We start from the raw sequence: 69,301 nt of genomic DNA on the forward strand, positions 1-69,301 counted from the left end.
GCGGAAGAAAAGAGGCAAACAGAAGTAAGTTCCAGCATATTCTACTTAGCCACGTGTCCGGCAACCAGCCTCGAGGTATGCAGTCGGCGCAAAATGTGCGCACGACCCAGTGCGCTCCACAGTTTTCACAGGAAGCCTTTTCAAACCCGCTGTGTTTTCTGCGCCACCTGTGGCGGGCGTCAGCCTGGAGGCCGGGCGACCCACCGTGTGCAGGTGCAGGCGAGCGGCTGCGACACCAGCTTCTGTCTGGATACGTGCCTCGGGCACGGGCAGTGGTGGGAGGGACACGGGGGCCAGCAGGCGGCAGCACCCTGACACTCCGGCCAGTGTGGCGGCCCGGCCCCGGCCCAGGTCCCCACCCGGTCGGGGAGCAGCTGCACGGAATGCACAGCGCGCACGCGGCACACGCGGTGCGGGTCGTGCGTGCGTCCCACGGGGCCCGGAGCCGGTCAGCAGGTGGCCCCCCGCCTAGCCGGCCGCCGCAGTGCGCAAAGAGGCCTCGCGCCCGCGCAGCGGACCCCAACCCGCGGCCTGTCTGGGCTGGGTTGCAGGCGGCCTCTCCCGAGCAGCGGCTGGGACGAGGATGCGGCTTCTCCGCACGAGGCCCTGCCTGTTCCTCCGGATGCGCGCGGTGAGGCCGCGGACCCTGAACTGAGTACCCGTGCGCCCCACGCTGTCTGGGCGCGGCCCCCACGCAGGACCCCTCGCCGCGGGGCCGTTCCTCCGGGAAAGGAAGCCGTGGTCGCCTGGCGGACGTGAGGACAGCAGTGAAGCCCCTCGTCCCCCGCCCCGAAGACGCTTGTTTGTATGGCATTCGGAGCAGCCACACTTTAGGAAATGGTCTTCAAACGGAGCCACTCCCCTCCCCCACAGGGCCCTCCGACCCCTCCCCCCTCCTTCCGCCGCCAACCCCTGACCCCGTCGCGTGGAAACCACGGTGGGGGAGGGGCGCAAACGCCCGCCCACGCGGATTCCGGTGGATTCTGTTACAGTGTTTCGGCTGAGAGCTGGGCCCGGCGATGCCTGCGCAGGACGGGCGCTGGGGGCGCATCTCGGAGCAGCGGGCCAGGCAGCTGCAGCGCCAGGTGCAGGTGAGCGCAGCTGCGGCGGCACCTGGAGCCGCGCTGGCCTCCAGACCGCCCCCTTCCGCTCTGAGCCTTGGGGCCGTGGCCAGCAGGGGAGCGTTGGGGTGATGGCCCTCAAAGACCTCGTGCAGCCCAGGCCCCGTCATCTTCCCCTTCTCTCTGTAGGGTGTGAGGTCCTAGTCTGTTGTCCCCCTCGGACCTCACCCCACCCCCACCCCCACCTGAGGCCTCACTGCCCTTCACCTGAGGCACCTGTGTCTTCCGCCTAGGGCCCTCCTGTTACTTACTGAATGTTCACTATTCTCTGTGCTAAATTTGGGAGCAGGGTGGGTAAGCATCCACCCCACTCTCTTGGATAAAGGAATAAACAGTCAGGACAAACGTAAACCACGAAAGTGGCACCTTGATGATGCTACAGCGGGGAGGTCCGTGGTCAGAAGGTCCACTCTGGGCATGTGTGTCGCTTCCCACAGGGTGGCCATCTCACCAGCACACAGTTGAAGGGGCCAAATTACCAGTGGGTGGGGTGGATGCCTGGGGACCCATGTGGACCCCCACTCCTATGACAGAGGCCAGGAATACTGCGGTCCCAAGGGCTCTTTCCACCCTCCATCAGCACAAAGGTTTCATAGTGACAGAGCCAGCCAAGAGACCGGAGGCCACAGCCCTGCCCAGTGCCCCGAGTGGCGATTTTTACTTCTGGAGATTTTAGCCCAGGAGGAGAGGCAGCCCATAAGAAGAGAGAGCTCTGAAGTCCTTCCCAAAGGAACTGACTTTCTTCTACCTGTGTCCAAAACGTGCTGTGGGGAAGTTTAGAAACACAAGCTCTTCTCAACTGAGAGCAGTTAGCAGTCTGCTTGGGCACCATAACAAAGTGCCACAGAAATATGCTCTTTACAGTTCTGCAGACTGGAAAATCGGGGACCAAGGTGCAGGCAGGGGTGGTTTCTCCTGGGGCCTCTGCCCTTGGCTTGTGTGGCTGCCTTGTGCTGCACTCATGTGGGCTTTCCTCTGTATGTGTCCTCTCTGGAGGACCCTCTGTACCCTACTCTTCTCTTCCTGTAAGGACACCAGTCAGGTTGGATTGAAACCCTCTCCAATGGCCTCATTTTAACTTAATCACCACTTAAAAGGCCCTGTCTCCAAATACAGCCACATTCTGAGGTCCTGGACTTGGGACTTCAATGAGTGAATGGTGGGGGGTGGGAGTGGGATACAGCTCATAATGAGCAACAAGCTAATAGGCCACCTAGTTCACTCGAGGTTAAGAAGAGCCTGGGGTTAGGACAAACCTCAGACTGGCTTCTAAAAGTATCCCTGCCCCAGTTTAACCGGATCAGACAGTGGAGAAATTTATGCCCCAGGCCATTATTGAAAACAGTAAGGCAGTCAATAATTAGTGGGGTTGTTGTGATACCAAGGGAGACATCGTAACAGAGAGATTGGGGAGAGGCAGCTAAGAAGAGCCCTCCTTAAACTACTGTCTCCCAGTACCTGTGTGCGTGCTCGTGGCTGTGTCCTTCCTGCTGCTGGGAGGGTGGGGCCGGGCAGACTTCCCTGGAAGAGGCGAACTAAGTCACTCAGCAAAGCACACAAATAGCGACAGCAACAACAAAAACTGTGTGGAGGAAAGGCATCACTATCTAAAGTTTCTTCATTTCCTAAAATGTCCTGTTTTCAACAAAAAGTTATAAGACATGCAAGAAACAGGAAAGTGAGACTCATCCACAGCAGGGAAACCAATAATAGGAACTCCCCATGAGAATGCCCGATGTTGGAATTAATAAGAAGCCAAAACAGTCATTATAAATATGTTCAAAGAACTAAAGGAAACTGCATTATGGAAAAGAAGGAAAATATGATAATTTCTCATCAGATAGAAAATATCAATAAAGAGATAGAAACTATTTTTTAAATTATAATCCTAGAGTTGAAAATCACTGAAATGAGGATGTTCTCTAGAGGACTCAAGAGTAGATTTGAACAGACAAAAAAGGAATCTGCAAACTATTAGATTAGTAGACATGATGCAATCCTAAAAACAGAGAAAAATAGAAGATAAATGAATAGAACCTCTGGAAAAGGTGTGAAACCTGTAAGCACACCAGCATATACATCAGGGGAGCACCAGGAAAGTAGACCAAGAAATAATTGCTCAAACTCCCAAAATTTATTGAAATTTGGTACACATGAAAGAAACTTAATGAACTCCAGTTAGGAAAAATACAAAGAAATCCACATCCACCTGCATCTTAGAAATAAAGAGAAAAGCGGAGAGAGAAGAACAACTTGTCATTCAGTCCACCATGACTGTCAGGAGACACTCATCAGCATCAGTGGAGGTCAAGGCAGTGTGTGACGTGTTCAAAGTGCTGAAAGACAAAAATTCTGTCAACCAAAAATCTTTCATCCAGCAAGACGGTCTTATAAAAATGAAGGCAAAATAAAGGCATTCCCCAACAGACAAAATTGGAGAAAATTTGTCTGCCTTATAGGAGATGCTAAGGGAAGTTCCTCGGGCTGAAAGCAGGCACCCCCGCACAGAAACACAAATCCACAAAGAATGCCAGTAGAGATGGTCATGTAATTATAAAATACAGAGGAAAGTTGTATTTTTCTTCTTTGTTTCCTTCACTGACTTAAAAAGCAATCGTGTAAAACAATATCTGTATAACTGTGTCATTGAAAATATAACATAGAAATGTATTATCTTTGACAAAAGTCGTACAAAGTAGGTGGATGGAGGCAAAGTTTTGAGTTAAGGCAATGATGCCAGATGGTAGTTTGAATGCACAGGACCAAGTGAAGAGGAGTCAAAATGGTGAAGAAGGCCAGCAGAGCAAACCCTGTAAATATATACATTCTGTCCCTTCTTGTCTCAGCTTCTTTAATGAACTTGAAATTTAAAGCAGCAATGATCACACTGGATTGTCGCATCTGTAACATACATGGATGGACATGCTGTGTAATGGTACTAACACAACAGGTGGAACAGGAGAATAGAGCTATGACACAGCGTTTCCGTATCTCACTGGAATCGGACTGTAAAGGTGAAGTGGTCTATTCCAGGTTCAAAGTAAGGGCCAGCCCTCGTGCAACCACTGAGAAAATTATTCCAAAAGTAGTGGAAAAGGGCATCAAAGAAATTAAGATTTCACCCCAGAAAATATCCACTGAATGCAAAAGAAGGCAGTAAATGAGGAACAAACAGGACATGGGGCACATAGAAAACAAGAGTGAAATGTTGGGCATAAAGCCATGTCAGGGACATTCAATGTGAATGGACAAACCATCAGTCAAAAGGCAAGTACTGTCAGACGGGCTGTGAAGCCGCATCTAACTACATGCTGTCTGTCTACAGGGGCCTGGTTAGATTCAGAGATACAAATAGGTTGTAAGCAAATGGGTGGAGAAAGACCCACCACGCCACCATCAGCTACAAGCAGACTGTACTAATATCAGACAGAATAGACTTTCAGATGAAAACAGTGTTACAACAGATCCAGAGGGGTATTTGCTTGTGACAGAAGTATCACTCCATCAGGAAGATAGGAAAATTATGTGTGCATCTAATGACATGGCCCCCAAATTGGCAGAATCCAAGAGAGAAAAAGGCAACTCAAAAATAACAGCGGCAGACACCCCCTCCCCTCTCAGCAACGGACAGACAGACCAGAGGACCAGCAGGGAGACAGACAATGTAAACGGTGCTACTGAACCAGCCCGACCAGGAGGACATGTGCAGAACACCCCGTCTACGCAGCAGGAGGATATGCTCTTACACTCCTGCAGCACACTCTCTGGGTTAGACAACCTGCTGGCCACAGAGGAAGCCTGTACACATGGAAAAGGATAAAGGGCATATAAAATATATTCTCCAGTAACAACAGAGGGGAGTTAGAAATTAATAACCAAAATAAATTTGGGGAATTCACAAATAGGTGAAAATTAAATAAGACAGTTCTAAATAGCCAGTGGGTGAAAGAAGAAATCACAAGGGAGGTCTGGGAATATTTTGAGAGGAATGAAAATGAAGAGCCACACAGCCATGTTTATGGGATGCAGGTAAAGCAGCACCTGAAGGAGCATTCATAGATGGAAACACCTACTTTAAACAAGAAGATAGCTCTCAGGTCAGCAACCTACACTTCCACCTCAAGACACTGGGTGAAGCAGTGAAGCAAGACTGAGAGGAGCAGAAGGGAAGCACGACAGAGGCTAGAGCAGAAACGAGGGCAACAGAGCCTGGAAGAACTACACAGAAAATCAACAGAACCAAAAGTGGGCTCTGTGAAAAGGTGAATCAAGCAGACAGACCCTTCGTTTGACTAAATAAAATGAATAAAATCAAGACTGGAAGAGAGGACATTACTACCTACTTCACAGAAATAAAAAGGGAGACACGGACGTGTTGTGAACAGCACTGCTGACAATTTAACCCGCGGGAGATGCTCCGATTCCTGTGGAGACACAGATCACCAAACCGATTCAAGAAGAAGTAGGAGTTGTGAACACAACTGTAACACACTGGGTTACATGAGGAATTAGAAATCTCACAAAGGAGAGCCCAAGTCCAGACAGCTTCCCTGATGAATTCTACCAAACATTTAGAGAGGAATTAATAGCCATCCTTCACGGGCTCTTCGGAAGAATAGAAAGGAGGAAAGACTTCCCATTCCATGAAACTAGTATTGCCCTGATGACAAAACTACATGAAAACCTCACAAGAAAACCAGAGCAGTATCTCTTATTAATATAGATAGAAAATTTTTCAGAAAATAATGGCAAACTGAAGGGCCTATAACCATGTCCAAGTGGGAGTCATCCCCCAAGTGGTCTAGCATTCCAAAGTCCGTGAATGTGATAGACCGCTTCAGTAGGAGAAAGGACAAACCCCGTGATCATTTCAATAGATCCAGAAAAAGTGCTTCTGACAGAATATAACTCCGCTTCATGAAGAAAACACTCGACCAGCTAGGAACGGATGGCAACTCCTCAAAGCTGATAAAGGGACGGCCACGAAACCCCCAGCTGACACCTATAAGGTGAAAGGAGCAAGATGAACAGATCCACTCTGACCACATCCATTTACCATCTTCCTGGACATGCTTGTCCACATGGTTAGGCAAGATGACAGAAGGGAAAGATCTCTATCTCAGAAAGGAGGAAGGAAGATGATTCCATTTACAGATGACATGATCTCATATATGGAAAATCACAAGAAATCCATCAAAAAACACTACTAGCCCTAGTAAGTGATTTCAACAAATTTGAAGGATACAAGATCCAGGTGCAAAAATCTACTGTCTTTCTACTTCATAGCAATGGGGGAAAAAAAGTGAATTAAAAACAATAATTCTACTTAAATATCATCAAAGATAATAAAATGCTTCAGAAGGAATTTAACCAAGGATTGCATGACTTGCACCTTGAAAATTGACAGTGAGCTTTAGTCATCAGGGCAACGCAGATCAAATCGCAATGACATGCCACTTCCTACCCACTCAGATGGCCGTGCTCAGAGGACAGATGGGAAGTTTTGGCTAGGGTGTGGCCAGGTTGGCATTTTCACGCACTGCAGACAGGAGTGTGCAGTTCCCCAGATGCTAACTGGAGCTACCACACATGGTCCCCATCCTAGGAATACTCCCAGGCAAAAGGGAAATGTGTGTCCCACAAAAACTCGTTCAGGAACAGCTATACAGCTACATGATCAGGCAATGAAAGGAAATGAAATTCTGGTAGGATGCCACGACATGGTTCCGCCTTGAGAACAAGGTGCCCAGTGGAGGAAACCGCTCACAGGGGCTACACAGCCTATGATTCTATGGATCCAAATGCCCAGAATTGGCAAATCTGTGGAGACAGAGAGTAGATTAGTGGTTTCTGTGGGATGGGTTGGGGGTCATCAGCGGCGGTGGCTAAGGGGTGGGGCTTCCTTTCAGGGAGATGAAAATAACTGCCAACTAGCTTCAGTGACGTTGGCACAGCGGCGAGTATACAGAAGCCACTGACCTGCGCACCTGGGCCGGTGAACTGCGTGGAGGTGAAGTCCAGCTCCATAGGGCAGCGGCCAGGGGCGGCATCTGCTAGATGCCAGAAGTGGACTTCTGCGGAAATACTCCAAGTTTGGTATTTTTTTTCAAGAGGTAAAACTGACTGAACATGGTAACAGAAAGTCCAGATGACAGCCAAGTTTCTGGTTTTATACCCAGTCACAAAGAGATTGCCCCAAAATGATCACAGCAATCTGAGAGCTGCGTGTCAGCGGGCTGGGGGAGGGACTCCCTGCAGGAAGAACGGCCTCTGGACCACCTTCAGGGAAACCCATGCTTTTCTGTCCACCGAGGCTTCCAGCAGCTGGCGTGCTCAGCGTTCACTCTAAATAGCTCTTATTTAAACTCCTCTGCTTAAAACCCTGCAGACAACAGTCCCTTCTTCCCTATCATCCCTCCTCCCAGACCCCAGCCTCCCCCCTGGAGTCTTACCTTCTCTTCGTTCTTCAACTCCGCAAACTCGTCCCTGCCTCAGGGCCTTTGCACAGGCTTTCCCCTTTGCTCCGGTTTCCTTGCTGGCCCTGCCAGCCCTGCCCCCACCTTGGGCAGCCACTCTGTCTCTGTCTGTCTCTGAACCCATAGACTGATTTAACTGTGGTGTTGCCACTGTTCCCCCAGCTCACTTACCCATGCACTGGCTCTTCCACGTCTCCCATGAGGATGGGAGACCCGCATCTGATCAGTTCACGGCTGTGTCCAGAGTATCCAGACAAGTGCTTGGCACATGACAGATTCCTAACAGGTAGCTTTTCAGTGTGAGCTAATATAAGGACAGAAATGCTGATTTTAGTGTGTTCCAGATTTTACGTTACATACAGGTCACCTGGAGCTCTCTCTAACATGCAGACTCTGGTAGATCTGGGGTGGGGCTTTTTCAGCGGTTTAATTGGGCTCTAATTTATGTGCCGTAATGTGGGAATCTGCGTTTCCAGCAAGCCCCAGGAGCGGCAGCCAGGGACCGCACTTGGAGTGGGGATCATAGATGCGGGGCACGTGGGCTCTGTCCGTGTCAGAAACAGCCCCCTGCCCCAGCTGACCTCCCCTATAGCTCTTCACTGAGGCGGGGGCTGGCTTCCTTCCGAGGGTGGGGTGCTTACTGATGAGTATCGATTATGGTGATAAATTCCCTTGTTTGGTCCTTGTTGTAGGCCAAAGAAGAGCGGATAGTTGAACTGGAAACAGAAAATGCTGTTCTTCACCTGCGACTGGCCCAGGTAGTACCCCCACGCGTCTGGCATGTGGAGCTGGACTGATTCCTCCCCGGGCTCCAGGCTGCCACCCGGCCTGGCCTTCCCTCTCTGCCGTGCAGCAAGGTAGCCAGGACCCACACCTCCAATGCGGCACGAGGTCTGATCCTGTGCCCACGAGTATTTAGTGAGGGGCCCGCGCTTTACTGAGGTCCGACTTACGGACGTGCCTTCCCCCAGCTGAAGCGTACGAGTGGGTGTTCAGTCCCCTCGTGGTTGCCCGGCCATCGTGACACCCCCTTTGCCTGTCCCCCCAAGGACCTTTTGGCGGCTCAGGTTCATCCCCTGCCCTCCCCCACGTACCAAGGGATCCTGGCATCCTGGCAAGGACGCTCCTGTGAGTGGACCCCTGTCCTCCACGCACCTGGAAGGGAGGGAGCAGGGCAGAGAGTGCCAGGCGGCAGGAGCCTATCCCTTCTGGTCTGGAACAGCCCTCCAGCCGCTACTGCCCCCTGGAGCCCCAGCTGGGCCCTGCATGCCATGCAGTCCCTGCAGGAGGAGAAGACCACAGGGCGATGGAGCAGGGGACATGATGCAGCATGGCCAGGGCACCTCAGTGGCCACAGGAGCCGGAGAGGTGTGCGGGTCCTGCCCCAAAGCCTCTGAGCTTGGGGTGCTGGCCTCCAGGATAGTGAGCTGATGCCCTTGTGTTGTCTTGAGTCTCCCAGGTGGTGGTCATTTGTTAACAGAAGCTAGTCCGGAAAGCTAGGGCTCGCCCAGGTTCCGCATCTGTAAGATGTGACCTCTGCAGACCTCTCCTGAGGGCCTCCCAGCGGAACTCAGTCTTCAAACCCTTGAGGCTCCTTGAATTACATCGTCCCGTTTCACTAGCCGGACTTAGCCGCACTACATTTGTGGGTTAAGTGAGGGCTCTCCATACTGTTTCCTAAATGAAGCACTAATTTATTTGCTCGTTTTGCGAGCGCTTCTGGCGCCCCAGTGAAGTAGGTCTCCCACGTTGCACCCAAGCCTTCCCACGGCGCTTCCGAGGGGCATGGATGGGCTGGCGGCTGGACCCCACAGGTCGCACCCTGGGGGTCCTTCCTCCATCGCAGGGTTAGAGGTGTGGAGCAGGTGGCTTGTGGAGTTCACGACCTTCCGTTGCCGGGGGCTGCCACAAAGCTCCAGCCGTGTTCCCAAATGTCGTCGAGATGAAACTGAAAACATGTTTTTCACAGGTAAGATCATCAGGCATCGTGTGTCAGTTACACAAAAAGCCTTTAACGTTTTTGGCATTTGTATGGTTAAGTCTTTCTTCGTCATTTTTGACGAGTATGAGACAGAACAACTTCCTTCTGTGGTGCAGGCCTCCTGTGCAGCCCATGTGGCAGGGAAGGGAAGGGCGCGCGCGGGACTCTTCCAGGAGCCGCTGTCCACCAGGCTCGTCCTGGTGCAGAGTGACTGGTCACACCTCCGGGGCCGCTTGTGCTACTCGTGGACACTGTTCCTGTTTTCAGCATCTGTCTCCAAATGAATCCTCTGCCTCCCCAGAGCCCTGCGCTGCTGCTTCCGGGCTTTGGGGCTCAGTGCCCCCAGGTGCCAGCGGCTTTCTGCCTGTCCCTCCTTGGCCAGCCCGCCCTGGAAGCCAGATGGCCCCATATCCCACATGCCAGACTCGGTCGCTCTACTTCATTTCCCTCTGAATTCCCATTGGACCTACAGTCGGTACCGGAGACTTTGGAATACGGGTCTGGATGTTTAAATAAACGTACATTATATTTTTTCCGAGAGAATCTGAGCCTTCAGAGTTTAGGGCCTTTGTTTTGCTTCCGTTTTGTCTGTAGCCACGTGATGGGCGGAGGCAACGAACCGCGTGACGTCCCCTAGCTCTAGTCTGTACAGGCCCGTGCCACGTGGCTCCCTGTACATGCCGCGCCCAGGACAGGATGGGCCTGTGGGGTCTCTGTAGCCATCACCGCCCCACGGACGGGCTGCCCTGAGCTTCCCCGCGTGTAGGTTCTCCTCAGTGTGGAGGGTTCACGTCAAGAATAGGCCCTCCAGCCGCGGTGGCCCGTCCCACCAGCCACCTCCGTGTCCCCTGCACTGTCTCACATGTAGCTCGGACGTCCCCCTGCTCCTGGCACACAGGAAGAGTCTGCTTGACGCGGTTTTGGGAGGATTAGAGTCCAAAGCTCTGGTTGGAAGGAAACACCCGTCCTCGCATTCTGGAGTCCAGGGACGACGTGGGTTTCCACAACCATGGGAGCTGCCATGAGACCTCAGCGTTGGGGTGCAGGGGAGCGGGCCCCTCCGCGTTGGCACAGTGCCTACCCGGCCGTTCCGACGGGACCGTTCCAAGAGGCGCGAGCACGTCTCCTCTCGGGCGTTTCCTGGACGCCCCGTTCTGCAGCACCGATGAGAGAAGGGACGGGAGAACGGCTCAAAAGGAGCAGAATTCCCCGTCCCCTCCACTCCCTTGTCGGACAGTTGTGACAGAATCCACTTATCTGCCATCACGGCGCTTTCCTACCTTCCAGGCACCGAGTGGAGCTCAGTGGGAAGTGTCCGCCGCACTCGGAGCAGAGGAGCCAAATTAAATGAAATCACCATCTGGTTTAGTTTATTTCCTTTCCGTCAGCAGAGACGCGACCTGGGGCCGCATGACTGTTAGCCAGGGCAGGGCCTTGACTCTCCCGGCTGTGCTCCTGCCCAGCTCGTCTCCGTGAGATAAGGATTGTCTCGAGTCGTCGGCATGGTTCAGTGTTCCGGGTCACAGCGTGCAGAGCCCTGGATCTACGGGACAGGCTTCCCGTCCGGCATGGAGGGGGCCAGCCCTGCCCAGCTGACGGCAGGCTCGCCTCTGTCACCTGCTGTAGAAAGAATCGTAGTGAAGAACATTCAAGCACCAGGGAAAGATCCGCAGCCGGGCGGGGCCCCCGACCCCCCTTGCTCGGGCGGCGTCGGTCCTCAGGGTGCGTCATCCCCAACCCCGGCCTGTCCCAGCCCCACAGCAGCTCCTGTTCCAGGCACTCCCGTCTCCGTGGCTGGCATCCTGCCCGCTCTCTGTGCTGTCCACAGCCAGGGGCAGACGCTGAGGGGAGCCCCGCACCCGCTGGGGCCTCCTCCTCGCCGCAGGGGCGCTTCGGGAACCAGGTGTCCCCCGTCGGCCCCACCGTGCTGGGAGGCCTGCGTCCTCCACCTCCATGCTCTTCCCGAAGAGAAGCCGGTTCCTGCTCACGCAGCAAGCTCACGTGCCCTGCGGCTCGGAGCCACGCACCATCACGCTAGATATGTGGTGAGGACGTGGTGAGGACGTGGTGAGGACGTGGCGAGGACACGGTTAGGACATCGTAAGGACGTGGTGAGGTCGTGGCAAGTCGCTCTCCCTGAGCAGCAGCTGCCATGGCACTGTGCTGGTACCGAGCCGCGTGTTTTCTCCTCGTGGGACACCGCGGCTGGTGTCTGCGGGAGGCCATCAGCACTGCGACGGGCCACAAGGACACAGCACGAGAGCGTCAGGACTCAAACACTGTGGAGCACAAACCAAAGCAAAGCAAAATCTCGAATGCATCACCATTCCCTCGGGACCTGAGTCATGGCCCCTCCGCAGCTGGCCACACAGGACAGGGACCCTGGAGCTGCAGGGTCTGTAGCTCGTCCCACCGCGTCACCTCCTGGACATGCCAAGTTTGTCCCTGAATGTGTCCTGACTCCTCTACTCTGTCTCCCGGGACAGCCCCCTCCACTCCGTCCTTGTCCAACCGAACTCCCGGAGCCGTGTTCCCAAACAAGGATTCTGTCCTGAAAATCTCCGTGTGCTTGGCATCGCCCTGAAGAAAACACCCAAGCAGCGACCCTATTATTGACGAGGTCTGCGGCCTCCCCCCACCCCTGTCCCACTCACTGTCCTCTTCATTGTTGCCTACTCATGGGACCAGACAACCTCGGTCCTTAAACACCTGCCGCAGGCAGGAGCTTTCAGGACCCCCTGTGCCCCGTGTCCACATGGCCCCACGTGAGCCCCCGTCCCCTCACCGCACCCCTGTCCCTGCACCCTCTGTGCCCCCGTACCTGTGCCGCATAACCCTCCTCACCCCCCCACCCCTGGGGGCCCTGCGCAGGCCGAGGGGTGCGGCCAGGCAGCGGCAGGTGGGGCAGGTGGGACTCAGCAGACAGCGAGTGAACAGCCTCCCCTCAGAGAAAGTGCACCTGCTCCCAGGGGTTGGCACTGTGAACCGTCTTTTATTCTCTTGTGCACAGCAGTACCGAGGAATGAGTGGGAAGGGGGCCGGCACGGCCGCCCAGCTCTGCTCCAGGTGCCCTGAGCAGGAGCCCCCGCGGAGAAGCACAACCCTGGCCGCACCCCAGCTCTGGCGCCACATTCAGGTAGGAGCAGCTCCCCGAGTGGGTCACTGTGTTTACACGTGGCCGTCCGCGTCCCTCACTCACGGGGCCGTTTCTGCTGAGACTGGGCAAGTTTAAGCCTGTGAGCCCAGATCCCGTCTGGGGTTAGGAGGAGCCTTGGTGTAGGGAAGCGAAGCTCCTCAGTCGACAGGCGTGGGGTCCCAGCACGTTTGTCCCCGTGGCCCTCTTCGCGAGGCGGGAGAAGCATCCCTGTGCTGGGGACACGGGGCCCTGGTGCTCAGGTCGGGAGCTCTGCCTTCCTGGCGGCCACCTGCCGACTCGGAGGTCTGGGGTCCTGAGCCCACGCGGGAAGGAGAAGCACCGTGTGGCCGTGGCCGGCCTGTGTGACACAGCTCTGATCCTGCCACACGGGGCGGCAGGGTGGGCCTCTCCTTTAATCCAGTGTCACAGGGTGGAGAGCGGCTTCGTTGGGGCCCGGACAAGCCAGGCGCTCGCCACCACAGTCACAGGGGCGGCTCCTGTGAGCTGCTACGGTGCCGCAAAGAAAAGGCAGAGCGTGGCCGTGGCTCTAGGGCGCCTGGCCAGTGTCCAGGGCGAGCCGGTGCTGGGTTATTTTTATACTGCGGTGTGCTCACGAGCATTGGTCACCTTTCCTCACAAACAATGTGGCCGGGGTGGAAATTAGGAGGGAAAGGAAAGATCATTATGATAACAGCAGAAACGCCATCTGTAAACATGATCAGTCCGCCCAGCAGGCTTGTTTTCCTGCCCACGGACCGCGGGCGTGCGTGCAGAGTTGCCTGTCCTCTTGCAGCTCAGTGGAAGGGATCCGTCTTTGGCCGCAGCGTGTGACTTTACCCGTGTCCTATGTGCTAACGATGCGGAATGTCAGTGTGGACATTGTCAGAATGTTTCTGACACAGAACATAGGGAAATGGTGTTTCTATGGAAAAGAAAGACTTAACCCAAGGACATGTATCTCAGATCGGCGGGGATCTCGCGATTCACTTGCTCGATGTCAAACCCCAGGACATCGGCTCCTTCCTTCTGGGCCACTTGTCCTGGTGCCAAACAGTGTCCCACGGCCTCAGAAGGGAAGAGCCCCTGACGTGGGGAGCACCGCTTATTGGCTCTATCATCCCCCGAATTCTCTGAACACGCATGTACGCCTGGACGTGGGTCACATAAGCACAGGGGCCAGCATGGCTGTCGCCGTGTGCTCAGGACAGTGTGCTCCGGAGGGCGGTCGGGGCAAGAGACCAGAGCTCCGTTCCTGCGTGCGGAGGCCGGCGTGGGGACTGGGGCCTGGCCTGCCTCGCGAGGAAGTCCGCGGCAGACAGGAAGCTGTCCTCCCTCTAACGCTGGAGAGCTTCAGCTCTGAAGAGACGCAGGTCCTGGGAAGTCTGTGCGTGATTGTGTTACCCGTGTGGCTGTGCTCTTGTTTTATAGACACTCACTTGACTATTCCAAATGGTGCCGTGTGACCCATGACATTATCTCAGCCATGTGTGTTCTCTGGTCTAGGCCCTGAAGCACGACACAGAGGCGCTGCGAGCTTCTTCCCTGGAGGTTTTCAGAGCTTGCCGGGAGCACCTGCAGGACGGGCTTTCTGAGGTGGTGGCGGCCATGCAGAGGGCACCGCTCTGCCATGAGGCTCTGCTAGGTAAGGTAAGGCCCTAACCCAATGGCTGCCCGGCCCGTTGCCGGGGACAGGGGCCTGCAGGGACTGGAGCTGGCATCAGCTGTGACTTTGTGCTGCTGCTTGGGAATGGACCCGAGATTCCCCCTGTCCCCTGGGGATGATAAGAGGCTCCCTTAACGCTGATGCTGGCCCTGCACTGGGGCCGTGTCCCTGCTGAGTCTCCTGTGTCAGATGTCCCTGATGTGTGGTGTGATGTCCCTTCTGTCTGGTCACCTCTTTCTTGGGCTTGGTCACTACTGGGTGGAGATGGGGATGTTCTTGTCACCTACCAGACTTACAGCCCGGGAAGCAGGGTGCTTTGGCTCCGGGGCTGTAAGTGCTCGCCCCAGCAGCACGGTGGGAATGAGGCCAACCTCACTGGGAGGGTTCCGCTCAGGGCCCCTCCTGCTGGGTCTCAGGCCAGGTGACAGGTGGGCACGTACATGCTCGCGGGTGGTCCTCCGAGTCCCGCACTCCAGGAAAGGGGACCGTTGGGTTATCTAATGGGCTGTAGTGTGCCTCGGCTCTGGAAAGGGGGCTGGGGGAGAGGGAGAAGAGCCCCAGCTTTCCCTCGGGACCTGGCAGTCTCCTGCAGGAGGAGCGGGTCACGGGGGTCTGAAGATCCTCTCCCGAAACCGCATTCCCACTTGGGGTAAAACTGTCCCCGCAGCCTGGCAGTCGAAGGTGGGCCGCCTCGAGAGGTCCTTGCAGGAGGTGAGCGCGCTGTATGAGCTGGAGAGGCAGAAGAGGAAGGTGCTGCACAACCGTTTGGTGGTGAGTGCCGTCCACAGTCCAAGAAGGGGGCCGGGACAGGGGACCGGGAGGAGGGACCTCAGTGAAAGGTCCGGGTGGGGCTGGGGGTGGATAGGCAAGGAGGTGTGGCCAGAGAGGTAGGTGGGGCCCGATGGGAGGCGTGGCCCTCGGGGGAGGTGGGGCCAGCGAGGAGGTGTGGCCCACGGGAGGCGGGACCCGATGGGAGGCGTGGCCAGCGGGGGAAGCGTGGCCCCTGTGGGAGGCGTGGCCTGTGGGAGGTGGGGCCCGCAGGCTGGAAGGGGCGGGGCTGAGCGGCAGCGGGGTGGGGCGGGGCGGTGAGACCCCTGGCTGCGTGTGAGCGCAGGGGCAGGCCGGTGCGCTGGGGTCTGCGAGGGCTCACCGGGAACGCTTGAGCTGGGGTCTTAGAGCTCAGCCTTCCGGCCGGCGCTGGCCCTCGCTTTCCTCCATGGCCAGGAGGACGCCGAGGCTGGCTCGCCTTCCTCTCTAGCGGTGTGGGGCTGAGGCCCAGGAGGTGTGAGGACCCCGGTTCCGTGTGTGCTCAGGCGAGGCTGGAGCTGATGGTCTGTTGGATGACCTTTGCTCCCGGGAGATCGGGGGCGTGGCGGGCTCATGGTCCCACGGAGCCTGTGCTGCTGGGAAGTGCCCCCGGGCTCCCCCACGGGTTGGCGTGGCCCCCCTCTCCGTCCTAGGCTGCCTGCCGGTGGGGCTCGGGCTCCGGGCCACCGCAGCAGACGGCATCCACTGCGCGTTTCCTGCCAGCCAGGCGCTCTGGAAGCGCTTGGTGCGTGTTCATACCTCGTCCTGACCTCATGTCGCCCTGCTGCACAGACCAGGTGAGAGACCAGCCAGGAGCTGCCGGGCCCCTGCTCTCCCCCCGGGCCTGAAGGGGCCGGGCGGGCCCTCTCGGCAGGAACCAGGCCCAGGGGGACGAGGCTTGACCCCCAGCTGCGTTCTGTACCCTGGAAGACCCGCTGACAGACAGTGGGTCTCAGCGTCAGGGAGACCCAGGGACCCAAGAGCCCTCCGGCCTGTAAATCAGTCCGTAGGCATCTTACTCATGCTGATGGAGCAAAAACAGCTGTGCTTGGCGACCGGTTGAACCCACCAGCTGTGAGTCCAGCGTAAGATTTGGAACCGATCACCAGGGAACGGTTTCTGACTGCCCAGACGGCAAACGTGCTGCTCACGGGAACCAGTAGGCATGTGCGAGAATGAAGATGTCCCCTTGTTGTTTCCAGGTGCCACATCAAGAGAATAGAAGATATACAGAGTGTCTGGTTTTCAGCCAGGCATTTGCAAAAGCATGACATGAAATATTAATGACCAGAGCGTCAGTATAAGAGCTCAGAGGCCAGCCCCTGCCCCCTGGGTTTTTGTGTCTGTAGAGAAGGCGCAGGGAGGAGGGGCAGGCCAGATCAGCCAGGGACGGGACCCCCTACCCAGATGACAACCAGGAGAGAAGCTGTGCAGGGAAATCCTCTGGGCTCTGCCCAGACTCTTTGGATCCTAATTCTTACTGACTTGATGGAGACAAGGATATAAATTTGAAAGGGATTTATACCAAACGTATCGAATGGCAAAGAGTATCCCAAAATATTTCCACAGGATAGAGCCCTAGGCTAAGCAGAATGCAGGTGCACAGGTGCAGGCTGATGCGGAAGTGGGGCCTAGAGGGGTGACTGCCGGCAGCATCGCCTTGCGAGCGGAGATCGGTTTTTAAATGGGAGAAGGTGCCAGAACTCGCAGCAGCAGCAGCAGCATGGTGGTTGTTAGCGGGAGTCCCTCTCGCAGCCCTGCCACAAGAGCTCGGACCCCAGGCTCGGTCTGGGGACCGGCTCCCTCCCCCAGGCTTCGTGGACCGCACTGGGCTGTGCCGATGGAGGCCGGGTACACGTGAAGTGGAGGTGGCCGTCCCTCCCTGTTGGTGACACTTCTTCACTCAGGGATGCGGCCACCTCTTAGGTCACCTGACACCGCCCTTCACCTGCTGTCTCCCAGGTTCTCCCGCCTGGCCCTCCCCCTCCTTCTGCATGGTCTTTCCTGTCTTGTGACACAGTGTTGGTTCCCAAGCCCATGTCTGCCCCCACAGATGCCGGATTCTGGTAGAACCACAGCCACGCCGACAGTTCCCATGCTTTCCCACTGACGTGTCTGTCATCTGGGGTGCTGGGGAGGAGTGCGTGGCTCCCTTCTGGTGGGTGTGGAATTCCAATGTCAGGTGACAGTCCCAAGCACGGACTAGGTCGTTGGTGTCAAGGCTGCAAGGACGGTCATGATGAAGTTCTTGAACCTAGGTGAGGTTCGGAGCCAACGGCTAAGAAAGAATTCTTAAGATGTCTTTGGCGCAAAACAGTGGTTTATTAGAGCACAGGGACTGGACCCGTGGGCAGACAGAGATGCTGCGCCATTATCCTGAGGAGTGGCTGATCATATACACAGGAGTTGGGTAGGTGAGGACAAAGGGGGTGATGTTAGTCTGTAAGGAATTTTGGAAGCAAGGTCTCCAGGACCTTGAGGGGCTAACTATTGTTGGGAGAAAGGTTATTCATTACTAGTAGTAAAAATCTTCTTGTGAGACCCTTTAGATGTATATCAGTGGGCCGTATGCTTGGGAATGATTCTCGACACTATCTTGGAGATCTAGAGATAAAGTTTCACATTTCTCCTATCAAGTGTCCTTGTTAATGAGATTTGGGTTTAGAAGAAATTTAACTTTATTTAGGGCCTGAGGAACTGAGTTATTTGCCTCTGGAAATTGTGCTATTGTTAGATAGCTTCTTTGTTGTAAATCTCTAGGATATTGATAAACCAAGGGAGACGCCTGTCTTGCAGGACTGTGATCTCTGCAAGTTAACTATTTGTTTTCTTTTAGGGCAGCCAGAGGTGCCTGAGGAATGTCACACATATTACCGAGGGGAGCGGGTGGAGAGGGGGTGCAAGGTGCCAGCTTTTGCTCTGTCCTCAGCCAGCCTCCTGCTCCCTCATCATTCAGGTCAGAAATGTGCAGCTGGAGGTGAGCTGCTGTTCTGGACACGGCCCTTCAGGAGCGATAAAAACCCGGTGCTTTAGCTGTCGGGGGAGTGCGCAGCACAGCTGTGCTCCAAGGGCTGGCGGAAGGCGTTGGGGACGCATGGCTTCCAGGGGACATGGTGGCAGAGTTTGTGTTTCTGACACGCTGTGCCATGAAGGAGGAACGGACTGCTTCATTATGGTGTTGACATTGGGAAAGGACCTGTGGGCAAACGGGGCCAGCGCCATGCCAGGAAGCATGTCTGAGCACCACAGGACAGTCATTTGCCAGGGAACACATTCACGTGGGGATTTTAAAAAAGCTTGAAAGAGCACTGAGCGCCCAGTACCCTTCCTGGGGACTTGCTCAGAAGCCAGTACTCGGGATGCCCTCTCCGGGGAAACGGTTCCTCTGCTCACAGGTGGAAACTCTCTGGTTGTAGGAGCTGAAAGGGAATGTCAGAGTTCATTGTCGGATCCGCCCTCTGCTGCCTTCTGATGAGGAATTGGATGGTCGAGCTTCCCGGGACAGGTGATCTACTTCTGCATGGTGTGTGCGCATGTGTGTGTATGTGTGTGCATGTGCGTGTGTGCATGTGTGCGAGTGTGTGCATGCGTGTGTGTGTGCACGCACATGCACATGTCTCTTTGAAGGAAAAAGAAAGTGCAGCCATTTCCTGTGCCTCCTGTGTTCCTGCCCCTGGCCCTGAAGCGGGATTTCTCATGCTCTGGGGGAGGGTGATTTTCTGGAAGGAGCTGAGTAGTTAATAGGCTGCTGGAATGTGGCTTGAACGTGGCCAGAAGTTCTGAGCGAGCCCCATGTGGGTCGTAGGGGTTCTGCGGCCCGATGGGGTCAGGCTTCTTTCAGCAATTGACAAGGCCAGGCTCTGGCTGGTCCTCTGTCCGTTAGTCTGTCAGAGGAAAGGGCATCCTTCTTTACTGACTCTGAAGGCCCCTCCGGGGTGCGAGAAGTTCATTAATGTGGACGCGGCTGGTCGTTGTGACTTGGACAGAGTTCTGGTGGTGTTGATGAGTAGCACAGAACTACCTGACATGGTTTTAGTTGGTTTTAGTTGGCTGTGTACTTGAAAACCGTCCTCAATTGGACCTTCCCTTCTTCCCCAGATGAAACAAACCCTTGCGGAAAGGTCGGCCCTGTTGCCTGTGGAATGGATCCCACATTCCAGGCCCTCCGGCCTACGCGATGCTGCCCACTAGCCCCCTGCTTCCCTTAGGTCAGCCTTGGGGGCTCTGTGGCCAACAGGCTCTCACCCCTGCCCTGTAAGTTGGCTCATGTCGGGGGTCTCCCCTTGTCCGCCTAAATCTCGTTCTCCTGGAGGGGCCTGGCTCGCGTCTCGCTGGTGTGTGTGTCACGTGGTCCAGCGTGTGACTTCGGAAGGCCTTCAGGAGGCCCGGGGCCAGCCCTACAGTGTGAAACATAGTTCGTATCTCTTTGACAGCGAGTGGATATCTTTCTCATCCAGACTTACTTTGCTAGCTCAGGCTTTGCTGGGCCGCGGTGGCCGGCGGCCAGCAGCCATCTGTCAAAGGGCCGGAAAGCCAGGTGTGTCGGGAACCGCGGCGTACCACAGGGCTGGCAGTCCTGCTCCAAGGTGTCTCCCTGAGCGTGGGGTTCCTGTGGTGTGAGCGACATCTCACTGCCGGGGTTGGGCTGCTCGCACCGTTGCAGGAATTCTGGATGCCCAGTGCTTCTCCTGCCGGTCGGCCTGTTGGCACGGTCCCGGCGGCCTCGCAAACTTTCCTTCATGTTCCCGCCTCCCCTATGTTCACTTGACGTTCACTCTGGAGCATGTTGCGTTTTTCCAGGTTCCCAACTGCCCTCAAAGCCCCGAGTTCCCAAAGACAGAGACTGTGCTGTGAGGTTTGCTGCCCATCAGTTACCCCGAGACTCAGGGTAGAGATGTCCTGTCTCTCCCATGACACACAGGGGGTATGGAATGAAGAGCAGAGGCGTGGGAGAAAACACTTCCAGAGAGTGAATAGGGAGGAGGGGAGGGAAACTGAGCAATGGGGAAGAGTCAGAGACATTGATACAAGAGGGAGGCATGGGGGGCAGCAGGGGCGCAGAGAGACGAAGCCAGAGGCAAGGAGAGCGCCGGTGGGGAGGACCAGATGGTGAAAACAAGAGGGCTCAGCAGAAATGAGCGTGGGGTAGAGTGTCGGGCGCCCGCGGGGCTCAGGCAGTGACGTGTCTGCTTTCGGCTGAGGTCGTGATCTCAGGGTCCTGGGATCGAGTCCTGCATCGGGCTCCCTGCTCTGTGCGGCGTCTGCTTGAGATTCTGTCTTCCTCCCGCTCTGCCCCTTCCCCTCAGCTCGCATGCGTGCGCTCTCTGTCTCTCACATTCTCTGAAAGAAAGAAAGAGAAAGGAAGGAAGGAAAGAGTGTGGAAGAGTGTGGATGGTGGGGAAACAGATGGAAACGCCACCGTGATGCCTGTTTTCACTGTCCTTCTACCCCCAGCTTGGCGTCCGCAGGAGTGGTCCACGCCGTGGACGACGTGAGTGACATCCCCAACACACCGTCTTTGGAGGAACCTTCCGTGTGATGGTTCCCACGGTTCTCAGATGTCCCCCCACTGCCCGGGGAGTAATTTAGAGAGCCTCCTGGATAATGACGGGTTCTGGGGCTTGGTTTCCATGGGAGCGAGACACCGATGAGCCTCCGGACACACGTGCGTCGTGTGACACCACAAGGCTCCTACCCGTGGGGGTGTGTGAGGAAAGCAACTTCACCTTCGTTTTACCTGGTTTTCCGGCTCCCAAACCAGCCAGCACAGGTGAGAGTGGGCATGAAGTCTAGAGTATTAGGGAGGAAACACAAGCCTCGAACCCGTGTAGCCGGGTGACCCAACTGGTTTTAGATTCATGCAATGGCCACAGTGACCACTGGCTCGCGGTTTTGTGTTCTCTTCAGAACCTGCGTGTTTCTCAGTTTTCTGTACCCAGGAGGCCTGGAAGTGACAGCAGGAACCCCAGAGCCCCGCCTGGCTTCCACGTGCAGGGACATGGGGCTCTGCAGTGGCCGTGGGTGCCAAGAGTCGAACACCTTCAGCCGATTGTTCTAGAAGTTACAAAGAGGTAAACATTATGATGGCCTTCCGGTATGAAATGGACTGCGGGTTGCTGGCAGGGAAACTTGTTCTCTGTAGAAGAGTCTGGCTGACACAGGTATGGAGTATGGGAGATGATTAGAACTCGGCACTTGGAAGTCCTAATGGCTCTGGGGGACAGACTTCAGTGGGCGCAAGACCGTTGGGGGTCATCAGGATCTTTACCATGGAAGCTTCCGGAAGCCCTTGGAACCCAGAGCCCTCAAAATTTCCCGGAAAGCGAGATGCTCAGACACTAGGAAGTGGTGATGGATGGGAGGTGTAGACAGCCCCGTGACGGAGAAACTGGGGCCTCAAAGCCGAGCCTCCATCGAACAGAGTCTCAGGGTCTGTCCTTCTGAACCAGAGCAAGAAATCTGCGAGTCGGAAGGGGAGACACATCACAGGACAAGTGACCCTAGTTCTCTGAGAAATCAGACCCCCAGGAAGGGAGACAGGAGCCAGCAGGAAAGACGCACCGGGCTCGCGATCACAGCGCCCGCACCCAGCTGTGAACCGCACGCTGTGGGGACAGCCAGGGGAACCGGATCTGTCCTGCTAACGTCACAGTGTGGGGTTAGTGACAGCGCGGTGCGCGTGTGGAGATGGGGGTCCTCATCAGCGGAACGCGGGGATGCTGTTGTCTGACGTTCAATTTAAAACATGCCAGAGAAGAGCCCCGATAGCTCAGTCGGCAGAGCATCATAAAACACGCCAGAGAGCTGGCCAGTGGGTTGGGCACGCGTCTGAAGCCAGTGGGAGCGAAGGTCAGCTGGGTGACGGCCCAGGTTTGTGCACGGTTGAGAGTCCTCACCAGGAAGAGTCGTGACTGTGCTGGGCTTCCGCATCCGGGCAGTGCGTCACGACCGTCGCAGCATGAACGTAGGGAGCACGTGGGGTGTGCGCTCTCGGCTGCGATGACGGCCTCTAGATGGCTGGCCGCGTGCAAGCCGCGTGTACAAGCCATGTGTGCAAGCCACGTGTGTCTGCTCGCCTGCCCGCCCTCCACCCCCGCTGTGGAGAGGTTGGCTGTTGCAGCGCGTCCCACCACGGTCACAGGTCATAACCTGTGAGGACCCTTCCGTCCGTGGACCGATGGCCTCTGTTCTGCAGAGCGGCCCGGGGGGCGTCTGGTGCTCTGGTCAACGCTCCCGACAGGCTGCAGAAGTGAGCACCTTAGAAAGTCCTTGTTTTTAGGTATTTTTTTACCTGTCACTGGATGCATCGTATGTCACCTCAAACAGCAGGGAACAAATTCAATTCTCCTTCTTAAGAGTTTGAGCTAAAAGAAGCTCTAGACACTATGTATTCATGGTTAAGTTCTGACCTTTTCTACACTTTGTGTGGTCTGTGGGCATCCTGGTCAACCTTCAGAATTCTTTCTCGTTAGGAACCAGTCTCCAGAGCCTGGGGCCCGGCCCCCACGTGCGGAGGACCTGCTGCGGCTCCCGCCCTGATGCACCTATGTTCATCCTGGCAACTGTCCCCTCTAGTCCCTATCCAAGTCCCTCTGAAGCTTCAAATTCAGAAGTTGGAGGGTTTGGTGTTTTTTTCCCATTTTACCCATCAAGATTGATTGGGTGATTTGGGGTTGTTTAGGGCAATCAGTGGGGTCCCAGGTTGCTTTTTAACCTAACAGAGCTGTTTGTTCAGGAACGTGGTATCAGGGGCTCTGCTGAGGGGGCGTGGGGGGGGCGTGGGTGGAGGGTGACCCCGCGGTGGGCTCTTATTTCCAGAGTCAGAAGAGGCTGCAAGTGTGTGTTGAGTTTCCTTTCAGTCTGCTGTTGAATTCGACCTTAAATAGTCCCGGACTCAACCTGTAAGTTTGGGGCAGCCTGGTCCCTCTCTGAGCTCTCGTGGCCTGTGTGAACCCGGATCTGCAGGAACAGGTCTTGGGCTCTGTCTTCTTGTCTGAGGCTCTCCTTCCTTTCACTCTTACTGAACCGTCAGTCTGACTGGCACATGCTTGAGTCTCTGAATTCAGCTACGAGGCCTATGGGTCCGTCACTTCTCATGCAAATATTTGTTCTTAAGGTCAAGGCTCTTTTGAGAGGCGCTTACAAAGGCTGATGAATTTGCAACGCCTGAGACAAAGTTTTAATGGTTCGAAATTCCTACAGTCCTTAACAGCGTCCTTGTCCTTGTCCTGAGGTTCACCATCCTCTGCAAACAGCTGCGACTTCTGGAAAAGGCAGAGACCCGTGGTGCTGCGGAAACTCTGGCGTCTGCCCCCCAGGACCCCCAGCTCTGCTGCCATGAGATGTAAAGCAGCTGTCCCCTTTGTGTCCCTGCTCCAGGCAGCCTCAGTCTTAGAACCAATATTCGAGATGGCTCACACGATCTCCAGACAGAACATCCCAGACTGAACCCTTGGTTTCCCCTTTGGACAGACTCTGCCTGACTCCCCATCTTCGCAAGTGGCGACTCGATCCACTCAGTTCCTGGTGCCCGAACCGGAGTCACCGTCGACACCTGCCTTATCACCCACTCAGCAGGCCCTGTGTGTTCTGCAGAATCCCTTCCCTGAGTCTCTTTACTCCATTCCCATCGCCCTCGCACTCAGGGCCGTGCTCCCCTCCGCAGAGCCAGCTGACCCGTTGCTCTGTCTCCTGCCCGTGTCTCATCCACTCCGTAGCTGGGAGCAGGCCCTGAAGGCACAGTGGGATGGCGTACAAGCCCTTCCGGCTCCGGCTCCTCCGTGAAGTCACAAGGAGTTAAGGACAAAGTCAGACACTCTTGAGTCTGCCTCTGTTTTCCCGTCCGTCTGTGCCACCGGCTCCTTCATGCACCATTCCTGCCACGCTGGCCTTGACCGGGACCAGCCCCGTGCTGCCTGCAGGTCTCTGCACTTGCTCCTCAGGCCAGAACCCCTCCCATGCTCTGGGCCCGGCCTGCCCTCCTCACCTCCGCACTCAGCACAAGCATCACCGCCCGCAAAGGCCCTGCCGGGGGTCCCAGTCTGAAATGCGCCGTCCCTGTCACCTCCCAGCATCCATTCACTTCTTCGGGGTTCTTGGAGAAATTCATCTGCCACCCGTCTGCGTCAGCCCATGGCAGCTTCGCCCCTGTGTTCATAAGACCCCGTTTGGGATGTCCTGTCCCCTCCCCGCCATGTGCAAACTTGCCAGCATCTGGCCTCGGTGCACACACATACGCGTGTGTCCGTGCGTGGGGCCGCTCGCACTGACCGTGCTCCTGACCTCCGAGGGGAACACGTAATGAGAATGCCAGCAAGCGTAGGGACACTGTGGCCTGCCTGTCACCAGCATGCTGAGAATGTGGAAAGAACCAGGACTACTTAATATTTATTAGCAACACACAAACATAATGATAAATACATTCTTCCCGCTGTTTCTGAAAAATAATTCCAACAGTACACAAACACCACCCTTCGTGTCCTCATTGAGGAACAGCAAAACAGTAAAGCAGTATCGCCTAATACTGCCACATGAGCCCGGTCATGTAGACAGAAGTCGGCTGCGTGCCATCTGCGAGCGCCACTGTGGGGTCCGTGGAACCCCCTTCGCGGTTACCAGCATGCGGTACCGAGCGCCTCTATCCTTACGTGATCATAAAGAGTGTATGACACAGGGTTTGGCACCTGGTATTGGGTACGTGACCTGTGGTCTTTGACTCCTGGACAAGACTCCAGTGAGCAGGGGGTAGGTTTGCGGGGGGCAGGGAACAGGTGTCACAGTCCCATTCTGGGGACGAGAGGGGCAGAAGCAGCCGAGCACGGAAGCGGGGCTGGGCAGCGCCCCACAGATCAGCTGTAGGGACAGGCCCTTGGGATCAACACTGGCTGTGTTCCCAGTGACAAGAACCAGGGAAGGAAATCGGGATGCCTTGGGGGTGAATTTGCAAACAAAAGGTGAATCTTTGAACTTGTCAGAGGCAGAAAGACAGGCACCGGCCAGGCCAGCAGGTTGTCAGTCTGTCCGAGCTCAGCGTGCAGGAAGAAGCAGCAGGATTTGAGTTGGGATTTGATTCCGCCCCTTGCCCACGGGAATGTTGAACCCAGACAAGAGAGTGAGTTTCCCTGAAGACTTTGATAAGATGCATCAGGAAACGCCTACAAACCGAGACACACACCGCTGGGAATCAGGCTGAGGCCGCTGGCAGACGGTCTGAGAACACTTGTCTCTGTGCCTTTTCCCAGCTCTGCCCCCTCTGCCAGGCTCACAGGTCCTGTCCCGATGGCGGCGTGTGGCGGCCCTGCTCACGCTCTCGCGGGGCCCCCAGCATGAGAGAGGGGGGCCTCTCAGCAGTCAGGTGCTTCCTGAATGACCACGTGGGAACAAGATAACAGATGAGACACAAGTGCCACCATCTGGCCTTCCCATTCTTTCCAGGAAGATGTGTGTGACCTCGCCCCAGCCACCAAATTTCCACCCAATTTCCTCTGCATGTCCTGTGGAGAGGCAGGTGGGCCCGGAGGCTGGGCCAGACCCAGGCTCCCTCCCTGAGGCAGGAAGGGGCTGCATTCTCCATTGAGGGGGGGCTTCTCTGTGATGGGAGCAGTGGTGGCTCTCATTCGTGTCACCACATTGCAAAATGGTGTTAGTCTAGCTCTGTCATTCCTTCTTCCTTTACTCCTGGACGTTTCCCCTGTGTCCTTGCTGTTGCCCAGCAGGACAGCCCACGGGGGAGCTCTGTCCTTTCCCCTTTACTCATCCACTTTAAAATAACGCCTGATTCCCTGGCTTCCTGCCCAGGTGACCAGGGAAAGTTTGGTTAAGTGTCAGGATGCTGGCTTGCGTTCCCTGCTGCTCAGAGACCAGGCTCCAGAGTCCGGGAGACCCTGGGGGCCTCCTGACCTCGGCTCCATCTGTGTGTCCTCACGCGCCCGTGTTCCGTAGTCGGGAGGAAACCCAGCCACTTCACAGTCAGTATCCAGGGGGGTTGTTCGTTGTCTGGTTGGCTGTCTGGTTTTTTATGCAGGATTTAGGGCGATTTGGAATGTATGCTGCTTGCTTACTAGCACGCAGACCTCTATGACCGCATCGTCCAGCGTGGGAGCTGGAACGTGGCAGTGACCACCGCCCCCCCCCGCCCACCGTCTGAGTCCATCACTACGTCCGATCTCATTTTGAGCTGTCGTGCATTGAACAGGTATTATAGACATGGTTGCTGATAAAAGCCGTGGGTTACACAATATAAGTACTTATAATACCTATAAATTATGTATAAAAACTTACAGAAATTATACTTATAAATAAAACTGCATACACTGTAGATGGTTATACGTAAATAAATTTTCTTGTCTGTATTTGGTCCTAAAATGTCATTGGTGACTTTTAGTTGTATTTTGGGGGACTGAGTTTTTCAACTCAACATGAATTTTTTTTTAATGGACAGATTCTGTGACTTTTTAAAAAGATTTTATTTAATTATTTGAAAGAGAGAGACGGAGAGAGCACAAGTGGGGCAGAGGCAGAGGGAGAAGCAGGCTCCCCACTGAGCAGGGCACCCCAAACTGAACCTGAATTTGCCGAGATGTGTTTGTCTCCATGCAGGCAGTGACTCAGAGGTAATGAGACCAGAGTTCCCGCCCCTTGGGCCATGGAACCCAAACATCTCCTGGGAGAGGATGGTTGCCTTCTATTTGCAAAACTCATGGCCCATCCAGCAGGTTTTTCAGAATAAGGACATGATGCTCCCTGAGAGAGTGTTGAGAACTCGTAGACTCAGAGTGCGCCCACCCCTGCCGGCGGCCTCCGGCCTCCGCTTTCCCCAGCTCCCCGAGGTTGGGGTGAAGGAGCCCCGAGGGCAGGGCAGGGCAGGGCCTTCTGTGCCGAATGCCTTTCACTTAAGTTCCTCCTGGTCTCAGCCTCTGGCAGTTGGATTAAAGCTGACTTTTAGGGGCGCCTGGGTGGCTCAGTGGGTTAAGCCTCTGCCTTCGGCTCGGGTCATGATCTCAGGGTCCTGGGATCGAGCCCCGCAACGGGCTCTCCGCTCAACAGGGAGCCTGCTTCCCCTTCTCTCTCTGCCTGCCTCCCTGCCTACTTGTGATCTCTCTCTCCCTCTCTCTGTCAAATAAATAAATAAAATCTCTAAAAACTGACTTTTAGCTTCAAAATGTGATGGCTGAGTCCATGGCAAAGATCGTAGGCCCTGGATGTTTCTGCAGCTGTCCAAGGGCACTGGAAACAGACACGGAAGCACCTCAGTGTCAGGAGAACGCCTTCGCTCCTGACCGGCTCTGAGCGGGGCACCCACTGCATGGAGCCCCCGGGAGCCTTGGGATTCCTCGAGCAAGGATGTCCATGCCGTGGGGAGCCCCGAGGGTCTCTGTTATGTCTGCGCGTCAGGCCGTTCCCCTCCCGTAAGGAAGGGCAAGCACTTAACAATTTGGATAAAAGGAAATTATCTTAAAAGGTCAAGGGAAGGAATCTTGCTTGTGAGGAGAAGGCGAGTGGAGCAGGACGATCGAGGCGGTGTGTTTGGGCCGGCGGCGCGGACGCTGCAGCTGTGCTCGGGAAAGTAAAACTTTGTTCTTGGAATCATTTCAGAAATTTAAGATCCAGTGATCACGCTGTAGGACGGCCTTCTAAACAGCCGTGGGGCGCTTCTGGACTCGGGCTTGTTTTTATGGCTTTTTATGTTCCTTACACGGTGTCCCTCGAGCTTTTGGGGGAGACAGTTTGAACCTTTGCATTTTTTCATTTGTTTTTCTTTATGGTTAAAACTTGGGCATTTGGAAACATCAGCCAAACACTTTGGGGGCCATGTTCTTTGCAGAGTTCACCGTGAGGCACTGGGGATCCATCTTGGCATAATATTAAAGGAATACCACCAGGATCAGGCAACGGAAAAGGGAAATGATGCCTCTGGGAGGGGGCAGGGCCCGGGGCTGCGGTCGGATTCTGGGTTTGGGAGCCCGGGATATGGGCTCTGCTCCCAGCATCCTGTCTGTACCTCCGTCCCGGGGCTAGGGAGCCCGTTCTTTCAGGGTCAGGAGTGGAGAAGACTGAGGAGCTACTTCTGCTGTGGACAATATGACCACTGTGACATCGCAACATGGCTGTCACCGCGCGAGGCTAGACGGCGCCTGAAACCGCCCTGGGAGCGCAGCAGGGGCTCGAGAGACCCTCCGTGGGGTGATGACCTCTCTGCTGGCGACTCCCCTGTGAATAAGACCTTGCCCTGGAGAGCCAGGCTGGGATGCAGCCGTGCACAAGTCTCCGTGTGTCACCCGGAGAAGGCGTCTGGGAGTCATGGCACGCAGGAGGTGGCAGCTGGAGGCCCTGCTCCTTGCTGGCCGAAGTCACCGTGGACTGGGTTTCCACCCCATCGGTGCTGCTGAACACTCCACTGTGGTAGCAAGCGGCCTCCGGCTCTGCCAGGGGCAACTAATCTCTGGAGAGAAGGACCCGAGTGACCCGTCAGCCCCCCCGGGGGCCACTGCACACGCTTCTCTTTGTCACACTGTCCCCTTTCTGTTTCGTTTACATTTCAAGAAGTTTCCTAAGGCAGCGACCTAAAGAGAGCCTGAAGGGCACCAAGCTGGGGACACAGAGGCCAGCTCAGGAGAGGCGAGGGGGCCATCTCTTCGGGGGGCGGCGGGTGTTGGGAAGGGACAAGGACACGAGATGCTTGGCTGGATAAGTTGGCAAGGCGACTGCTTAGGAACTGTCACACAGCCCGACTTCCCCGGATGCCCCTGTGGTCCTCTAGCGCTTCGCTTTCCACCGTGAGGACAGCTCACCGCGGAGAGGACAGCTCTCTGGCGAGAGTGGGGCCTTGCGGAGTGCGCACCCTGCAGCCCCGGCGGGCGGCGGACAGGAGGGCCAGCAGCCGCGCCGGGGACGGAGAGCTACACGGTCCCGCAGCACGTCTGCAGCTCCTGAGCAGCCCACGGCCGTGTGTGCGCCGTGAGGAGACGGGGCGGCACATCCCGCCGCAGCCGTCACGGCAACGTGCCTGTGCGCCGGTCACTCACCCCGCAGCTGCGAGTTTGTTTTCTCACATCTTCCCGTACTGTCTTTTCGCGAATTTGCATCTCGTTCTAGAAGAGGAACCAAGTCCAAGTGTTCATCCTCCCTTTGCCCGAGGAGGAGTGACCCGATGCTGGGCTTCCCACTGGAAACGGTCTTCACTTCCCGCGCGCGGTGGTGTTGGGGATACTGTTGCATGATCATAAGTTGATGTATTTGGGAAAAGAACAGAAACAAAAAACCCTTAGCACCAGCAGCCATGATTGAATTACAGCATGTCTGAGACGGGGCTTCGTGAGCGCTGGGGGAGTCTTGCACCTGCCTCGAGCTGTCGGGTGCCCCGCGAGGCGCTGTCCTGGGCCATTGCGTTTCCGTCCGATGCAGAGAAGGGGCCCGCCATGCCCCGCGGGGGGAAGCGAACGTTGCAGTCCTGGGGACCCTGCGGGCTCTGTCTGGTCGCTCCACCGCGCGGCCCAGCCAAGTGCGTCCGCTACAATCTGTAAGCCGGGCCGTGGCCGTGGCCACCGGAACTCGCCTTCACCAACAAGTGACAGGCCGCACGGGCCTGAGGGCGGTGGCGAGCCAGCCTCGGCTACTTGTTCTCCGTGTTCTCCGTGCGGCCCTGGCTGACTCTTACCGCCTGTCTGCTTTGCTTTGTTAGGAAACCGTCCTGGTGAGATGGGACCGTCCGGCTCACCGCTCGATCCACAAGACGTATAGTTTCGAGAGGTAAGTGCTTCAATGCGTAACAACCATGTGAAACACCGATTTCCCGCAGATGTTCGGTTCCCGAGGCTCACGATGCCACCTGCCCCTTCCGCTCCTGGCTGAGCAGCAGGCGCCCTTTGGAGCAAAGGGGTCTCTTCGGCCCACGGCGTCCCCTGCAGGTGACCCCTGACCTGGGCACTGCACCTTTTGCAAACAGTAAGCGGGATGGAATCTAGACCTAGATACAAAGTATAAAACCAGAAAACACAGGAGAAGGACTTTGTGACCTTGAGAATCGCCACTAAAAGCGTGATCTCTACGAGAAAAGAACTGCCGGCCCGATCGCTCTGAAACCATGGTGCGAGTTTGTTGGGGGGACGAGCCGGCAGGCCTGGCGCTGGAGCAAACCCCCGGAAATCAAAGCTCCCCGAGCACGTGTACCCAGAAAACAGGGGAACGGACGGCCGCTCAGCAAGCGGACGGAGTGTCCGGACAGACCTCGCACCAGAGTGCAATGCTGATGCCCTGAGTTTCCCGGGAAGGTCGGGGAGAGCCAGCTAGCCGCCGCCCCACATGTCGGGGGTCTCGTCTGGGTCACTGAGGCACATGGTCCCGGGGTGGCAGTCTCTGAGCAGCAACCTCTCGAGTCTTTGCGGTGAATGATCCCGTCCAGGACAAGGGGCTCAGCACGGTGCTTCCCTCCTTGCTGGGAGCTGCTCCCGCCGTCCCCTGGCGTCCACCGCCGCTGGCCGGGAGCAGATGAACACGTCCAGACTGGGTAGGAAGTGACTCTCCCCGGAGGGCTGGTCCAGCCAGGGAAGGGATTCCCAGCACAGGGCCGCAGCTGCGGCCCAACAGGCCTCTGGCCTCGAGGGGTGCCAGCCCCCCAGGGTCAGAGAAGGGCTTCCATTTACAGGAGCGGAGTGGGGGGCCTCCAGGGAGCACAGGCCTCTCACCCTGAGACCAGCCAGTCTCGGGGGGCCAGGCTGGGAGGGAGTCCCCACACTTGGACCCCATCCTTATGGAACTGCTCGGGTTTGGCTTTCCCCACCCCAGGGCCGCGGTCCACAGTCACAGGGTCTGCGGGTTTGCAGCTGTGGTTCCTCCTGGGGGACACCCTCACCCCATCAAGAGCCTTCGACACAGTCTCCACCATCTGTTTATCAGTACCCGCCCTTTGGGCCTCACCCCTGTGGAGGGCCTGGGCCCCCTGTCCCTGTGTGTGCCTCCTCCTGAGGACGGGCCCAGCCTGGGGTCCTCCCACACCTTCCCTCTGCCACCCAGGAGGGCAGCTCCAGCTTCTCCGCCGCTCGGCGGCCTCTCCTCCTGCAGCCGAACATTCCTCTCCCTCTGTCCTTCCCGGCTGTGTCCTGCACAGCGTTTCTGGTTCTGTGTCCTCGGTGTTAGGTGTGTGTGGAAGGGGGGAGGTGGCCATGCCTCCCGACCTTCTCAGCAAAAGCTGGGCAGGGGCCACAGGTGAGGGGACCAAGGCCCAGGGGTCACACGCCTTCCTGGAATGAAGTCCAGGCGCCGCCTGTGGGAACCGAGAAGGGCTGGTAAGGGCGCTGGGGCGTGGGCCGGCCGACACCGGGACCTTGTTTTGGGGAGTGGGGAAGAGACGTGGCCACACCTCCCTCAGATGCCAGGGTTCTTGGGAGGCTCTGCACCAGCGGTCACGCAGGCTGGGGTTTGGACTAAAGGGGAAGATCTCGATTGTGGTGTTTGGACAAAAAAAGAAATGAAGGGGGGCGCCTCGGGTGCTCAGTCGTTAGACATTTGCCTTTGGCTCAGGTTATGGTCCCAGGGTCCTGGGATTGAGCCCCACATCGGGCTCCCTGCTCAGGAGGAAACCTGCCTCTTCCTCTCCCTCTCCCCCTGCTTGTGTTCCTTTTCTCCTTGTGTCTCCCTCTGTCAAATAAATAACAAAAATAAAATCTTAAAAAAATAAATGAAGGAGTACGCACAAGTCACTATACATCTAAGTTAGGAAGCAAGAACTTAAATTTAAATCTGCACAGGAATTTATTCTGGGGAAATACTGTTTTGGTGCCAGGACTGTCTCCTTTCATGAAGCTGTTTTGTGAAACTAATAGCTTTTTATGGAAGTAGTAGATGCCAAATATTTTATTTCAGTTCTGAAAGAAAATCTCAACAGTTCAGTATTTAACCCCTTATTTGTGCGTCAAAGGAAAACGCACTCCTCGCTCTTCAGGAAAAACATGAATTGTCCCAGAGTCAGAGGATACTTGGTGCCTTCCAAGAAGAATAAAAATATATTATTACTTGTTAAAATGGCAAACTAAAAGTAACAGCCATTGTCCCAAAATGCCCTAAGAAAAATAATAAGTAATTTTATTGTCCCAAGTCTAGTTTTCATATCGAGTGGCCGGAGGACCCCTGGCTGCCTTCCCTCCTTACCTGCGTTTACGCCGTCGTGGACCTACCACATGTTCGTGTTGACGCCCCTGGTCACGAGTTTGAGGCTTCCCCGAGCTCCCAGACATGCAGGCGGAGGGCTGCAGGGGACCCGGGGGCCTTGGAACTGGGTGCTGACAGCTCAGTTAAGCAGGACACAAAACAGTCCAAGGCACAGAGAAAGGAGAAGAGCTCAGAGACCCCCGGATGCCTGCAGGGGCGCTGGGGGTGGGCTGGAGCCGGTGGGGGTGCTGGCTGTGCGGAATGAAGGCCCCCCACTCGGCCTGGCCTTCCCGATGGGCCATGCCCTCCATGGCCAAAATGCGCCCCGCGCCTGGCTTCTCTCGCGGGGCGGGACGTCCGTTCAGGTGGCAGAGAGGCACGCACAGTCCTCCTCTGGGAGCGCTCGAGTCTCTAGACGCTCTTCTTCAAAGACAGAGAAGTGGTTTCCAATGTCTCGAGAGACGTAAAGAGCATATTCCTAAAGAGAAGGAAATGTTACAGTTCAACACGGAGAGGATTGGCCTTTCTCTTCTTTATTTTCAGGAGCACTTTATACATTAGGGTTAGTGATCTTTTATCTGTGACTTAAGTTGCAAGTCTTTTTCCAAGTTTGTTCTTTGTATTTGTTTTCCTGAAATCGCTTAGCCACACCAAAGCTTTTTCCCTTTTAACTTAATTACAGTTACAAAGGTCACCAGGTTAGAGAAAAATATACCCACATCTTCTCCTAGTAATCCTGTGGTTTATTTTTTATTTTTTAACAAGCATTTCCTTTTTTTAAAAGATTTTGTTTATTTATTTGAGAGAGAGAAGGAGAGAGTGAGAGAGAGAACACGAGAATGGCGAGGGTCAAAGGGACAAGTAGACTCCCCACCGAGCAGGGAGCCCGATGGGGGGTTGGATCCCAGGACCCTGAGATCGTAACCTGAGCCGATGGCAGACGCCTCACCGACTGAGCCACCCAGGCAACCCTCCTATGGTTTATTTTTTACATTAAACTTGTGATCTGTTTGGGATGTATTTTAGAATAATTAATATCTTAGGAATGGAATGATCTCACTTTTTTCCATGTGCCTACGTAGGTACAGCCATAACACTTAGTGAAACAAGCTTTTCCCCAATAATCTGAGATGTCTCCTTTATCCTACAAGCCGGGCGTAGTTGGGTCTAATTCTGCATTTGTCTCAGCTCCCGCAGGTGCTGCCAGCGCAGGCTTCACAGCCCCTGCCCCCCATTTTCTGTAAGCAGATGCTTCATTGTGTCCAGCTGCTGTGTTCCTGAGTAATGACTCGATACAATGTTACAAAGTATAGGTGGCAGCACCTTTGACCTTGGCTTCATGTTGGTGGGAAAGACCCGAGTGTTTAAGTAAGATGCTCACCAAACCTAAACTGCTTACGAGTTAGGAAAAGTCTGCGGACCCCTGCAGTGGACTAGAGCTGTGGAAGGCATTGGGCCAGTGGCCACGGGGATGCCTTGTTTGAATCATGAGTTTTAAAAACCAACAGGAAAAGTGAGCTTACTGGAGAACTGGAGAAATAGACAACACAGACTGACTTTGGGGGATGATGTTAAGGAATAACCATTAATTCTTTAAAATGTGGTAATGGTAAGCACCATCATGATGTTTTTCGGAAAAGTCTTCATTCTTTTCAGGCACGAACTGAAACATTTGCTAGGTCAGCTTCCACAGGCTCCAAGTGCGGGGCTGCGGGCTTGCGCCAAGTAGCCTGCCACGGGGAATTCCGTGATAAGTTAAAAAAAAAAAAGATTCAAGGGGCGCCTGGGGGGCTCCGTGGGTTAAGCCTCTGCCTTGGGCTCAGGTCATGATCTCAGGGTCCTGGGATCGAGCCCCGCCTCGGGCGCTCTGCTCCGCAGGGAGCCTGCTTCTCCCTCTCTCTCTGCCTATTTTTCTGCCTGCTTGTGATCTCTGTCTGTCAAATAAATAAATCAAATTAAAAAAAAATAAAGATTCAAGGGGCCCCCTGGGTGGCTCAGTAGGTTCAGCGTCTGACTTTTGGTTTTATCTGAGGTTGTGATCTCTGGGTCGTGGGATCAAGTCCCGCATTAAATGGACGTTCTGCTGAGCGCAGAGCTTGCTTGGGATTCTCTCTCTCTCCCCCTCTGCTCCTCCACCCCTCCCTGCTCTCTCTCTAAAGTAATAAATAAATAAATCTTAAAAAAAAATAAGATTCAAGAGCTCAGCACCATACCACTTGCTCCAAATGCCTTCCTGATCAGGCACAATGAGAACATTTGATATGCTTAAAATTACTGCTGCTTCTGGAGATACTCTGGGTCCATTGGCCACGATGAGACATTCTGAAAATGGAAGAAGGAAATATTTGGTGTCGGTATCCAGACGTCTAAGCTTAAATGCAAAGCACATGGGCTCTAATACAACAGACCACTAATGCTTAGTTCATACATTTGGGAGTCTGGCCCAAATTCTGCTTTCAGCTGCATTCCAGTCTTGTTTCAAATTGTGCGACGAGCTGCACTTTTTAGTAGCTCCTTCCTACTTAGCTCAGTTTGTGCGCGCTTATAAACATGGGATTCCCGTTTCCATAGCCGACATTCCAGTCCCATGACGGGGACGGATATTCTGCTGAACTAACCCCGGGCCTAGGAGAACACCGCTTTGGAGAGCTTGAACATAAGAATTAAATATTGCATACCCTGTGTTGCCCAGAGTATGATTTTTACATTATTCTTGTTGGACCCACTTAAGTGGACCTAATTTAGTCCCAGGATAATTACATGGTATCCTTTCTTCTCTTCTTGCTGGCTTGCTCTTTCTTTCTGCTTTACAAGCGTTCATAATTGTGTTTTTATGATGGAGGAGACATTTCTCCAGTCTCTCTTAACCCCTGTTAGCCTGAAAGGTAATGGGTTGATCTCTTACTGTCGAAATGATGGATCCCGACTGTGCTGGAGGCTTAGATGGGAGTGGGTGAGGCTCTTGTTTCTCATATTTGGTTCCTAACGTACATCTCTCATTTCCCTTTGTATCTCAGGGTTTATGGTCCGGCAGAGTCTCAGCAAGTGGTGTTTGCGGATGTGTGCCCGCTGCTTACGTCTCTCCTGGACGGGTGAGTTGACATATCTTCAAGGTCGGTGATCAGAGTTACGAGGAACTCTAAGTAGGTCTCACTCGTGTTACAGAATGTGACCTTGGAGTCGGTGCATTTGCGACAATATTAGAGCAAACCCATAGCCCCAGAGCGATTACTGTCCAGTGGTGGGGGGAGGGGGGATTTGGTCTGCCTGCCAGCAAAAGGGCCACCCAGGACTTGAGGAGCGGCTGTCAGTGGGCTCCTACTCTCCGGTCCTCATGCGTGTGAAGACAGTGAGCGGCTGCCCTTGTGCTCTCTGGGACTCTCCCTGCATTTTAGAATTTTCAGGAAGGCTGTGCTGCATGTTGATACTGGACCAAGGAACGCATCACTCTTTTGGGATGAGAGCCCCTGGCTCCGGACACATGACTGCCAAGTCCCAAGGCCACGGGTCATTCCTTCTGAGTAAAGATCACATCTTTACACGGTGGGAGCCCACTGCAGGCGCCCTGCACTCAGGGTCCACGCGGGGGTTCCCGGCAACAAACAGAACCAGGTTTGTGTGGTGACACAAGACGCCAAGACTTCCTACCTTGGGATGCCGGGAAGAAGCCCAATTGGGCGGAGGAGCCTGCATTCAGCCGCCTGAAGGAGGCGTCCTGGTGCTGGCCTGGCAGAGGCTCCCACAGCCAACGTCCACAGACCAGAAGCCGTCAGCATAGCCCTGGTTCTGCCCACGGTGCCCCAGCACTGAAGCCCATCCCAGGGGCCTGAAAGGCATAGGAGGCGATGGGTCATGTCCCCACAGGAACCCCGGGCCTCCCCTTGCACCCACCTGTGGGGCCGGGCCTCCCGCGATGACACGGTTTCTCCTGACACGCTTCTTCTGGAATGCTGGGGCTCTTAGAGGCATCCAAAAAAAGTTCTTCCGTGGAAAATGATAGGAGGGCTCTTTTTTCCTTTTTTCAGTAGGCCTCTCTTAAGTAAGCAGATTCCAGAAATGAAAAAGACACAGTGGTTAAATGATCTTTGCCAGACTTGCCTTTCCATCCCAAATGTGAAACAGATGGCATTGTTCTCAGTGCTGAGCTGCTTTCTCCAAGAGGCTTCTGCATTCCTGAGGGTTCCGAAGGTGCCTGTAGGGGCTCTGGCTCTGCTGAGACCAAGGTGCTCCCACCGGAGAAGCGCCCAGCAAGCCCTCAGGAAGGTGCGAGATGGGAACGAGGCGAGGTTGTTGTTGTGAAGACCTTGAGACTTCTCCGCTCCGGAAGACCAACAATGCAGGGCGGTGGCCGGGAGGTCCTGGCTGGGTCTTTGCCCTGACGTGCTTCCTGCAGGACGGAACAGTCCGTCCTGGAGGGAGGCCCCCATCGCTGCGCGCGAGGCCGGTGAGCAGGAGCACTGGCCCCACTCCTGGGAACAGGCCTCTGCTAGTGGGACTTGCTGGGGGTGCCTCAGGCGAAAAAGCCATCTGATTAAAGTCCGTCTGTGAAATCAGACACTCGAGGTGGGGCCTGCGTGGGGACCGTCTCGCCCCTCCAAGACCGAGGGGCCTGGATCAGCCGTCCCTTCCTGGCCAAGGTTACACATTTGTATCATTTATATGTTTATATCGTAAATGCTTATCCTATCATATAAGTTTATATCTATTTTAAATAGTCTTTTGATGTGATGTTCCAGTCTTCCCACTGACATTTCGGGCTGAAGAAACAGCTGGAAGGAAATGCAGGGAGGCAGCAACTGTCCCTCTCCTTGTGACATGATCCGGAGCTGTTGGGTGGGGGGATAGCGCGCCTGTCACGGAGACCGCGTTGGCGCGTTCTGGCTCACTGCGGACACGGAATCATCAAGCCCCCTGGAATAACAGAGTCTAAGAACCAGTAACGGGGGAACCGTCCGCCGCGCTCAAGGTCCCATGTGTGACGGGGAAACCCCAGGGAAGGGCTGTTTCACACGTGTTAGAAGCAGCCCGCGTTTACCAAGATGAGCTTTGTCGGACGACCCCAGCCCTGCCCTGACGGAGTGGGTGGGGAGCACGAGGGGTCTTGCGGGGGGCGGGGGGACCCCAGTGTGGACCCTGTGTGCCAGCCGTGGGCTCCCAGAGGAGATGTGGAGTCACGGAGGGGAAGCAGGTGCCGGCAGGAGCGTGTGGAGCGGGTGCGAAGGTGAGTGTGGTTCGGCCTGACACTGCGTGACCAAACGGCCCCAGGGGTCCCGCGAAAACCAGCTCCTGTGGAAGCCCGAGGAGGAGCAAGGGGCGGGGAGCAGGAACGCAGAGCGACGTGTGCGGTGCAGGGACTTCTGCGACCGAGTGAGCGCTCCGCGAGCACGCGCTCAGGACCCAGGGTGCTGCGGGCTGTGCTGAGGCCCGCGTCGGGTTTCAGGTACAACGTCTGCATCCTGGCTTACGGGCAGACCGGATGCGGGAAGAGCTACACCATGCTGGGTCCGCGTTCTAAGGACGAGCGTGGCGACCTCGGAATCGTGCCCAGGGCTGCTGGGGAGCTCTTCAGGTACGTGGGGGCGGCGAGCCGAGCGGGGAGGGTGGGAGGCGGGCAGCACGGGGAAGGGAGGGCCGGAGCGCTACTGTCTGCAGAGAGTCCGCCCGAGCCCGCCCACCCCCGCAGCCCCACGCTCCTACCGGAACGCGTGCGACCCAGTGTTTAAACGCTCGGGCCCTCAGTACCACAAACACCAGAAATTCTTATGGCACATTTATGTTGAAATTCTGTCGAGACAAAACATTTTTTTTTTAAGTTTGCTTTTTTTTTCTTTTTAAAGATTTTCATTTATTTATTTTGTGGGGGCCGAGGGAGAGAGAGAGTCTCAAGCAGAATCCCAGCTGGGCATGGGACCCGACCCAGGACTCGAGCTCACGACCCTGAAATCCTGACCTGGGCTGAAATCAAGAGGCGGATGCTGAGCCGCCCGGGCACCCCAAATCAGAACTTCTTGCAAGGGCTGGACAGCCACCCTGGTCAGGAGAGGGTAGAGCGTGGAAGTTTTCTGTCCTAGATTGCGATGGAGACAGAGGGAGACCCCTGTTGCCTTTCCTTGCCTCCTGGCCTGGAAAGAGGGGACACATCTGGTTTTCTTCTTCGAAGTTAGGGTGAGCTGGGCCTATTGAAGATGCTTCTGGTCTGGGAAAACCTTCCTGGAGGAGACCCACCGCACTCTGGTGATCTTACCAACACAGTTACTCCTGGAAAAAAATTAGTAACAGGGTGTCCTCGACCGCCCAAGCGACCAGGGAATCCAGGAACAAAGCTGGGAAATTCCGTGCTCTAGGCCTGCACACTGACTGTCCCTGCCTTCAGGGGCCACTGTGCACCACACTCATTCTCCCTCCACTCACCCTGCTCTGTAAGCGCCGTGGCCTCACTCTGCGGCCGTCTGTGCCGTGTCCCTGCGAATCTCTCTGCCCCCGAGAGAAGCGTCTTCCCGGCACAGGTCTCCGGCGGGCTGGGTGCGTTCCAGGCCCCCCGCCCCCTCAGATTCGGGTTCTGTCTGTGTCTCCTTGCCGAGCTTCTCATGGCTTAGAATCGCGACGGGACAAGGACGGAAGAACCCCACACAGGCCTCACATGTTGAAGCATCTTCAAACCAATGATCCTTGTGTTAGTGCACACGGAGAACGCGTTTGCTAAGCTTGTTCCGCTAACTACGTCGGAGAAGCACATTTGGGGGCCGGTGAGGCTGTTGCTGTGTAGCCACCGCTCCGGAGGTCTCAGTGGCGGTGAGGCCGACTCGGGCACCGTGCAGGGGCCCCACTCCCACGCATGTGTCTGTGGGCAGTGGGGGCGGAGGGGGTGTGGGGCGGGCACCAGCCCTGCGGAGGACTTCCCCGCGGGGAGCACGCCACCCCAGCCTCAAGGCTCGGCCCAGGAAGGCTCAACGCCAGCCAGCCCAGGCCTCGGGGTTCCCTGGGGCGGGGCTGGGATCTCGGGTGCCAGCGCCCTCCCTCTGGGGACACGGCTCTCCATCAGCTGTTTAGTTGTTTCGGAATTTCAAGGGGCTGGGACTGTAGGGGGAGCCCGAGGCGTGCTCAGGAGAGCACGTCCTCCTCCTCCGGGGAGACCTCACCTGACAGCAGCCACGTTGCCCAGAAGCTGAGCAGCGGCCAGGGGAGGCCACAGCAGAGCCGCTGCCGCTCTGGGCTTTGCTGGGTGTCACGTGGAGGGAGGGGTCCCGAGAGACCAGGAGCCGCGGAGATGGTCTTGCAGTGTCTGCCGCAGAGAGGGGGGCCGGGGGCTGCTGCCATTCCGGGCTCCGGGGTCCTCGCCGCCCCTGCCACTCCGAGCTCCTTCACTCTGGCGCCTGGCCCCTTCCGAGCCCGGTGACGCCACCTCCTTCGCAGCCCATCTCCACTTGCCACCGACGAGAGGAGGCTCTTCCAAGCGGCAGCTGATGCCCCAGGAAGGTGGAGCGTGTGACCATCGCCGGCCCTCGGCAGCCCCGGAGCGACGCCGCGAGGATCTGGGCGATGCACGGGATGAGGGGCTCCCCGCTTCGTGGCCTCACGGGACCCGCACGTGCTTCTGTGGAACATGCCCCACACGGCGCTGTGACTGTCCCCGCGTGCTGCCCGCTGACCACTCGCTTCCTCAAGGCGAAGCCTGGCGCCTGCTTCGTCGGCACCGTCCGCGGAATCGAGCAACGCTGCCAGAGGGACCCGCGGGCCAGTGAATGGCGCTGGTCGAGGACTTAACGTAGTGGAAGAAAATCTTCAAATCAGCTCCCTGGTATTATGTAGATGAGAAATTCCAAATTCGGGTTTTGCGACTTGGGAAGACACGGCCGTTCCTACGAGGGGACGGAAACGCAGGCGGGGGTCAGGCTCAAGGACATGGTGGCCGGAGCCGCGGGGGACGCCCAGCCCCCAGCTCGGCTGACCTGGCTCCTCGCTCTTCCCACGGTTACCCTCAGTCTTGTCCACAGACCCCAGCGCAGAGGACGACCCAAACCCGAACTCTGAACCGAAAATTATTCTTACTGGAGAATTTTTCTTCCGTTTTGGACTTTCTTGTTTTCTTGACTGTGTCATTGGAAGACATTAATTGCTCATTTTATTCTGGGCTCTCTGGAGCTCCTAAGTAAACTCGATCTGTCCGTGCTGGCATGAGACGCCGCATGTTCCAGAAACGCTCCTCCAACACTGGCCTCCCGGCCCCGGGCACAGAATTTCTTTGTGCACAAGACAGAACTGTCGTCCGACTCCGACTGCACTCTCGCCATGCACGTGTCAGGCAGGCAGTGGTCCCAGAAGACAGGGCGGCCTCCGTGGGCTGTGTGGGCAGTTTGGTGGCAAGGCGCTGGCAGGAACGTGGGCAGGAGGAGCCAGGCTGGTGGTCACTCTTCCCCTGACTGGGGTTATGGGGTTTTTCTCCAAGTGGGTAGTATCAGTATTTTTAAACCTCTCCACAGTCGGCACACAGCACTTTACCAGATGCGTCGGGACAAGACGTGTTGTTTCTGAGAGGCTGGTGGGTTGTCAGGAGGGCACGGGCAGGACTTGGCTGGACATCGGGGCGCGAGCCGGGCTGCAGAGGGGTCTGCACTCCGTCCTCCCTGGAACAGAGCTAACCCGGCCCCGGAAAGGTGCCGAGCCCTCCTGTCGTCGCAGCTGGCTTCGGCCTTCTGCAGAGTGAGGGGCCTCGGGCCGGGGGCTGGCTGCGTGGCAGCTGCGTGTCCTCCCTGCTTCCTGCCCTCCTGGGCTTGGGATCCTAAGGGCCCTTTCCGAGGGCTGAGATCACTGATCCAGGTACGGCTCAGGGAAAGCCACTGTTCCCAAGACGGTAGCCCCCTGCAGCTGGACGAGAACAGGCCCTCCTCCTGCCGGTGGTTGCAGGCCGTCTGGTGCCCGCGGGTGCTCACCGGCCGGGAGTCTCGCTGCGAGGCCGGGACTGTAGCCTCCCCCATGAGATGGCTTCCCTGGCAGCTCTCCTCACCGGGCGGCCCGAGTTACACAATGGCTGAGCCCCTCCTGTCCCACCCCCCAGGCTTATTTCAGAAAACCCATCCAGGAGCCTGAAGGTTGACGTGTCCATAGTGGAAGTGTATAATAACGACATTTTGGACCTTCTGGCCAAAGAGCGGCATCCAGCGGTGTCTGGGCCCCCGCGGGAGGCGCCAATGACCAAGGCCACAAAGCGGGAGGTGGCGCTGCCCACCCGAGTGTGAGTACTCAGCTGTGGCCTGGCCTCTCTGAGCGGCCGGTGGCTTCCCCTGGACCCCGTGTAAGACCAGCGCGTGGGCCAGACCGGCGCGTTTATCGCTGGAAGGTTCTCTGTGTTGCCTTAGAACGCATCTGCATCTTTCAATTTGCTTTAGAAATTATCTTTTTAAAATCACAATGACAACAGACACGTTAACTAACCTTTTAAAATATCCTGATGACAAACGTGTGGGACCGGTCCTGTACCCACATTCCAGACGAGGGAGTGGGCTCGCAACAGCGGACCCCCCACCCGCCGACCCGCGGTTAAGTGCACACGCCCTCATGTCCGCTTGTGCGGGTCCGTATTTGAGAGAACACAGTAAGCCTCTGTGTGGTGAAGAAGGAAGTCTCCTCGCTTTGCCTGATACACCTGTTCCCTGGATCCACCTCTGGGTGTCGGGGGGGCTCACAGGGGGCAGGGGGAGGCGGTCTCCCTTTGCTAATGAGGGTTGGGGGGTGAGCCTGTCCCGGGCTCTTAGAGTCAGTACGGGAAGCGTCTGCAGCTTGTTCTCGCATCTGAAGAAAACCAGGTGCCTTGAGCCGTGAGCCTGCACGGGGTAACCCAAACCCTCAGCTTCTACTAAGACTCGCAACGATCCAGGTCCCACCGGTGGGATGCTCTGAGTGGCTGTCATGGCTCAGCGGCTAGAGCAGGGACCCGGACTTCTGCTGGAGTCCACGGGGCCGCACTACGTAAAGGAATGCGGGACTGGAAATTGCGGGCCCAGGTGACCACTCCAGAGGAAAGCCGTGGAGGACGCGTCAGTGAGGCCTCAGACAAGGAAGGGGTTTGACTTGCTGTTTTGTTTTGTCTAAGACACGCTCCAGCCTGCTTTCCTCCAGTCAGCCCGCTTGGTCTGTGGGAGAGGGAGCGGGCGTCCCTCGTCGCCCCGCGGGCGTCCCCATCCCCCGTGTGCCCTCCAGGCCCGTGCACAGTGCGGAGGACTTCGTCGCGCTTGCTGCTGGAAGCCTGCAGTTCCGGGCACGGCTCGCCACCAGTGTGCACGCCTGTTCTTCCAGGTCCCACCTGATAATAACGGCCACTCTCACCGCAGCCCCTGCCGGCGGCAGCCCCGGTAAGCGGCCGTGTGCGCCCGGGCAGGGGCACGGAGGAGAAATGGCCCACGGCCTGGGGGTGGGGGTCGCAAACACACCTTTGGGGGATCCGGAACCCGGGCTGAGAAGAGAGGGGACGGGGGCTGTGGGGGGAACAGAGGGCAAGGCTTCGTTAGGACATACCATGGAGGACAGGCGCGTTTGTATCTGGGAACGGGATTCCTGCTCCGTGAGAGAGACTGTGTGACTTGGGTTTAGAAGGTCACAAACCAGAATGTAAAATGGTGCCAGTTATGTAAGAAAAGGCACATGTTGCGAGGGTCATGCGTCCCAGTCGGCGAAGATGGGGCGGGCACCCAGGGCGGGACTCGCAAAGCACAAGCCCCCAGGCTGGGACGGACGCGTTGAGCACCCGTGTTTCTGCAGGTTCCTGGTGCCACAGTGCACCAGCGGGGGATGGCTGGTCCAGGGCCCACTTCACACGCGGTCACACGGACGCCTGGTCCCGGTGGGCGGCACACCCCTGACCCCGTGGCCACCAAGGCGGCCCAGGCAAGGGAGGACGGGGGCGGGTGGGAGCGGCACGGATGCCTGACTACCGTGTCCCCCGAACTCGGCCGGATGGCCCCAGGGCCAGGCGCCTGCAGGGAGGGCGGGGCCGTGTGGGCAGGCATCGTCCAGGAGCCAGTGGTCGCCAGCCACGGTGAGAAGGCTGTGGAGACCAGAGTGGTATTTTTGTGTGTATTTTTTATGCTTTCCACAGTGAGTATATAATTTAGATTTAAAAAATCTCTTTAAGAAGACCACTTAGGATTAACGCTTGATGAAACGGACGCACAGTGAAGTGAGGAAGGGCTTTGCCAGGACTTCTGTGGGGGGCTGGGAAGCGAACGGCGGGGTTCACCTCCGTCGGGGCCCCTTGGGTATTAATGCGTGTCATCATTGAGTACTTCCGGAACATCACTCTGTTCCTGGGACCACGTGGGCTCCGGCCTGCCTTCTGAGGCTGATGCTGTCCGTCCCTATGTGACTCAGAGAAGCCCCGTCCCATGGCCAGACCCTGCTGGGCTGTCCGTCCGAGGAAGTGCCCTCTGGAGTGCGGTCCTTCGGGAGGAAGGCTCGCTCTCCGGCACCGCGGGAAGCTGAGGGAGGCCTCGTGGACATCACTCCCGGGTTCCTGTCACCCCCTTGCAGCGGACGGGCAGTCACTCAGACCACAGCTCCAGGGGCAGCCAGCAGGCGGCAGAGCCTCACCCGGGTCCCCCGGGGCCCAGCGATCGGGGGAGCAGGTGCACGCCAAGCTGCAGCTCGTGGACCTGGCGGGCAGCGAGTGTGCGGGTGAGCCCGGAGCGGGTGCCTCCATCTGGGGCGAGCGGGGGTGTGGGGGGCCTGAGCAGGGTTCCCGTCTCGAGCAAGCTCACCCTGCTCCGCCCAGCGGGCCGCGGTCTGTCCACGGCCGTGTCCCGCTCCAGGGCTCTGCACTGCCAGCTGCTCCCAGCCGAGGCCGTGCAGGCCATCAGAGGAGAAGGTCGATGGGACCAAGGGTCCCCCCACTCAGGGCTCCCGTCCCGAGGAGGGACGGTGTTGCTCTTCCTGTTCATTTCTTGATGTGGCCAGAGAACTTGTTGCCCATGCTGACCACGTGATGGGGTCTTGGTGCTGTCCCAGGTGTGTCTGGAGTGACAGGAACGGCCCTCAGGGAGACTTCGTTCATAAACCGGAGCCTGGCAGCCCTCGCGGACGTCCTGGGGGCCCTGGCGGAGCACAGAGACCACATCCCCTACCGCAACAGCCAGCTCACCCGCTTTCTCCAGGACGTTCTCGGTAACGTGAGGGTCCCCCACCCGGAGAGGCCCCAGACCACAGGACACCCGGGTGCCACGCCACCCTGTCCCCTGCCCTGGGGGGCCTTGCTCCTCCTGGCCATACCTCCCTGGGGGACGTCCCGGCCCCCAGGTCACTGTGCACTCCCTGCACGTTCTCTGTGTCACTGTGCACTGGGCTGCTTGGTTTGCACGGGCCTGGCAAGCTCCCCGGGTAGGTGCTCGGCTCCTTTGTGTCCCGTGTCCCATCCTGTCGGGTATGCGGAGGGCTCGCGCTGCTGAGCCCGCGTGGGCCCACGGAGCGTGCTGGCCTCTGGCCCATGTCCCCGTGTTCGTGCCATGCATTGGTTGCATGTCCCAGAAACCCAGGCTGAGGTCCTCACAGAGAGCAGGACTGAAGGGGATGGTCTGCTCTTCTCCAGGCCACCACTCGCCCTGAGGATAGCTGGGATAGAATGTTCTAGACTTTCTATGCGTCTCCTCCCTCTCTGTGCAGATGGGCTTTCTCCTCAGGAAGAGGCCGGGCTGCATCCAGTGTTCACGTTACAGCTTCTCCCTCTAAGAGGATCCCCGATGCACGTGGCGGGGTGCAGGGCGGCATCTCAGGCTCTTTTCACAGGCCGTTGCTTCTTATTCTAAAGGAGGGGACGCGAAGCTGCTGGTGATTCTGTGCGTGTCGCCCTGCCGGAAGCACGTGGCAGAAACGCTGCGGTGCCTGGGGTTTGGGGCCCAGGCGAGGCACGTGCAGCGAGGGGGCGGAGCCGCCGCCCAGAAACCCAGGTGAAGGAGGGGCAGGGGCGGGTTAGGGTTAGCGGGCTTGCACCCCGGCGACGGGTCTCCCGTCTGTACCGGATGACGTGTGTCCTAACATAAGCTCGTTCACCTTGGACTTCATGAGCCTGTTGTTTTCCCAGGAACAGGTCACCACGCTGACCTGTCATCAAGGAGCTGGGGACGCCCAGCGAGAAGCGCGGGTCCCAGGAGCCCTGCGGGCCGGGGATGTGGGGGCGGCGCTCTTGGCTCTCAGGGCCAAGCGGAAGGAGCTGGGAGTCTGCTGGCCGGCGGGGAAGCTGTGAAGCCCAGATGGGGCTCCGGGGCTGCGGTGGCTCCAGAGCCACAGCCCGGGGGGCTCGAGCCGCTGTCTGACCCATGCACTTTCCTCAGCGGTGAAGCCCGTTCCCGCGCCTACAAGATGCCGGGTTTGCGCAAACACGCCTCAGAGAGCAGATGTTTCGTGTCATTATTCCTCCTCGTAATGGCGCGCCGTCCCCAGCCAACGTCCCAGAGCTGGCTGTGATGGGTGACACATGGCGGGGGGCTCTCTGCGCGGGGGTCGTGCGTGGGATCCGGGGCCCTGGGAGCCCAGCACAGCGTGAAGTCCCCCGGCCGACAGCTGGCCTTGCGCTGATGGAGAAGCGTGTGTCGTGCCGTCCCCACGGCCACAGGGACTCCTTGGGTGGAGGCGGCTCAGAGCTGGGTCACAGAGCGGCAGGACACGCGGACGTAGCGCATGGGGCACGAGGCTCTGGGAGGGGGTTTGGACGCAGCACACGCGCTGGAGTGAGGAGAATCCGCTCTGACCTCAGCCTGTCTGGCGGGAGAGGGAGCTGGATGGGTTCTCATCAGCACAGACCGGCAAGCCTGCTCCCGCCGCGCGGCTCCCGGGACGTGTGCGTGGCCACGAGGGAGGCGCGAGGACCTATGCCTGCCTCAGTCTCCCCAGGGTGGCCTCGGCTCCTCACGGACCTTCCCATCCCTTCCCGCCCCTACCGGGAGCCCGGTTCCTGGCCAGCTTTCGGCCCACGGGACCCCTCCCAGGGCAGGGTATCCCCTGTGGGAAGAGGACGCCACACACGGCGGGGGCAGGGCCGGTCACGCAGACGACTGGGAAGGAGCGTCCCTGGGCGCGTGTGCGGCCCCGTGAGCGTGACGGCGACAGGAACACATGAACCCAGCGTTCAGGTGCTGTTGGGACACAAATGGGGTGAGCCGCGCAGGGGCCGGTGATCTGACCTCCCAGAAAAGTGAGAACTCGGCCGTGTTGCCGACAGATCCATTAACAAGGCCCCGACGCGGGGGACTCCGCACCACAGAGGGGACGGCCAGGGCCGGCCTGGGAGGCACCAAGCAGATTCTCAGCCTCTCTCTGGGGCGCGGCCCACTGCCCGCCGACAGCGGTCTTTCTTCCTTGCAAGCGCTGTGGCCACCTCCTCTCTGTCTGTCCCCTTGCAGCCTGGTGTCCTGTGCCTGCCGCCCCGGACTGTCCCACCACAGTCCCTGGACTCTGAAGCTGAGGCAGTCACCGGCCTCACCGCTGGAGCCCTGCGGCCCCGAATCCCCACGGAGCAGGGACGATGCCCTCAAGCCAGGGGAGCGCGTCCACAGGCTCACGGCCCGGGTGCGCATTCAGGGCCTTTGTCAGCAGGAGGCCGGCCCTGCCAGTCCCCGGCCTGCCTTGGGTTTGGGGCGATGCGCCCCACACAGGCTGTGTGTGGAGGGGTTCCCCGGAGGCCCACCGGCCCTGGGGCTGTCCTCGCAGACATGCGGGGGTGTCTCAGAGCTGTGGGGCGTGTCCTGTTGCCACGGGGATCCTGCAGTGACAGTCACCCCCCCCAGCACCCACCCGACACTCACAGGTGAGGACGGCCCCGCTCTGCTCCCCATCAAGTCCGGGGGGACCGTGTCTGTCACTATCACCCACCCCGTGGCGCGGAGTCTCCCGCATGAGCCCCCAGGACTCAGGGCGGCACAGCGCTAGCCTCAGAGCCGCTGTTCCGTGCTGGCGTGAGGACCCTGCGACCTCGTCTGTGACGCGCGCGTTTGGCAGAGAAGAGAGCACCTCATCTGTGGAAAAGGGAGCTGGGGCCTCAGCCGCGCGGGAGTGTCCCTATCGGGACGCCAGAGCATGTCCCGGGGTTTTAGGGCCTCACGAATTCCCAGACGTCCCCACTCCCCGCGCACAGCCTGTGTCCATCTCCGTCGCCCTGCGGGGCCTGTGTGTCCCCGAGGTGGGGGCCCGTGTGCGTAGGAGGGAGAGGATGTGGGAGGCCTGTGGCCTCCGGCCCGGTTGGCTGGCCCCCAGATACACGCGGGGCACCGTCCCCCCCCCCCACCTCCGACGGCTGCCTGCTGGAAGCACAGCCGCTGGGGACACGACAGGGATTGCCCCAAGACTCCAGAACCAGGATGAGAACCAGGGCTGTCCTCGCCTGTCCGTCCCCCAGGCCCTGGTGCCCCCGAAACAAAACGTCGGGGGCACAGGCGCACGGCAGCTGTGCGGACTAGAACCTGCTCCACAGGCCGGGCCCAGGGGTGGGGAGCACAGCCCCTCTGTCCTCAGCGGTCTGGGCTCGCGGCTTCAGGTCCCCTGTTGCCACTCGGGGGCTCTGTCCCCAGCCCTGCCCCTCCAGTCCCAGGACGAGCGGCCCACTGCGCCCCCATGTCCTCCTGGCCGCCCCTTCCCTGCGGCCAGAGCGGCCCGACCTTCCTCAGACACGGTTCAAGCCACAGTGCCGAGGACACGCTGTTGCGGGTACCTGAGTCCACGTGCCCTGGGAGCCGCCGCGCCCCTCGGGCTTGTCTCCCTCATCCTTGGGACTGGCTTACGAGGACGGCTTCCCCTCCTCGGTGCTCGGTGCCCCCATCCCCAAGGGTACTTCGGGGATCACATCCCCCTCAATGCACACTTTCCGTTTGTGCAGCAGTGGCTTTACCCTGGACCTTGAGCCGCCGCATCCGCAGGCATCGACGGAGGCCTGGGGCTGCAGGGGCGAGTGGCCGCGGGGCGTCAGCGGGCGGGGTCCGCGGCTCACTGTGTCTGCGCCACGGGAGCAGCCCGCAAGGTGAGGTGAGGGCGGGCCCGGGGCTGGGGGCCAGAGCGGGTACAGCGGGGGTCTCCTGCGGGGAACGGTGAGGCGACGGATTGCTGTGAGGGGTTCGTGGACAAAATAGAGAAGCTTCCAGGCAGGAGGTTCAGGTCCCGAGACCCCAAGGGCCCGTCCCCCACCCCCGTGCTGAACTTCAGGCTGAATTCGGGGGGAGCTCCCCCCGAACAGGCCTGCCTCTGCCTTTCCCGCCTCCTGAAAGCCACGCTGTCCTTGCCGGGGGTGCAGTAACCTGAGAACCCCACATGCCTCTCCCCACATGAGGCCCCTGGCTGGTCCCCGCGCTGCTGCCCTTCCACGAGGGCAGTGGGACCCGTCCTTCCTGGTGACTTGGTCTTAACCACTGACAGTTGAAAACATCTTCATTCTGCAAATTTTAGAAAACCACGCAGCCACGTGCGGATGGCGCCCAACCCCGAGCCCTAATGGGCCTCGTGGTCCCTCCGCTCCCCTCCTTGAAGCCCTGGCCACTGTGCCTGGGGCTCAGCTCCTCTTTAAAGCCCCAGGTCTCCTGGACAGACGCCCTGGTCCCCCAACAACCCACACTTCTCTGCTGAGTCTCCCAGCCCACGCAGGGCCACGGACTCGGTAGGCTTCTCTTGAGAAAGGACGTTCTGTGCTCTGGATTCTGTCTCCCAAGGAGGTTGGCCTGGGTAACCCAGACGTCACAGGGCAGAGTTCACCAAGCCAAAGTAAAAGTTAGGCATGCCCTCTGGACTCCTGGGTCTGGGGGCCACAGGCCCCTTGCAGTGGCAGCCGGCACAAACAGAGGTGCCTCTAGGTCCAGGAGCTGCATCCCACATCCCAGCAGGGCAGCAGCCAGTGCTCCCCCTGCGCTAACCCAGCTCCCCAGGCCTCAACCCCAGGGCGGCCCAGGGAGCTACCTCAAGCCAGCCCTCGAGGTTTCTGTGACTCTGGACCTGCTAACCCGACCTCTGGCCTCCATCCAAACTGGGCCCCGGCCACGCTGGCCCACACTTTCCTGAGCTGTCTGCCCACTCCTGGGTCGCAGGGGTCCTGGGTGGGCTTCCTCTCCAGCCCCCGCATTGGCTGCAGTGCAGGGAGACGTGTGGGGGCTATGTCCGGGGCCCCGGGCCGCCACAGCCCCAGGCCACATGACCCTCCTCACTGGTCACCTGTGGTCTCAGGGTGTACGTGCCTCAGCCCGCTCCGTGGCTCGGACCTGCCCTTCTCACAGACCACCGATCGCTGCTAGTTAAGACCCATTTTCCAGGAAAACATCTGTTTTGCCTGAAGGACAGTCCTAATCACAAAGGAGCACTGGCATTTCTGACTCTCCGGCCACGCTGGCAGCCGCTCTATGGCTTTCATTTTTTCTGGGTGGACAGGAGCGGGGAGGGCTGGAGACCTCGGCCCCAGCGCACTCTTGCCTCTAATTTTGCTTGCCGCTCACCCCAGCAACCCGAGATTACCCCGCGGCTAACAGACACTTGGCGTAATTTTCCTTGTCTGTCCTCGGGGCCTGAAGGAAACACAGAAATAGGAGCCCCTCCCGGGTTCTGGTGGTTTCTCGGGGTCAGCCAACGGTCCCTGCTACCCCATCTGCCAAGGACACGGGGCGCTGGTCCTGGCCTGCCTCATCCTCCGGCCCCGGGCCATCCTCCGGTGCCTGATCGGTGGGATCGGGGGTGATGGGAGATGGAGTCTGGGTGTGAGCCCCGACGTGCACCAAGAGCAGCTGGTCAGCGACCACGCGGGCCTGCGCGCCACATCCAGCCCCTCCTGGACACCCAGGCCTGGGGCCGCCATGGCGTATCTCCAGCGCCCTCTCGTGGCAGCTGGGGACAGACGTGGCATCATCCAGGGCCACCCACTCCCCAACCCCAGCCAACTCCTGTCCACTCACCCTCCTGTGCACGTGTCGGGAGGGGGGGGCGCCCCCCAGCTCCTTTCTGCCCCACCTGAAACCTTTGTGCAGCAGCAAATCAGTTGGCTGGGCCGAGCTCTTGTGCCACGTTTTCTCTGAAGGAAAATAACCTCCAGATGCTTCAGATCCCAGCAAGCCCACGTGTCGCTATGGGGAGCAGTCTCGGTTCGAGTTTGGAAAATCATGGGAAGCAGCAGCCCCAGACAGCTCTGGAAGCTCTTGTCCCACTCTTCAGGCCCCGACCTCCTGCTGCCTTGTTTGGGGGACAGCAGGGCCCTTCCTTAGCCTTTTGTTTTGCGGCTGCTAGGCTGGGTGCCCTTGGCAGCCCGGGGCCTGGGGACTTCTGCACAGGGAACAGCCTTGACCCTGGCCGGCACCGGCCCAGGGCTGGCCTGGGATGTCCGTCTAGTGACACGGCTACCTCTGGCCACCCCGCACGGCAGCACTGCCCCCTGGCAACGTTGGGCCGCAGCCGAAGGTGGCAGAGTGGCCTTGCTCATCTCTAAGGAGCACATCTGTTAAGTGTGAGCCCCACGGGGCGAGTTGTCCTCCGCGTTCCCGTCCCGGCAGTGCCAGCACACAGCGCGCGGTCACAGGACAAGCCCTCTGGGGTCGTCTGCTCATGCGACCGCACCGCCCAGCCTCCTGGCCCACTGGCGCAGGCTGGTCCGAGTGTGTGTAGGAGGCAGGGACTTAGTACTTCCTTACACGTGCCTGGTGTGCACACACACAAGATTCCCTTTCACAGAAAAGATCAGGAAGCCCAGCCCCAGTGGCATCAACCTTGCTGTCTGTGTGTCTGTGTGTTCGCACCCACACACATGCATACACACACGCATGCACACGCACACACGCTGGCTCTGCCCTTCATCTCCAAAATGAGTCTTGAGTTGAGCTCCCGCACCCGCGTGGCCTTCCCAGCACAGGCACGAGACACGGGGAGATGTCCTGGGCACAGGGCCTTGTGGCGGTGCGCTCCCCACCACCCGCTGAGTACTCGGGGCCACCAGACAGGCACGAGCCAGGCCATCTAGATCCAGGGGACAGCAGGTGCGCGGGTGCGGATCCTGGGCAGGGGAGAGGCCAGAGGGGCCCAGGTGAAGGGAGCCGCCCCACAGCCATGAGGAGCCTCAGGCGTGGGGCTCACTGGGACCGTCTCCCGTCCCTCTCGCTCTGGAGCGGCTGCTCTCAGGTCTCAGGAAGGGGTGGAGGTGCCCAGAGGGGTTAAGAGGCAGGGGAGACCCAGCACCAGCCCTGCTTTTCCACCCGGCACACAGGCGCTAGTCCGTTCACGGGCACACCCCTCATACACACAGGGAGCTCAGCCCAGCGACTCTGCCATCCAGGTGGCAGCCGGCTCCAGGAAGGCCACCTGCAAGCAGGGCCCAGAGCCGGGGAGCATGTCCCCACCCCAGGGAAGCCTCCCCGCCTGTAGTCTTCTGGGCCACGCAGTCCAACCACTGTCCTGCTCACCGGCCTCTGAATGCCCTGGGTGAAGGTCAGCTGTCCCTCGGATCTCGCTACCACATGAACTTGGACGCCCCGGGCCGTCGGGTGGTGCGTAGCCGCCAACCGGAGTCTGCGAGGCTGGCCGGAACCCCTCCAAGCCCAGATGCGGACGAGAGTCGGGTGCGGACGGTGGGGCCGCAGCTGGCCCCGCTCCGCCCCAATCCCCCGCTGTCCTCGGATCCCCTCCGTGTGACCAGCGTGGTCCCAGGCCGGGAGTGTGACCTGTGATGGCAAAGGCCCAGGACGCCTGGGCTCTGTCTTGGGCACCGAGGGAGGAGGACTCAGAGTCCAGGCCCTGGCTTTGCTGGTCGGCCCGGCTGCCTCTGGCTGTAGGAGCCCCGCAGGGACCGGGAGTCCAGACCAGCCTGTGGCTCCAGCCCCCGTGTCTCCGGTGGGGTCTGCGTCCCGCAGGCAGTGGCCAGCGGGAGGATGGGTCTGCTCAGGTCTGGGTCACAGCAGGCCCACACCTCCAGAGAGCGATCGCAAACAGAAGGGTCTAGTGGAAGCCTGTGGCCAGGGCGATGACCAGTAACCATGACCTTGGGTTGAAGACTCCCAGAAGGCTGTGCACGTGTCTGACCGTCCATCAGGGTCAGTGCAGAGAGAACGCAAAGGGGAACAGCGAACACCCCTTCCTTCCCAGACTGATGGGGGAGGACGACCAGGACAGCCCAGCCCACCCCTCTCACCTGGGGCCTGTGTGGTCAAGAACTTGATTTCTGCCTCCTCGTGACCCAGATGGATAGAGCTGGGACCCGTCATGGCTGGCGTGAGAGGGGGACCTCCTCGTCCCCTCCAGGCCCAGCATCAGAGTCTGCTCTGCACGCTGACCAGTGAACGCACGGGAGGAAGGGGCGTGGGGGGGGGGGGCTCGGCCAGCGAGGCAGCGGCAGGAGCCTCCAAAGCAGGGAGGGGTGAGGGCCATGCGGGACGCTGCTGACGTGGACCAAGCCCCACCGTGTGGACATAGTCGTGCTGTGCAGACGGAGCCCCGGGGGCACGTGCCGTGTCCCGTGGACAGGCTGCGCAGTGTGGAGGAGGCCCAAGTGGGCAGAGCCGCATCTGCAGTTGTCTACACCACAAACTCCTCTGGGAGCCGGTCGTCCCCGCACAGGACCAGGCAGGGGCTGTTTGGGCACCTTGCTGCACACGTTCCCGGCGGGGCAGGGGGCAGGCTGCTGCGGTGTGGGTCTGTCCCCGCCATCTGTGGGGGGAGAGAACAGGTGCATCTGCCCTCCCGCCCGCCTCTTCTTCTCCGGCCACCCCCCACTTCTGTCCTCCCTGAGCGCACACAGCAGCGCCCTGGCTGGGGAGGCCCACACAGCCCTGTCTGCCCCCACCCCCAGAGTCTCTCATCTGGAGGCCCCCGCCCTGCCCTGTCTTCACTGCACCCTACCAGGCACACTGTCTACACAGCCCCCTTCTCCTACACAGGCCGCAAGCTCTGTGGGCAGCAGTGGGCACAGACCATGGCCCCTGCCTCAACCAGCACCGCTTGGGGAGGGAGCGCTACTTTGCTTGGTCTCCTCCCTCCTAGCGTGGAGGGGACTCCTACAGCAGGTGCCTGGGTCCCCCTCCGGGGCCCCGGGGCAGAGCCCACTCCTGTCCCAAGGGGCTGAGGGGCTGCTGGGTGGGGCGCTCACAGCCCTGGTCTCGTCTTCCTTCGAACTTGTCGGACTTAGTTTTATTGGGTGGATTTTAGGAATCAGATCAGGAGGCATCCTCGGGAGTCGGAGCAGCTCCCCACCCCAGCTCCTACTTGAGGAAGCCTGTCCAGGGCTGTGGCTCCTCCCCTGCCCCCCACCTCCCCAGGTCTAGCTCCATCCTCCTCTGGGCCATCACAGTGTAATGTTCTCTCCTTCCAGGGCACAGTCCCCAGGTCCACCCCCAGCAAGGCGGGGAACCCCCCTCCCATAACCGTTGGCATCTGTCCCTCTTCCTGCCCCTCAGGTGCTCCCCATCCAGGATGGTGGCCTCCGCCCCCCAGCGAGCACCCCACCGGGAAGGCGGAGGCCCAGGGAGCCAGCCCTGCCTGCCCCGTTCCCGGGAAGCCTCCCGCTCCCCCACGGCCTGATGGCAGGTCCAGGGCTCTCTCCCCAGGGGCCTCCAGAGGGTGCAGGAGCCCAGCCCGGGGCTGCCTGGCCTGGGGAACCCACTTGGTACAGGGCCTCGGTACTCCCGGCCCTTGTCCTGATCAGTGTGACCTGCACGACCGCCAAGGGCCCTGGGCTGGAGGCTGGGAGAAGGGAGGGGGTGTGAGCAGAGCCAGGGACGAGCTCCCGCAGCCCACACTTCTCCCTCCTCCCCTGGGGACTCTGACTTGGGACCAGGAGCCTCAGCGCACTCCTCCTCCAGGGGCCTTGGTCTGCAGGGACCGTCATACACTGGGTCCCGTGTGTCCCCATGGAGGTGTCTGAGCCCCCTGCATGGGCCAGGCTTTCCGTGGGCTACACTCGCGGCCACCGGGTTCCTCCTTGCTCAGCTGGTCTTCGCCCGCGGAAGTGACAGTCCCAGCACAGGGCACCTTCCCGTGGGGCCCCCGTGGCCCTGCAGGGCGCCCTGCTATCATCCCGGGAAGAGTCCTGGTGCTCGCCGCCCCCTGCCCCCCGGCTTGCACCGCCCCCTCCTTCCTCAGTGGAAGCAGGCATGCTCTGGGTGACCAAATGCTCTGCTGTCCAGTCAAACAGGCTCTTCCCTGGCAAACCCCATGTCGTCTTTGTTCCCGTCACAGTGGCTCGAAGACCGCAGACTTGGACAGAAACACGGATGGAGCAGCAAACCAGACACGAGAGATCACATGACGCCACCTGCCCTGCTGTCCTGAGGCGACTCAGGGCGACCCCGGCTGGTCCTGGTGACCCGAGGTGACTCTGGGCAGCCCCGGCTGGCCCTGGGTGGCTGCACTACAGCTGGCCCCCACCAACCCCTGTCACGTGCGGAGCCGGGGGCTCTGTGGACAGTCAGGAACAGCAGAGCCAATGGGACATTCCTGGGGTGGCAGGGAAGGCACTCCGGGGCCCCGCACACCCAGACCACTGCAGAAACTGCCCCAAGGACTAAGCTCAGCAGACACTGGGTCCTACAACACCCAGAAACCTCTCGTCTTGCGACCCCCCTGCCCTGTGCGGCCAGAGGAGACCCCGGCTGGAATGGTCCCCGCGGTCTGCATGAGGAGTGAGGGCTCTGGTAGGTCGGGCTCCCAACACTCCAAGGAGCCTGCTGCGACCGGCTGCAGAGGAGGCCACAGACCCGCCACAGCACACCCACACCGAGGTCCCACTGTCCTGTCTCTGACCCCAGGCCCCAGGGCCGCCGCCTGGCAGTGGGGATGGGGTCCTCCTGGGGAATGGCAGAGAAGTAACACAGATCATGGTCCCGTGCGCCCCAGCCTCTCCAGGGATGGCCCATGTGTGTCACTGTGGCACCCACGGCAGCGGCCCAGCCCGTGTGGCCGGGACGCACACTCACCATTGGCCCGATCCTGGGCGTGCCGCTCGGGCCTGTCCCTGCTGTCCCCAACCGTGCAGTGGCTGCTGGGGCTTGCGCTGAAGCCGAAGGCTGGCGTGTCTGCACCGGGAGCCTCTGCGCCCACGGGCCCCTCCACCGACGTCTCCCCGGGTGCCACGGGCCGAGCGGCAGCCTGGATGCTTGACATGTGGGCGCTGCCATGGCTGCGGGCGGACGGGGCGGACTGGGGATAGGGGTGGTGGCCACGGCTGCCCCTGCTGCCCGGGTTTGCGTCCGGCCCCAGCGTGTCACTGACGTAGGACTCGCGATAGTGCTTCTTCTCTGTGCAGGGACAGGGGGACAGCCGGTGTAAGAGCGGGTACGGTGCTGTGTCCCTGTCCTGGGGTTGCGGGCGGCCGACATCGGCCCGGGGCCGAGCAGACGCCCACCCCTTCTGTGGGGGCTGAGGCCCGGGAGGCTCACTGCGGCGAGGGGAGGAGTGTGCTGCTCAGGGATCACGGCCCGGTACCCACAGCTCCGGCCCAGGCCACCGGCTGGTCTCCGTCTCCCGCCCCGGTGGGAGCTCCTGCTGTATGCCCGTGGGATCATTCCTGCCCGCAGCTCACAGGACCCCCACCGTCACACTCACACGGGCACACGTCAGCCAAGGCCACCTGGCCCCCTGGGAACGCTTTCCCAGAATTTGGAAGGTGCCCAGAGTCGGGCTCTGGGGGGAGTGGAGTCGTCTCCACCCCCCCGAGGGGGAAACAGGAGCCAAGATGCCCCAATGGGAGGGAGGGAAGGCGCCCCAGCTGCTGCGCCAAGTGTTGGGAGACCCCGGGGGCCTGGGAGGGTGGCTGAGGGGGGTCAGGTGCACACCTCGGGCTTCCTCCCACTGCCACAGGCTGCACAGCGCGGGCCGCAGGCCCAGGTGCAGCTGGTGGCTGGCCCCAAGCAGCTGCAGCAGGTGGCCGGAGCGCCAGGGGCAGCCCGTGTAGTAGACCAGCTTCCGCGCTGACAGCAGCCCCTCCGGCCGCAGCTCAGGCTTCTTCCCCTGAAACAAGAGGAGAGGAGGTGGGGCTTCGTGAGGAAACCATGCGGCGGCAGGTTTCGACCTGCTGCTGTGGTTTCAACAGCAGCCACGACCCCACTGGGAAGCCACCCAGGACTCCCAGCTCTGTGCGCAGCGGGCGGCTGGGGGGGGCGCGGGGCTCTGCGCTCAGGTCTAAGAAGACGGCGGACGCGTCCCCTCAGCCCCAGCCAACAGCCGTGGGGGTGCCCGGGATTCAGGACGGGGACGCCAGGCCTCGGGTCCACTGTCCAGAGGGAGGGTCTGCTGCCAGCCTGTGTCCAGGATCCTTGTGCCAGGCGGGGCCCAGGGACACCCCGTGAGGACGACAGGAGCCACTGGAGGCTGGTGGCCCCTGCAGTGTGTTTCTGTGACCGAGTCTTCGTTTCCCTTTTTGTTCTCCCCACGGGAGCCGGCAGGTCACCTGGGATCTGACGCCAGGGGCCAGGACACCGGCTGCCAAGTACTTCCTAAAGGCGGGGCCATCTCTGGCCTGGACGCCTGGGGTGCAGGGGCTCAGCTGGGCCTGCACCCCACGGAGGACGCGCTGGACTGCCCCGGGCTGGGCTCCCCTGGGCTCCTGGAGGTTGAAACCCCTCCCACTCGGACCCCATCAGACACGCACCAGAAGAGTCACCTTCCCAACGCAGGACCAGGGGAATCATAGAGCAGCTCTGGGGCGTGGTTCCGATCCTGCCGGACCACAGAGAGCTGGTCCCAGAGGATAGCACCATGGGTGGCCCTTCAAGGGGAAGGGTGGGGGAGGGCGGAGGAGGGAGGTGCAGGGGGAGGACAGCGAGGAGAGGGGAGGGACAGAGGAGAGGAAGAGGGGAGGGAGGGGGAGGAGGAAGAGGGAGGGGGAGGAAAGGACAGGAAAGGAGAGAGGGGAGGGCGCGCCTCCAGCTCCTCTCCCACACCTGATAGATCTGTATTCCCCTGAGGGTCAGTCCCAGGATGACGGCGGTTCTGTCCTCCTTCTTGTCCTAAAGGGGCACCAGTGTCAGAGAGGCCAAGCGCTGGGTGCCTGGGTTGGTGGGGAGGTTCTGCCGTGGGCAAGCAGGACCCCATTTCCCTCTGACGCTAGAGGCCTGTCACCCAGCTCCCTGCCTCCTTCACCTGCCCAAACTCTCCTGTGCCCAGATAGCTGAGCTCCTGAAGCCCCGCTCACCAGCCGTCAGTCCTGACCCCCCCGAAACAAACACCGTGTTGCATGCAGGCACCAGCCGGAAAACACCAGAACTGGTCCCACGCAGCAGCCGGGCTCCTTCACCGCCGCGCCCGGTGGGACAGCTCTCAGCACAGGGAGCCCGGCGGGGCTGCGGCCGGCCCCCACTCAGCCGGGGCTGAAAGGACGTCACACACGCTAGAGCTGGGAGGGCGCCCTGCCCAGGGCTACGTCACCCTTTCACTGCTGCTGTCCACCCCGTCCTGGGGTCGGGGCCCGCTCCCAGGCCAGCTGTGAGGACACTGTCCACCCCGTCCCGGGGCAGGGTCCTGGTTGCCCCCTGGGCTCTGTCCCCTGGGGCCTTGGGGCAGTGGGAGCTCTGAAACGGCCTGTAGTCCCAGCTCCACCAGAGCTTGACCTTGTAGAGCCTGAAGAAGTGGAAGGGCCCGTCCTCAAGCCGGCACGCGTCCCTGATGAGGCGCGGCACAGCTCCGTGGGGCGCAGGCCCCGCTGCTCACGGCGCGCGGCGGGCACGTGCTGCAGGACGTTGGCACTGCCCCGCCTGGCGGTGATCTGGGGAGGAGGCCACGGCCCGCCCGTGAGGCCCGGGCTGCTCTGTCCTCCCCCAACCCGCCCCTCAGCCCGCCCCGCGCTCTCCAGGGCCGGGGCCAGATGAGCTTCCTCCCGCGGGGAGGGGACCTCAAGCAGGCCGCCGCGGAGCCCCGGCGGCCTTACCCACGGTGGAAGTAGGCGTGCGGCTTCAAGTACCGCCCCACGTGGACCGGCTCCCGGTGGTCGCCCAGGTCGGCCTGCAGCCCGTAGGTGGCCAGCAGGAAGCAGGCCTCCTCCCGGTGGACACACTGGGACCTCAGCACCCGCTCCTTCAGGGGACGTAGTACAGCGGTCTGGCCGGCCAGTCGCGGGCAGGCAGTGAGCCGTCTGGGTGAGAGTCCGGCTCGCTCCAGCCGGAGGGTCCCGCCGCGGCACACGGCTCTCCCGCCGCCCCCGGCCCTGCGTCATCGGGGCTTCTCCGAGTCCCAGGAGTTCCTGTCCTCGTCACACCACACGCCACGTTCCAGAGAGGTCCGGGAGCCTCAGTGCTCCAAATGGAAGTACCAAGCTCAGGCTCCTGGTCTCGTGCGTCCCGGGCGTGCTGGGCAGGGCCCCGGAGGAGGGCACGAGCACGGGGGTCAGCTGGAACCCACTGGAACAGGCCCAGACCTAACTAACGTGCAGAAGCTCTTCCTCCGGCTCATCTTCCAATGCAACAGGCAAGAGCAGGTTCCAAGCTTCTAAAACCATTGACGTGGTTGGCCTCATAGCACAGGGCCATGACCCTCCAGAACCTTCCACACAACTCCCCAATCCTACTCTCCAGAACCTTCCACACACCACATGGCCTCACCCCTTCCTCCCCACCCGTCTGTCACTGGCCCACCTCCAGGAGCTCTGGGGGTTTCTGGGGATGCCGGCCCTCCTCCCCTGCCCCTGCTCTGGGAGTCACTCTGGTCGCCGGACGGTCCTGGGGAGCTCCGTGTCACCCTACAGGTTCTGGGGCGGGTCTCGCAAGAAAGCCGCTCCCGAAACCCAGGAGGAAGCCCGCAGGGGCGCCTGCCCGGTGACCCTTCCCACCCAGACGCAGACACAGGCGGCAGGTCCGCCGAGAGCCCCGGGCGGAGGTCTTAGGCGCCTGCCGGCAGGTACACGCCAGCCGCAGAGGCGGCGGCCCCGGGGGCGGCAAGGACTGTGTTGGTGGCGCATTCCTGTGAAACCGAGTCCCGTGGCCACCAGCAGCAGCGGCTTCAGGCTCTTCCCGACTTGGGCCCCCCGGGGAGGTTTTCTCGTCCCAGCAAGTGTCCTTGGACGTCACTGACCTACCTTATGAGCCTCCCGTCCTCGACATAGAACTGCACCTGAGGAAGGCGATGGAGGGCACGTGGGGCCGCCTGCTGAGCTGCAGGGACAAGCGCAGGGAGAAGATGAGAGCCCGGGAGCTGACGGGCGGGAGGACGCCGTGTCCCGCCGGCTCCCCGCGGCCGACCCTGCAAGCGGCAGCCCTGGGGCACCGCAGGCCAGCAGCCGAGCCACCCCCGGGCGGCTCTGGGGCCAGGCCTGCTCTCAGGGTCTGGGGACCCGCCTGGGGACAGGCCCGCCACCCGCCGACTCACTCGAGGCCCTTCCTGCTTCCAGTCCTCGGAGAAGTACTCGCTGAGCCTCCGCTCCAAGTCCACGAACACGTACTTGCCGTCTGAGAAGCAGCATCCGGTCCGTGGGCCCCGGCGCCCAGCCTCCTGGGCGCTCTCAGCTGCGGCCCAGCAGTGCCCGCGGCCCCTCCCTGGGCAGTCCGGGGGCGTCACTCCGTGGGCTCTCTGGGGTGGCCGGGAGCTGGCGCGTCTGCGTCCTGCCCTCCGCCCAGCGGCTCATCTCTGGGCCGCCCACCCGGAGCTCCTGAGTGTCCCGAGTGTCCAAGTGTCCAAGCCGTCACCAACCTGGAGTCCACAGCGCCTGTCTCTGTCTGTCTCTGTCTTTCCACCTGTCTCTCTGTCTGTCCCTGTCTCTGTCCTAGTTCCTGGGCTACAAGCAGAGGTTTCCTGCCTTGATTCTGGCTACAGACTCAGTCCCAAGCATGTGCCCTCCGCACAACCATGGGGTCACTGGAGCATCACCTTCCATGACCTCCCCACCCAAAAGGCCCAGCTCCCCGAAAGAAGGGATCCAGCCCCGAGACCAGGAGGGTCTGCCGCGTCCAGCCACCCTGTGGCCCACTGCTCAGCAGCAATGACAGGCCAGGCTGGCTGGGCCCTGGGTCCTCGCAGAGGGTGGGGCAGCTCTGGCCTGTCCCCCTTGCAGAGAAGGAGTCCCGGGCACAGGGATGACCCCAGATTCCTTCCTGGAACCTGTCCCCCCCCCCCCACCAGCTCATTCTCAGTGTGGCAATCTCAGATGTCCGGACTCAGAGGAGCTGGCCAGACAGGGCCGCTTAGGCGCTGCAGACCCTCCCCTGGGACCTCCCTGCTGAGTCAACGTCCCTCCTCCAGGAAGACCACCGACAACCCCCTCCGTGCAGCAATCCCTGGGGGGCTCTTCTCAGCCAGCCCCCAGGCCCTGCCAGCCCCCCATCCTTGACTGGTCCTGCGGGGACCCCAACTCCTGCCTGTCCCCTCACAGCCTGGCTGGTCCGTCGCGCCAATCTAAAAGCAGGAAGCCCGGGCAACCTTAGCGCATCTGGGGGGCAGGTAGAAGGACGAGCACTTGCAGCTCCTTGCCCGGCGCCCGCTCGACGTCCTGGGGAGCGCGGGCTCTCTGGGGGACCAGCCCCGGACGCGCAGGAGCCTGGCAAGCACCCGAACCAAGAGTCCACCCCGGGGTGCCTGCCGCTGTTCCTTCATTCCCGCATCCGAAGTCTGTCCACTCCACCCGCGTCCGGGCCGGTCCGCACCGGTCCTCAGCCAGGCGGCCGGCGGCCTCTGTCTCCGCCCCGGGGCCGGGGGGCAGGCGGAGGGGCTGGAGGCTGTGCGGGACCAGAGGCTGGTCGACAGGCTCCCACACAGACACGGGCTCTAAGTGGTGCGGCTCAGGAAGGGGAGTGCGCCACGGCCCCCACTGCCGCAGGACACCCAGCCCCCCAAGGCCGCCCCCGCCCCCCGCAGGGCCTTCGGGAATTCTCGTGCCTCCCCGAGCCGCACTCGACCAGGCGGGCTCCGGTGCTCGGCCCTGCGGGTCCTGGAAGACGAGGCGTGTGTCCAGGGCTGTGGGTCCCCAGCCCTCCCCAACAGATAGCCCAGAGCTTGGCCTGCACTGGGGCCCACCAGGAAGCCGGGGGCCTTCCGCTGCGTGATGAGCTCTGTCCCACGAACCAGGAATAAGTCCATTTACGAAGCATAAAACCCCAACCCCCGGTGCACACACCCCAAATACGGCGGGCGTCTATGCAAACGCTTATTTCCTTTGATGTATCACCTGTGTGGACCCAGACCGGGGCAGTAACCAGCAGGTGGCTAAAATGAGGCTTGTAGACATAAGCTTTAAATTGGGGGCAAAGCTACCCATTAACTTAGCTTTCTCGGCAGATTGGGAAAAGTCCACCAAAGCCACAGTCTGCTGCCCGGGGCTGTAAACCCAGGACGGCTGTCCATCTGCCTGCAGCCCTGTCTGTCCATCGGGGCCTGGAATGGGAGGGGCTGCCTGATAAGCGCAGAGCGGGAGGCCAGCCAGGGGCTCCGTCATCCCCTCCCCAAGCCAGGGCAGAGGCCGGAGGAGCTCAGGCCGCTGGCCGACTGGCGGATCGGACCCCCTCTGTCTCTGGCGCTCCGTCCCAGCATCTTGGGGAGAAGGTGCCCGTCTCCCACGCACACACAGCCACTCGGACTCCCTTGCTTCATTCCTCCCCCCAGGGACCCCTCCACCAAGCCCGGGGGTCTCTAGAGGCTTAGAGCTGGGGGTCACAGAGGGAACCCTCAAGATGGGAGACAAGCTGGGCGGCCCCCGCTCTTCTGCGGCACACCCCACCCTTGGGTTTCATCCCTTCGAGTCGCAGGGAAGGTTTCTTCTGGACCCAGGACTCTGCTACGGACCCATGTTTCCAGAACCCCGGACGGCTGAATCGGACCGCAGGCCTCACCCAGGGTTTCCAGTTCATGGTTTCTTCCAGAAAGAACCAGAGTAGACCCTCTCCCCTCTAGAAGGCCAAGGGAGTGTGTGTACACGTGGGAGTATATGTAAGTGTGTGAGCACACACATGTGTGCACGAGTACACGTGTGTGTTTACAGGTACGTGTGCGTGCCCTGTGTAACTGTGTGAGTGTGCGAGTGGGGGACGTTGGTGTATACGTGCAAACGTGCGTGTGCGCAGCGGCAACACGGACTCGTCCAGATGACCTGGGTGCACACTAGAGCCTGTCCACGGTGGGTGGTGCAGGCGGGCACTTTCCTGAAGAGGCCAGTGCCCCCGGGCAGAGGGTCCCTGGGTGGGGTTGTCAGGGCGCACTGACTTACTTCTGACCAACTGAGGCCGAAGAAGCGTGCTACTCTTGAGGTTGGCCGTGTCACACACCTGCTGGAAGAGCTCGCGCCCAGTGGCCCGCACCTGCAAGGTGTGCGGGTGCTCAGGGCCTGGAGAAGGGGTGCGCAGCGCCTGGAGTTGGGAAGACCATGCTGCGTCCCACCCAGGCTCCTTGGTGCTGCCCGCGCTGGACACTGGAGGCCCCCGACCCGGCCGGTGTGGGGGGCCTGCGGTCTTGTCCTGGCCCGTGCGGGGGCCACCCACGGACGGGGTGGGGCATGCTCTCTGTGCCCCACGGGACCTCTGTGCCCCATGGGACCTCCGTGCCCCACAGGAGCCCCCACTGGCCATGCTCCTCACTGCACACCCACCTCACCCAGACCCTTCCGGGAAGCAGGGGCCGCGGGCACCCCAGAAAGGGATCTCAGTGGCTTGGGACCCAGAAGGGGCTACGGGTGCTCCGAGGGTCCCTGGCCCCACCCACCATCCCCATGGGCCGGGCTGTGAGCTCTGAGCCTTGCGCCTTCCTGCCTCAGCCTCCCCACGGGCGCCTCCAGCCGTGGGTCACCCCTGCCTCAGGGGATGCTGGCCCCCACCCCCCAAGAAGCGCCCTGGCTCCCACTCACGGGGTCAGGAGCCGCCTCCATGCCTCAGCCTGCGATGGCTCCTCCAGTGGTTTCATCTGCACACACAGGGGAGGCCACCTTCTGGACACACCCGCTGTCCCAGCCACGCCCCTGAGGTTGGCCTGTCACACACACGTGCGTGTCACCCCAGCAACACTCCGTTACACCTCAAAACTGCAGCAAATACCCCGTGAGCGTTCCTATTTCTGACTGTCCCGTGAAGGCCGGCTTTTTTACGCTTTGTTGACTTGAATCAGGGCTTGCGACTGGGCTGGTGCCGGACCGGGGACAGGTCTACCCTCTCTCTGGCCACCCTTGGTCCCGGGGCCCACGGCGCTGCCCATGGCACTGCCCACAGCCTGCACTGTGCATCTGGCATGCTACTCGGGCCTCTGCATGTCCCGGAGCCGCTGGCCTTGCGCCTCAGGGCCCACGGTCCCCCCGGCCAGGCCGTGGCTCCGGTGTGCATGGGAGTCCCCGCAGGCACTGTCCCAGGGCAAACTGCTTGTCGGCCACACCACCTGGGCTCCCGGCCCTGCAGCGAGCAGGAGCGCCCCGCGTGCGAACCCACGGAGAGAGCAGGACCGGCCGTGGCCTGAGCGTGAAGCCCGTGGGCTCTTGCCCAGCACTCCGCTAGGACGGGGGTGTCCCCAGGACACCCCAGAGGTGTGCCCTGGGATTTCAGGAAGGGGCCTGCCACCACCTCAACTCAGGGGACGTGGCTCTCCTCAGTGGTGAAACGCGGTAAGATCGGCTTCGCCCTCATCGGTTAACGCCGGCAGCACTACCGAGACACACCCGCCATGCGGCTTTGCACACCTCCAGGGAGGGTCCTCCCCACTGCAGCTTCCCGGTGCCCAGGTGTGCAGACACGCACAGGCACACGTGGGGTCGCCCTCATGGCTCACGCGGTTGCACACCCTGAGGGTAAGCTGGTGGGGCGCCACACCAGGCTCGGGGGGCTGTGGACTCATGCCCACCCCTCTGTCCATCCAGCGTGTCCCCACTCACGTTTGCTCCATGAACAGCTCCCGGGCACCCCTACAGCGACGCACCGTGAAGGGGAGCCGCACCCCAGGCCCGCCAGCTCCCGCCTCACCCCTTCTCTCCCCGAACACCCCTAACCTCCTGTTTCTCCTGCTTAAGGACGCCGCCTCGCCAGGGCAGGAGGACACAGCAAGACCAAGTCTCTGGGGGACAAGAGGCTGGCTGACACTCCCCGGGACCATGGGCCACCTGGAAATGATGGCTTGGGGACCACTCTGTCCCTGGGGCGACCGGTGGCATGGGAAAGGGCAGCTTGGTGTGGAGGTCATGACGGCACACAGGACCGGCCCCGTCTCCGGGGGTGTGTGGGTCTCCGGAAGCAGGCTCTGCTGGCTGGAACACGTCTGCGAGCAGACAGACAAGCCGCTTCTGGTCAGCCATCTGGGATTTTTAAATAGCTGCCCTGCCTGGCGGACGAGCCACAGGGCTCTGTGACGAGTGTCAGGCCTCAGCCTCCAGAGACACGCTCCAGTGAGTCTCAATCGGTGTTTGAGATGAAGGTTCCAGGGTCTGGCGGACGGAGCCCTGAATTAATGGGTTATGTGATCGGCATCTCATGGAGCAGACCCGAGTAAGAGGCCAGGAGGTCTGTCGCGGAACCCAAGTGAAGCCGTGGCGCCGTCTGCTGCGGCCCCGGGCGCTGGCACTCAGAGGAGGGCAGGCCGCCTCAGCGGTGCCTCCCCCGGCCGGGGTGCTGCGGTCCCTGCACCTGCCGAGGCAGGGGGACATGCCTGTGCCAGCTTCGCCCTCACCGGTGGGCGTCCCTGAGGGAGGCGGACGGGGCTCCAGAAGGGCCAAGAACGTCGCCTCCCTGAAGACGAGGCCGGGCGAGGTACCAGAGATGACCGGGAAAGAGGGGCTGCTCCGGGAGCCAGGTGCGGCCGATGGAGAAGAAAAGGGAAGAAGGGCCAAGGTGGGCGACGTGTCCACAACACAACCCAGGGCCCCAAGGACCAAGCGCTTGTTTCTAATGCCACAAAGCTGTGGTGTTTGGGGCAAAATGTGCCACAAAATGCCACCTACTCCCTAACATCATCACTTTGTTGGAAGAAGGAACCTATGACAGTTGCCTCTGCCCCTCCCACATGGTCCCCTCCCACAGTCACCCCCATGGTGTCCCCACGATCCCCCATAGCCACTTCTGTAGTCCCTCTGTGGCACTCTCAGTCACCCCAAGTTCCACCCACAGTTACCCTCCACAGTTTTCCCCAGTCACCCTCCACAGTCTCCCCATGGTCTCCCCAAGGTCCCCCCACAGTCTCCCCACAGTCCCCCAAGGTCCACCCCCATGGTCTCCCCAGAGTTACCCTCACGGTCTTCCCCACAGTCCCCCAGAGTTCCCCCAGGGTCCACCCCACAGTCCCTCCAGAGTCCCTCCACCATCCCCCCCACAGTCACAACCACTGTACCCCCCACAGCCACCTCATTGTCCCCTCCATGGTCCCCCCACCCCCACTCTCCCCCGTGCTCACCCCCACAGCTAACCGCAGCTGCTCCTGGGTGGGCAGCAGAACCAGGATGTCCCTGGGCTCCGTGGTCATCTTGCTGTGTCGCTGTGTCAGCCACTCCTGTGGTGGCATGAAGGCTGTCAGGATGGGGGCCCCTCCATGGCCTCCTGCAGGGAAGACTGGTCAGGGGCACCGCCAGGGAAAAGCTGAGCTGCCCACACCTATGTGCCACCCACACGGACGGGGCCACATGTCACCACCTGTTGTGTCCTCCCCGGCCACAGGTGGGGAACATACCACCGCAACTCACCTGGGGACTGGTCCTGAGCTCCTGGCTGGGGAAGTAAGCGGAAGAGGACTGGGGCCGGGACAGGTGCGCGCCCATTGGAAAGCAAATAAACAGAGTCAGGCTGGTACCCGCCCTCCCCTGCCTCCAGCTGACCCCACTCCCCCAGGGGCCACCTCACAGCCCCTGTGCCTCTGCCAGCACTGCCTCCCTCCTTCCCAGGGAGCGGGACAAAGGGTCACGGTAGGAGCCCTTGGCGACAACACAAATAGCAGAAGCAGGATCATTCCGGAGGTTTCTGGAGAAGCTGGAGGGAGCGCGAGAGCAGGGCCCACAGATCCCAGAAAGTCACCTGGAGTATGGGGCCCAGAGTCCAGTCCCCAGCATCCCCTGCTACGGAGGGAATGGATGTGGAATGCCGCACGGCTGCTCCCAAAGCGATCTCCTGCAGGCACACCGCGCCTCCCTTGAGCGGCAGAAGCCCACGTGGCAACCCCCGGCGGAGGGTCACGGGCTACCTGCCCCACAGTGAGGAAGACTCCCACAGGGGAAGGCTGGGGTGAGCTGCCGCGGGAACTCGGACCTCCGGAAGGGGTGACTCCAGACCCGGAATCAAAGGGGATGGAGAGCAGCGCCCCGAGGGGCTCCAGATCCCTGGGGCAGGTGTTCTGCGGCAGTGTCCAGGGGGTGCTGTGAGGCAGCTGGGCAGGTCCTGTGAAATTGGGTCCCCCTGTCCCCTCTGCTGTCGCCCTGCAGGGGTGAGGAGGTCTGGGACGCAGATGAGGAGAGGGAGCGGGCCCAGGCTCTGCCAGTCCGCCATGCGCCCCTTGCGCCCAGACGCCCGCCCCTCCAGGCTGAGCCGGATCTCCGCGGATCTGCGCGGCTGCCGCCTGGTCGTTTTCTCTGTTCATCACCGGACGCCTGCGCAGCCTTTCTGCGGCCGCTTTAACCGTTTCCCGCAAGGCCGACAGCCCCAGGGAGCACGTGCTGGTTTTCGTGATTCCACGGGCTTCCGAGGGCCTGGGGGCCAGTGACTGCGGCCACCGCGGCTCCTGTCTCCGCACAGCACGGCAGGATCCGCTGCTCTCCACGAGCCTCGGGGCACAGGGGGAGACCGTGGGGCGGCGGCCGACCCCACCCAGCGCGCACACGCGCGCGGACGGCGGAGGAACCGCGCGCACGGAGGGAGCCGGGAACCCGCGCGCTCAAGTCCCGAAGCCACAGGGTGGGGGTGACGCGCCCCACGTGCGTCTGGGGCTGGGGTCCGTGTCTCAGGGCTTTGGGAGACGCGGCTCCGAACGCCTCCGGGAGAGAAAGGGGACGCCGGGCGCCCTCCCCGCAGGTGCAGCTCCGGACGCGCCCGAGCCCCGCCCCAGCCCCGCCCCAGCCCCGCCCCAGCCCCGCCCCAGCCCCGCCCCCCAGCCCCGCCCCCAGCCCCGCCGGCTGAAGGCCCAGGGCCGGTGCGGGGAGGCGCGCGAGGACGCCTCGGGAAGGCCGGCTCCGCGCCTCCGCCCCTGCGCAGCGGTCCGCACCCCCAGCTCCCCGGCTTAGCCGCGAGGCGCACGCGGTCCTCCCCTGGGAAAACAGGAACGTGGCAAGACCCCGCCCCGGAAAACACGCCGCTCGTCCACGCTCCTCTTCTGATGCAGGGGGCGGGGCGGGGCGAGCCGGAGCGCGGGGGCGCCTGCCCTGCCCCGCCACGCCCCGCCACGCCCCGCCCCGCCCCCTCCGGCCCCCGCGGCTGCTCCAGCCCCTCCCCCCCGCGCTGCAGGCTCTGCTCAGAACGTCCCGAAAGCCAAGCCGGGCTCGAGAAGTGGACGTCGCCGGCGCAGCTTCCAGGAAACGGGGCGGGACACCCGCGGGCCGGGGCCGGGGCCGGTCGGGAACCGAGGCCGAAGCAGGCTGCAGGGGCCCGCCGGCCCACAGCGCGCGTTCTGGGGAGCCGTGGGCTGGCCGCGACGGCCGACGCCCGCAGGGGCAGGGAGCGGGTTTGCAGCCGCCGGCCCCGGGGCGATGCGCAGGGACACCTCAGACGGCGGGGGCTGCGGACCGCAGATCCGCTGAATGCATCCAACTGTTCACGGCAAAGGAGTGTATTTTACAGCATTTCAGTCACACCCCCGGAAAGCTATTAAAGTACGGAACGCGTTATATTACCATAGAAAACCATGAAAATCCAGGCGTGGCGTGAGCACACGTGTGTGTGCCGTGCACGTGTGCGTGCGTGTGGGAGTGCGGAGCGCACAGTCTGACGGAGGAGGACGCGGGACTGTTGGCCTCTCCTCCAAGCCCACTCACACGCCCTGCTGACACGGCCCCCCTTTCCCGCCCTGGTTTGCTTGTGGCCACAATGACGCGTCCTGGGGTGAGGACTCTGGGTCCAGAGGTCGCGCTGCTTAGGTGTCCGGCTGTGAAGGGCCCAGCAGTGGCCTCCCCTCACCTGCACCCCTGTGTCCGGTGTGCATATGCCATGTATCTCCTGGGGCGCCCAGCCCGCAGGCCCCGAGGGTCCTCCCGGCACCTCACCAAGCGCCTCCCTCGTTCCCACCGTCCCGGGATGGAGTGGCGGCAGGACACCCGGGTTTGCTCATTTTATTACTAGGGAAACAGGTGCAGAAAGCCAAGAGACCCGCCCAGGGCTGGCTGTGGCATTTCTAGCCTGCACCTGCGGGGAGCCTCCTGGGATCCCATGGGAAGCATCACTCTTACAACGACCCTGGAAGGACAGCTCAGCATTTTGGGAAGCAGGGGCCACCTGCTGCACTGGGACGGGGCGGGCAGGGGCTCCCTGTCCCCTAAGAAGCAGGAAGAGCTTGTCCAGAGAGGGACGAGGGCAACAGGGAGGCTCTGTGCTGACCACAAGGGACCGTGTTTTGTTTGCCTCCCGGTCAGAACTCTTGACCTCAGTTAAAACTGAAAGCCTGGGAGCAGGGCGTGTGGGAGGCCCCCACACTGGCCCGGCTGCACCAGCTCCCTCTTCGCTGCAGGTTGCTGCGGGCCTTGGTGCAGACCACCGCTCTGTGGGACAGACGCTGTTGTGCGGGATTTCACACACTGCTCAGGGGCGAGGAGCAGGGCCTGCCCCCCATCCTGCAGGAGGACACAGGGCCCTGTGCTCACACCCATCCCCACGAGCCCTGTACAGCAGGGCACATCTGGGACAGCGAGAGGACAGACCAGGGGAGGAAGGCAGCCGAGGGACTCTCGGGAGCCAGGTTTGGTGGGGGACCCATGGCCCCTGGACGCGGCAGGACCAGGCCTGTGAACGTCACACCCCCAGGAGCACGAGACCCTCGGGCCCTGGAGAGGGACGTCCCTGGGCGCACAGGAGACCACCAGCCCCTAGGCCCAGGCTGTATGTGAGCGTTTCTTTTCCCGAGACAGCACAGGTCAGACCCCCCAGCAGCCCACGGCCTCTGACACAGGCCCTGCTTGGCCCTCAGGCCGCC

At 60.1% G+C, this 69,301-nt stretch overlaps 1 protein-coding gene across 1 annotated transcript; it reads left to right on the plus strand.

Moving 5' to 3' along the window:
* Positions 1 to 1,019: 1,019 nt before the first annotated feature.
* KIF25 (kinesin family member 25) lies at positions 1,020 to 44,763 on the plus strand. The gene is made up of 14 exons (XM_032837192.1): positions 1,020 to 1,091; positions 8,290 to 8,355; positions 12,592 to 12,714; positions 14,218 to 14,356; positions 15,045 to 15,148; positions 18,601 to 18,689; positions 20,639 to 20,675; positions 29,865 to 29,932; positions 35,347 to 35,421; positions 37,770 to 37,898; positions 41,385 to 41,561; positions 42,527 to 42,678; positions 43,853 to 43,996; positions 44,327 to 44,763. The coding sequence occupies exons 1-14, from the start codon at positions 1,020 to 1,022 to the stop codon at positions 44,761 to 44,763; spliced, it is 1,812 nt and encodes a 603-aa protein (XP_032693083.1).
* The last annotated feature ends 24,538 nt before the right edge of the window (positions 44,764 to 69,301 follow it).

Source organism: Lontra canadensis, unplaced genomic scaffold (genome assembly GCF_010015895.1).
Source record: "Lontra canadensis isolate GAN:19392208 unplaced genomic scaffold, GSC_riverotter_1.0 scaffold97, whole genome shotgun sequence".
Classification (NCBI taxonomy): Eukaryota; Metazoa; Chordata; class Mammalia; order Carnivora; family Mustelidae; genus Lontra; species Lontra canadensis.

Excerpts from the sequence above, each read along its gene's own strand:
- KIF25 (XM_032837192.1), top strand. The coding sequence starts at position 1,020 with ATGCCTGCGCAGGACGGGCGCTGGGGGCGCATCTCGGAGCAGCGGGCC. Across the intron at positions 41,562-42,526 it reads GTGGCGCTGCCCACCCGAGT|GCCCGTGCACAGTGCGGAGG; the intron begins GTGAGTACTCAG and ends TGTGCCCTCCAG. Across the intron at positions 42,679-43,852 it reads CCCTGCCGGCGGCAGCCCCG|CGGACGGGCAGTCACTCAGA; the intron begins GTAAGCGGCCGT and ends ACCCCCTTGCAG.